General features: G+C 45.6%; 1 protein-coding gene across 1 annotated transcript; it reads left to right on the forward strand.

Annotated features, from left to right (window-relative positions):
• Positions 1 to 5,282: 5,282 nt before the first annotated feature.
• Positions 5,283 to 55,483, forward strand: fnbp4 (formin binding protein 4). The gene is made up of 17 exons (XM_068045897.1): positions 5,283 to 5,750; positions 15,025 to 15,120; positions 15,507 to 15,637; positions 18,794 to 19,016; positions 26,056 to 26,200; positions 30,394 to 30,502; positions 30,689 to 31,012; positions 31,643 to 31,877; positions 37,447 to 37,568; positions 37,762 to 37,866; positions 38,405 to 38,538; positions 39,482 to 39,660; positions 44,242 to 44,579; positions 45,414 to 45,573; positions 46,130 to 46,365; positions 48,137 to 48,297; positions 55,104 to 55,483. Exons 1-17 carry the CDS (start codon positions 5,648 to 5,650, stop codon positions 55,192 to 55,194), a joined length of 2,892 nt encoding a protein of 963 aa, XP_067901998.1. The 5' UTR covers positions 5,283 to 5,647; the 3' UTR covers positions 55,195 to 55,483.
• The last annotated feature ends 15,905 nt before the right edge of the window (positions 55,484 to 71,388 follow it).

A 71,388-nucleotide genomic window follows, 5' to 3' on the forward strand; every position in this document is an offset into this window, starting at 1 on the left:
GCTAGAGCCCCTGGTTATCTGGAAGCTTACAGGGTAAATTAAAGCAGAAAAAGAAACCTTATGATGATCACAAAAATCTTAATACTTTAGAAAGCCTAGAGGAGTATAGAAAGTGCAAGGGTGAAGTAAAAAAGGAAATTAGAAAAGCAAAGAGAGGACATGAAAAATTATTGGCAGCTAAAATCAAGGAAAACCCAGAGATGTTTTATCAGTACTTTAAGAGCAAGAGGATAACTAAGGAAAAGGCAGGGCCTATGAGAGATGTGTTTATGTTTAGAGATACAGCACTGAAACAGGCCCTTCAGCCCACCGAGTCTGTGCCGACCATTAACCACCCATTTATACTAATCCTACACTAATCCCATATTCCTACCACATCCCCACCTGTCCCTATATATCCCTACCACCTACCTATACTATAGGGGCAATTTATAATGGCCAATTTACCTACCAACCTGCAAGTCTTTTGGCTTGTGGGAGGAAACCGGAGCACCCGGAGAAAACCCACGCAGACACAGGGAGAACTTGCAAACTCCGCACAGGCAGTACCCAGAATCGAACCCGGGTCCCTGGAGCTGTGAGGCTGCGGTGCTAACCACTGCGCCACTGTGCCGCCCTCGATGTACAAGGGAACTTATGAGTGGATGCTGAATATGTGGGCAGGGTTCTTAATCAGTTTTTTGTCTCTGTCTTCACAAAACAGAGGATTGATATAGACATTGTAGTTAAAGAGGAGGAGTGTGAAATATTAGATGCGATAAACATAATGAGAGAGGAAGTACTGGAGGGTCTGACATTCTTGAAAGTGGATAAATTACCAGGGCCGGATGGATTGCATCCCAGGTTGTTAAAGGAAGCCAGAGAGGAAATAGCGGAAGTGCTGAGGATCATCTTCAAATCCTCACTAGATACAGGAGGTACCAGACGATTGGAAAACTGCGAACGTTGTACCATTGCTTAAAAGGGTGCGAGGGATAGGCCAAATAATTATAGGCCGGTCAGTCTGACTGTGGTGGTGGGCAAATTGTTAGAATCAATTCTGAGGGACAGGTTAAACTGCCACTTAGAAAGGCATGGATTAATCAGGAATAGTCAGCATGGATTTGTTAAGGGAAGGTCATGTCTTACTAACTTAGTTGAGTTTTTTGAGGAAGTAACAAGAAGGATTGATGAGGGTAGTGCAGTGGTTGTGGTTTACATGGATTTTAGTAAGGCATTTGACAAGGTCCCACATGGCAGACTGGTCGGTAAAATGAAAGCCCATGGGATACAGGGGAATGTGGCAGGTTGGATCCGGAATTGGTTCAGGGACAGGAAACAAAGGGTAGGAGTCGATGGATGTTTTTGTGAACGGAAAGCTGTTTCCAGTGGTGTTCCACAGGGTTCAGTGTTGGGTCGCTTGCTGTTTGTGGTATATATTAATGATTTGGACTTAAATGTGGGAGGCATGACTGGGAAATTTCAAATGACACAAAAATTGGCTGTGTAGTTGATAGTGAAGAGGATAGTCGTAGACTCCAGAAAGATATCGATGGTTTGGTTGAGTGGGCAGAAAAGTGGCAAATGGAATTCAATCCAGATAAGTGTGGGGTAATGCATTTAGGGAGCTGCAAATAAAATGAGGGAATACACAATGAACGGGAGGATATTGAGAGGGGTAGAAGAAGTGAGAGGCCTTGGAGTGTATGTCTACAGGTCCTTGAAGATGGCAGGACAGCTAAATAGAGTGGTGAAGAAGGTATATGGAATGCTTTCCTTTATTGGCTGAGGTATAGAATTCAAAAGCAGGGATGTAATGGTGAAACTGTATAAAACGATGGTTAGGCCACATTTGGAGAATTGTGTACAGTTCTGGTCACATTACAGGAAAGACATAGAAAGCTTGAGATGGCTTGGCCATGTGAGCCGCATGGAAGATGGCAGGATCCCCAAAGACACATTGTACAGCGAGCTCGCCACTGGTATCAGACCCACCGGCCGTCCATGTCTCCGTTATAAAGACGTCTGCAAACGCGACATGAAATCGTGTGACATTGATCACAAGTCGTGGGAGTCAGTTGCCAGCATTCGCCAGAGCTGGCGGGCAGCCATAAAGACAGGGCTAAATTGTGGCGAGTCGAAGAGACATAGTAGTTGGCAGGAAAAAAGACAGAGGCGCAAGGGGAGAGCCAACTGTGCAACAGCCCCAACAAACAAATTTCTCTGCAGCACCTGTGGAAGAGCCTGTCACTCCAGAATTGGCCTTTATAGCCACTCCAGGCGCTGCTTCACAAACCACTGACCACCTCCAGGCGCGTATCCATTGTCTCTCGAGATAAGGAGGCCCAAAGAAGAAGAGACAGGAAAGACATAATTGCTCTGGAGAGAGTACAGAGGAGATTTACAAGAATGTTGCCAGGGCTCGAAAGTTGCAGCTATGAGGAAAGATTGGATAGGCTAGGGTTGTTTTCCTTAGAACAGAAGAGGCTGAGGGGTGACTTAATTGAGATGTACAAAATTATGAGGGGCCTAGATAGAGTAGACGGATAGGACCAGTTTCCCTAGCGGAGAAGTCAGTTACCAGGGAGCACAGATTTAAGGTAATTGGTAGAAGGATTAGAGGGGACATGAGGAAAAATGTTTTCATCGAGAGGGTGGTGGGTATCTGGAATTCACTGCCAGGAACGGTGGTGGAGGCAGAAACCCTCAATTCTTTTAAAAGGACATGCACATGAAGTGCTGTAACTGGCAAGATTATGGACCATGTGCTGGCAAGGGGGATTAGATTGGGCGGCTAGTTTTTTAGGCTGGCACGGACACGATAGGCTGAATGGCCTCCTTCTGTGCCATAATTTTTCTATGGGTCTATGAATGGAGGTGTTCCACAAAGGGGTCGCCCAGTCTGCATTTTTTTCCCCAATGTAGAGCAGATCACATTGCGATTAACGAGTATAGCATACTAAATTGAGAGATGTACGCGTAAATTGCTGTTTCACTTGGAAGGAGTGTTTTGGGCCTTGGATGGTGAGATGAGGAGGTAAAAGGGCATAGACAGGCGTTGCATATTCTGCACTTGTATGGAAAGGTGCCCTGGAAAGGGGACGGCGTGTCAGGGTTACTGAAGAGTGGATCAGAGTGCTGCGGAGGAATGGTCCCTACGAATGCTGACGGGGAGGGAAGACGTGTTTGAAAGTGGCATCACGCTGGAGGTAGCGAAAATGGTGGAGGATGATTCGTTGAACGTGTTGGCTGGAGGGGTGGAAGATGAGGACCAGGGGAACCCTATTGTAATTCGGGGAGAGAGAAGTGCAGAAAATAGGTCAGATATGATCCAGGCCTTGTCAGAAGAACCTAAGGTGGGGGGAAATTCTTGGTTGAGGAAAATAGAAGACATATCAGAAGCACTGGCGTGGAAGGTTGCATCTTATTTTTAATTTGTTCCTGGGATGTGGGTGTCGCTGGCGCTGGCTAGGCCAACATTTATTGCCCATCCCTAATTGCCCTTGAGAAGGTGGTGGAGAGCTGCCTTCTTGAACCACTGCAGTCATGTGAGGTAGGTAGACCCACAGTGCTGTTAGGAAGGGAGTTCTGGGATTTTGACCCAGTGACAGTGAAGGAACGGTGATATAGTTCCAAGTCAGGATGGTGTGTGACTTGGAGAGGAACTTGCAGGTAGTGGTGTTCCCATGCATCTGCAGCTCTTGTCCTTCTAGGTGGTAGAAGTTGCAGGTTTGGAAGGTGCTGTCTAAGCAGCCTTGGCGCATTGCATCTTGTAGATGGTACACACTGCTGCCACTGTGCGTCGGTGGTGGAGGGAGTGAATGTTTGTGGATGGGGTGCCAATAAGCGGGCTGCTTTGTCATGGATGGTGTCACGCTTCTCAAATGTTATTGGAGCTGCACCCATCCAGGCAAGTGGAGAGTACTCCATCACACTCCCGACTTGTGCCTTGTAGATGGTGCATAGGCTATGGGGAGTCAAGAGGTGAGTTACTTGTCGCAAGATTCCTAGCCTCTGACCTTCTCTTGTAGCCACAGTGTTTATATGGCTACTCCAGTTCAATTTCTGGTTAATGGTAAACCCCAGGATGTTGATAATGGGGGATTCAGCAATCGTAATGCCATTGAACATCAAGGGAGATGGTTAGATTTCTCTTGTTGGAGATGGTCATTGCCTGACATTTGTGAGGCATGAATGTTACAAGCCACTTGTCAGCCCAAGCCTGGATATTGTCCACATGAACATACAAATTAAGAGCAGGAGTAGGCACTCAGGAAGGTCCTGAGTGATTATTATAAAATATAAAGTATTTATATAAAAAATATAACATGATCACTGTCAGGACTCTAGTCTACACACATACTGCTTCCTGGTCTCTGCATCTCAGCTGCTCACTGGCAGCAAGTATTTCAACCTGTAAAGCAAGAGTCTAGGTAATGTATATTGATATTTTCTGAGCCTTTGGGCAATTGCTGTGTTTATTTTAAGCAATACAGATGCTGGCACAGTGTGGCACAACCTGTCTGGCATGGGTTTCTGTTTAACTTGTGACCAAACAATCACTGACTTTGTGGTTCTAATCTTGATCTTTTTAAACAACCTTTCAAGTCCAATTACAGTTTTTGTTGCTTATCTGCACAAACTGAAAAAGTGAGAAACGGATTCGGAATCGGAAGGTAGGTAAAGTGAACATTCTGGTGGTCAGGTCGGTTCGGGTGCGGGAAAAAAATGGAAGGACTCGGGCCGGGTCAGGGTCAGGCTCAGGTCCGATGTGGTTGTCGGGTTTTTTTTCCCTGACCTGAGCAGGCCTTTAGTCTGTAGTTTCCTTCTTTCTGTCTCCCTCCCTTTTTGAATAAAGGAGTTACATTCACTATTTTCCAATCTAAAGGAACCTTCCCCGAATCTAGGGAATTTTGGAAAATTAAAACTAACACATCTTACTAGTCATTTCTTTTACTACCCATCAGGACCACAGGAACTTGTCAGCCCGCAGCTCCAACAATTTGTTCAGTCCCACTGCCCTCGTGATAGTAATTTTCTTGAATTCCTTCTTCCCTTCCATTTGCTGACTTACAGCTAATGCTGGGATGTTACTTGTATCCTCAATAGTGAAGACCAATGCAAAGTATCTGTGCAATTCATCAGCCATCTTCTTTGGCCTGGAGGAAAATGACTCACAACTGAGAATGACGGGGTTTCTCACCTTTTCTACAAGGGCTTCACGTAGGACGCACTGACGCAAGCCAGCACGCGCAGCTCGAACCGGAACGCCATGATGTCATTTCTATTTAAATCCTTTACGCACTGACGTCACGACGCAATCTGCTCCAGTTGGACTTGGTGGTAGAAACCCAGCGAGCGGGTGATGGCGGTGGCCTGGTCATAGGCGGGAGAGTCAGCGGCCTGGTCCCAGGCGGAGCCCGGAGAGCGAGGGGCGGCGTGGTCCCAGGAGGGATCCAGGAGAGCGAGCGGCGTCGGCCTGGTCCCAGGCGGGAGCCCGGAGAGCGAGCGGCGGCCTGGTCATAGGCGGGAGAGTCAGCGGCCTGGTCCCAGGCGGAACCTGGAGAACGAGCGGCGGTGGCCTGGTCCTAGACGGGAGAGCGAACGGCGGCGGCCGCCTGATCCCAGGCGGGAGAGCGAACGGCGGCCTAGCCCGGAGGCCGGTCCGATGGGGAAGAAGACGCGGATTAATTTACAACAGAGCCGGCGGCGGCCCATCCTGCAGCTGGAGCCCGGCCACAAGAAGGAGGAACGCGGCTCGGGCTCCGAGGGTGAGTTGGAGAGGCCGGGCTGGGCCAGAGAGGGAGTAGTTCGGGCATATGGGTGTTTCCCGGGAAGTCGAGGCCGGGTTGCGAGCCTCCTGGATCTGGGGTCTCTCACGGCCCTAAGGAGATTGTGAAGTACATCCAGGGGATGGAGCGGGCAGCGTCCCCGGCCAGAGCAGGAGTACCAGGTCCAGCAACGGGAAAGAGCATTTATAGGCAGAGTAACTGGAGTGAGGCAGTTCATCTCCTCCATCCTGTTTCGCCATTCAGTTAGAACATGGCTGAACTGCATCTCAACCCCGCCTTTACTCCAATATCCCTTGATGCCCATAACTGACACCATCTTATTAATCTCAATCTAAAAGCTCCCACCTGTCCTCCCCCAGGACCCCTCATTTCCCTCTTCATGGGTGGTTGCTTTAATTAGATAGCGAAGCTTCTACGCAGCATCACGGGATTGTTACAGTACAGAAGGTGGCCTTTTGGCCTGATGTGTCTTACTGGTTCTCCGAATGAGCAATTCACAAACTGCCATTCCCCCACCTTCTCCCCATAACCCTGCACATTCTTCCTTTTTAGATAACAGTCTAATTCCCTTTTCAATGCCTCGATTGAGCCGAAATCCACCACGCTCTCTGGCAGTGCATTTCAGATCCTAAACACTCACTGCATGAAAAAGTTTTTCCTCATGTCACTTTTGCTTTTGCCAATTACTTTAAATCTGTGCCCTCTCGTTCTTGATCCTTTCACGAGTGGGAACAGTCTTTCCCTATCCACTCTGTCCAGTCCTCTCATGATTTTGAATACCTTGTATCAAATCTCCTCTCGGCCTTCTCTTCAAGGAAAACAGTCCAACTTCTCCAATCTGTCTTCATAACTGAAGTTCCTTATATATGTAATCATTCTTGTGAATCTTTTCTGCACTCTCTCCAATGCCCTCACATCTTTTAGTGCGGCGCCCAGAACTGGACATAATTCTCCAGCTGAGGCTGCATTAGTGTCTTGTGTAAGTTCAACATAACCTCCTTCCACTTGTACTCTATGCCCCTATTAATACAGCCTAGGATACTGTATGATTTATTAACTGCAACCTGTCCTGCGCCTTCAATGCCTTATGCACATATACACCCAGGTCCCTCTGCTCCTGCACCTCTTTTATATTGTCTCTCCATGGTCTTCCTACCAAAATGAATCACTTCATCTTTCTCCGCATTGAACTTCATCTGCCACTTGTTTGCCAATTCCACCAACTTGTCTATGTCCTTTTGAAGTTCTACACTGTCCTCCTCAGTTCACAATTGTTCCCGTTTTTTTATCATCCACAAAGTTTGAAATTGTGTCCTCTACACCAAGATCTAAGTCATTAATATGTATCAGGAAGAGCAACGGTCCCAACATTGACACCTGGGGAACTCCATACCGAACCTTCCATTAACCACTAGTCTGTTTCGTGTCACTCAACCAATTTCGTATCCATGTTGCTACTGTCCCTTTTATTCCACGAGCTATAACTTTGCTCACAAGCCTGTTAGCTGTCACATCAAATACTCCCAGGACAGGTACAGCATGGGTTAGATCCAGGGTAAATACGGCCAAGATTAGATGCAGTACACAGCATTGAAACCGCTCTTATCAAAGTCACATAACATCTTTTGTGACACTGATCCTTCTAAGTTAGCTCTCCTTATCATTCTTGACCTGTCTGCCAACTTTGACACTGTTGACCTCCTCCTTCCATCATCCAGCTGGGTGGGACTGCACTTGTCTCGTTCCATTCTTAACTATCTATTCTTTCAGAGTGATCTGCAATAGCTTCTCTTCCCGTTCCCACGCAGTTACCTCTGGTGTCTCCAAAGATCTGTCCTTGGCCCCCTTTTGTTTCTCATCTACATGCTGACCCTTGGTGACATCATTTAAAAGAATTCAGGTTCCTTATATACGCTGATGGCACACAGTTTGTCTGGTTAGCAGGAATTTCCTCAAACTAAAGATTGGGAATACCAAAGCCATTGTCTTCACAGACTCTGTTCCCTAGCTCCTGACTCCATCCCTCTCCCTGGCAGCTATCTGAGCCTGAACCAGACCATTCATGACCTTGAAGATGTGTTTGACACTGCAGTGAGATTTCTAACTACATATCTGCTCCATCACCAATGCCACCTACCACCTCCATGATGACTATACCTATCTGTGCCCCTGCTTCAGTTCATCTGCTACAGAAAACGTCATCCATGCCTTTGTTACCTTGAGGTTTGACTATTCCAATGCACTCCTGGCCAGCCTTTCATCTTCCACTCAATGTAAACCTGAGCTCATACAAAACTCTACTGCCCAAGTCCTGTTCACCCATCACCCCTGTGCATGCTGACCTACATTGGCTCCCATTTTGCAATGTCTCAATTTTCAAATTCCCATCCTTGTTTCTAAGTTCCCCCATGACCATGTTGCTTCTTCTCTCTGTAGCCTCCTCAAGATCTCTGTGCAAGAGGCCAGAATTATAGGAGCGCATCTGCAAACTGTGTGGGCCCTAAGCTTTGGAATTCCCTCCCTGAACATCGCTACCTCTTTTCTCCTTTACGGCACTGTTTAAAAGCTATGTATTTGACCAGGAGCTGCTGCTTTAACCAAGCTTTTAGTTATCTGCTCTAATATCTCCTAATGTGGTTTGATGTCAATGGTCCTCGAAACTGTCCTATCACACATTCCTGAAACAGCCTTACCAATACCTCCAATCCCAGAAGACTTCCCCTCACTGCGTTAATGTAATCCCATTGCTGAACTGCAGCTACTTTTATGCTGTTTATTTATGTAAAATGATTGAGACTATCTATCCTCATGTTAGCGTACTGACATCCAGTCAATACAACTGTGTGAACACAACTGTGTCCAAACTCCAGTTGAGTGTTTTAAATGGCTCCTCAATCCCTGATGCCATCTATGCTCACAATTTCAGATAAATCATAGAATCTAACAGCCCAGATGATGACCATCCAGCCTGTGCTAGATCTTTGAAAGATCTAGACCCATTTTGTTCCACCCACCAGCATTTTCCCCCATAACAATGCAAATTAGTCCTCTACATGTCCATTTGTCTTCAGAAATTTCCTATGGAACGTGATTCCTCACTCGTTTCAGGTTATCCATTCCAGATTTTAACAACCCTCTGTGGAAAAAATTCTTATTTCCCCTTGGCTACTTTTGCCAATTATTTAAAGTTACTCGCTTCCTTTCCGGAGGAAACAGTTTTTCCCTACCTGTTCCATGAAGACCCCCTCAAATTTGAATACTTCTGATAGGTCTCCTATCCTTCTCTGCTGTAATTGAATAAATCTGTGTCATGGACTGCCATTTAAACCTCCTTGTAATGTACTCTCAGCTTTCAGAAAAGATGATGCATGAGCTTTGGTTTACCACTGGTGTGTGAGACTAGCAGGGAAGTTTTCAGATGATTTCTTGGGCAATGTTTGATGTTGAAGGAAAGAGCATGCAATTGTTTAGTGTCTTTCAACCCTCAGGATATCCTAACATGACGTACAGCCAGCGAAATGCTTTTGTAGCATAATCACTGTTGTAATGTAGGGACCATGACAGCTAATTTCTGCACAGCAAGGTTGCAGGGTAATATTGGCCTGAACACCAGGGAGAACTCTTCAAAGTAGTACCATGGGTCCACCTGAGAGCGCCTCAATTTGACATCTTATCCAAAAAAAAAGTACTTCTGACGAGGCAGCACTCACTCAGTATTGCAGTGAAGTGTCAGCATTGTTACTTTTATTCTATACACTTTAATAAAACTTTTCTGAAATTGTCTACAGTGAAGGAGAAAATCTCTGGCTGGGGTCTAGATTTATACTGGGTATTTATTCAAAAAGGGAGGGAGACAGAAAGCAGGAAACTACAGGCCAGTTAGCTTAACATCTGTCTTAGGGAAAATGTTAGCTGTTAAAGATATTATAGCAGGGCATTTAAAAAAATTCAAGGTAATTAGGCAGAGTCTACGTGGTTTTGTGAAAGGAAAATCATGTTTAACCAATTTATTGGAGTTCTTTGAGGGAGTTGCATGTGCTGTGGATAAAGGGGAACTGGTGGATGTATTGTACTTAGATTTCCAGAAGGCATTTGATAAGGTGCCACATCAAAGGTTATTGCAAAAAATAAAAACTCATGGTGTAGGGGGTAACATATTAGCATTGATAAAAGATTTGTAGCTAACAGAAAACATAGAGTAGCATAAATGGGTCATTTTCTGGTCGGTAAGATGTAACGAGTGGTATGCCACAGGGATCTGTGCTGCGGCCTCAACTTTTTACAATTTATATAAATGACTTGGATGAAGGGACCAAAGGTATGGTTACTAAATTTGCTGGTGACACAAAGATAGGTAGGAAAGTAACTTGTGAAGAGGACATAAGGGGGCTACAAAGGGATAGAGATAGGTTAAGAGAGTGGGCAAAGACCTGGCAAATGGAGTATAATGTGGGAAAGTGGGAAATTGTCCATTTTGGCAGAGAGAATAAAAAAGAAGCATATTATCTAAATGGTGAGAGATTGCAGAGGGATCTGGGTGTCCTAGTGCATGAATCACAAAAGGTTAGTATTCAGGTACAGCATGTAATTAGGAAAGCTACTAGAATGTTATCGTTTATCGCGAGGGGAATTGAATACAAAAGTAGGGAGGTTATGTTTCAGCTATACAGGGCAGTGGATTAAGGAAAATCCCAAGGCTTTTTATACATATATAAAGAGCAAGAGGGTAACTAGGGAAAGGGTTGGTCCACTCAAGGACAGAGATGGGAATCTATGCGTGAAGCCTGAGGAAATGGGTGAGGTGCTAAATGAGTACTTTGCATCAGTATTCACCAAAGAGAAGGACTTGGTGGATGATGAGCCTAGGGAAGGGAGTGTAGATAGTCTCAGTCATCTCATTATCAAAAAGGAGGAGGTGTTGGGTGTCTTGCAAAGCATTAAGGTAGATAAGTCCCCAGGGCCTGATGGGATCTACCCTAGAATACTGAGGGAGGCAAGGGAAGAAATTGCTGGGGCCTTGACAGAAATCTTTGCATCCTCATTGGCTACAGGTGAGGTCCCAGAGGACTGGGGAATAGCCAATGTTGTTCCTTTGTTTAAGAAGGGTGATAAGAATAATCCAGGAAATTATAGGCCGGTGAGCCTTACGTCAGTGGTAGGGAAACTATTAGAGAGGATTCTTCAGGACAGGATTTACTCCCATTTGGAAACAAACAAACTTATTAGCGAGGGACAGCATGGTTTTGTGAAGGGGAGGTCGTGTCTTACTAATTTGATTGAGTTTTTTGAGGAAGTGACGAAGATGATTGATGAGGGAAGGGCGGTGGATGTTGTCGATATGGACTTTAGTAAAGCCTTTGACAAGGTCCAGCATGGCAGACTGGTGCAAAAGGTGAAGTCACACAGGATCAGAGGTGAGCTGGCAAGATGGATACAGAACTGGCTCAGTCACAGAAGACACAGGGTAACAGTGGATAGGTGTTTTTCTGAATGGAGGGATGCGACTAGTGGTGTTCCGCAGGGATCAGTGCTGGGACCTTTGCTGTTTGTAGTATATATAAATGATTTGGAGGAAAATGTAGCTGGTCTGATTAGTAAGTTTGCGGGCGACACAAAGGTTGGTGGAGTTGCGGATAATGATGAGGATTGTCAGTGGATACAGCAGGATATAGATCGGTTGGAGACTTGGGCGGAGAAATGGCAGATGGAGTTTAATCAGACAAATATGAGGTAATGCATTTTGGAAGGTCTAATGCAGGTGGGAGGTATACAGTAAATGGCAGAACCCTTAGGAGTATTGACAGGCAGAGAGATCTGGGCGTACAGGTCCACAGGTCACTGAAAGTGGCAACGCAGGTGGATAAGGTAGTCAAGAAGGCATACGGCATGCTTGCCTTCATCGGTCGGGGCATAGAGTATAAAAATTGGCAAGTCATGTTGCAGCTGTACAGAACCTTAGTTAGGCCACACTTAGAATATTGCGTGCAATTCTGGTCGCCACACTACCAGAAGGACGTGGAGGCTTTGGAGAGGGTACAGAGGAGGTTTACCAGGATGTTGCCTGGTCTGGAGGGCATTAGCTATGAGGAGAGGTTGGAAAAACTAGGATTGTTTTCACTGGAACGACGGAGGTGGAGGGGCAACATGATAGAGGTTTACAAAGTTATGAGCGGCATGGACAGAGTGGATAGTCAGAAGCTTTTTCCCAGGGTGGAAGAGTCAGTTACTAGGGGACGTAGGTTTGAGGTGCGAGGGGCAAAGTTTAGAGGGGATGTGCGAGGCAAGTTTTTTTACACAGAGGGTGGTGAGTGCCTGGAACTTGCTGCCAGGGGAGGTGGTGGAAGCAGATACGATAGTGACGTTTAAGAGACATCTTGACAAATATATGAATAGGAAGGGAATAGAGGGATCTAGGCCCCGGAAGTGCAGAAGGTGTTAGTTTCGGCAAGCATCAAGATCGGTGAAGGCTTGGAGGGCTGAATGGCCTGTTCCTGTGCTGTACTGTTCTTTGCACTTTTGGTGTGACCACATCTGTACAGTACTGGTCTCCTTATTTAAGGAAGGATGTAAATGCATTGGAGGCAGTACAGAGAAGGTTTACTAGACTAATACCTGGAATGGACGGGCTGTCTTACGAGGAAAGATTGGACAGGCTAGGCTTGTATCCGTTGGAATTTAGAAGAGTAAGAGGTGACTTGATTGAAACATATAAGATCCTGAGGGGTCTTGACAGGATGGATGTGGAAAGAATGTTTCCCCTTATGGGAGAATCCAGAACTAGGGGTCACTGTTTAAAAATAAAGGGTCACCCATTTAAGACACAGGCGAGAAAATTTTTGTCTGAAGGTCGTGAGTCATTGGAGCTCTCTTCCTCAAAAGACAGTGGGAGCAGAGTCTTTGAATATTTTTAAGGCAAAGGTAGATAAATTCTTGATCAGCAAGAGGGTGGAAGGTTATCGGGCGTAGGTGGAAATGTGGAGTAATCAGTTCAGCCATGAGCTTATTGAACAGTGGAGCAGGCTCAAAGGGCCGAGTGGCCTACTCCTCCTAATTTGTATGTTCGTACCAGAAGGAATCAGTGTGATCCTTCCAGCGGAAAACATCAAGACATTGTTCAGTAGTATCACAGTGATGCGTGAGCAGTGCGCTACTCATATGTTGTGCAGGGACTGGTTTCCTGGTAAACGATGGAGACTTTCAACCAGTAGTGATGGTATCCAAGTCTAGTCCTTCAATGTGGATGTATTGCTTACTGACGCAGGGCACCCTTGCTATTTATGCAATGAGCGTTACTGAAATTGGCAGGTTAATGAGCTGTTCCGTTGTATATTCTGAATTGTTTTAAGGTTTTGATTTGTGACTGACCATGGTACATTATCCCACTGTCTGCTCCTACAACTTTCCATCAACCAACTCCAGTAACGATCATTGCATAAATCAGTGAGGGTGCCTTGCGTTCTGATGAAGGGTCACTGACCTGAAACGTTAACTCTGCTTCTCTCCACAGATGCTGCCAGACCTACTGAGTATTTCCAGCATTTCTTGTTTTTATTCCATTTGATTTTCTAAGTGTTCTCCTAGCCATACAGGTCCAAACACGGCCAATGAATTTCCACCAGCAGCTGTTGCTTCTGTCCTCACATCTTTGCCCCTGGATTCTGTCCTCAACCACTTCCTCTATGTACATGCTGCACCTTGGTGATGTCATTTTTCAGGCATAGAGGTTAGATGATACCAAGCGCACATAAGTGCGCTTGCATTGTCTTATCGCGCTCGCTCTCCCTCCACCCCACCAGTTTTCTCAACTGCCTCTTTGCTATCAGACTGCCCATCCACTATCAGTTCCTGGCTGAGTTAAAGCTTCCAGCTGTTCACTGGAAAGCCCAAAGCCACTCCCTTGTCCCATTCCATCACCAGACTCTTGGCCTGAACCAGGCCATTCATGCCTTTGGTGCCACATTTAACCCCCAGCTAACTTCAGCCTCACAGCCTATCCACCGTGAGCTAACTTCAACCCCACAGTCTATCCACAGCAAATTTATTTGTGCAGCCATGCACACATGGTGAGTGGCCTGCACAGTACCTCCTTGATTGCGCAGCCGTGCAGCTTAGAGGGAGCATTGCTGGTCCCAAGTATGATCTAAATGTACACCACCCGAAACCCTTGATTAGTTTCAAGCCTGTAACACACTCCTTTGTACCCATTCCTCAATGTAAAATGCATGTATATGGTGAGTTTTCACTGGTTTAATACCACCCTGTATTAGTCAGATCCCATAGTGTGTGTTCTGGTGCTTCCTGTTGTAAATTGATTTTTAATTTGTGCTCCCAGCTTTGTTCTCCTGCAGAAGTGGATGATGGTTGTGTTTGTTGAAACAGCCTTCTGTTCCTGCACAGCCATGTACTGATGGTGCAGGGGGAAGTGTTCTTGCAGTGTTATTTGATTGATGGATTCCCCACCATTCGCTCAAGGGTGCTGGACTGCTGACAGCTGAGAAACCCAAACCTGGTCTTTGTATTCAGGAGAGCTTTGTGGGTTACTCTTTCCCTTTGATTCCTGAGCTGTGTAACTCTCAAGCCATTCCTGTCTATTTGACAGCTCTCGTGGACCTAGCTGAGACTGAACCCTGGTGGGATTGGTAGTTGCAATCACTTATTGCTGACAGTTTTTGTTTCTATTGTATTTTCTTTACGTACAGTTGCTCTCTGCCCCGTGTTTGAGTGCTTGTGCTAATATTCAATATTTTAGCTGCAGTGTGAGCAAGTCTGAAATGGTTTCTGCGACATGATCAAAATAAATAGACATGGTCTATCTGCATCTTGGGCAAATAATCCGAGTTTCAGAGGAAGGCTCTGGGTGCAGCTTTTGGTTTGCCAATGAACCTACCTGCCATTTCCGCCCCCCCCCCCCATAGCTAATTCTCTCCTTGCTGACCCAATCTCTGACCCCATGGTTTACCATTCTTTGCCTGCCTTAAGTGTTTGTGAAAAGCTGCTCTATCTCCAGTCTCTGTCCTTTTGATTGTGGTTGACTGATTGTCTGATTCTCCCCCACTTCACGCAAGCGTCTGGACACTGAGCTCCATGTGGGGATTCTGGGTCATAACAGTTGGGAGCGATAAGCAGACAGATTTACTTATCATGTATTCTATGGATATTTTATTTCTCAATTATGGTGCTATGACTCCCCTGTAGCTATTTATAATACAGACTACCACCTCATTCAGATTGTAATGCCCTCCCTTCTTTGCAGATGAGCAAGAGGATGCATCCGATCAATTATTAGTTAATACGAATTCGAACAGTACAAACAATGGGACAGCAAAGGAATCTGCAGTCCGGACCACAGGTAACTACTTCCTGGTTTCACTCCTGAACTGCAGAGCTCTAATTTTAAGATTGTACCCCATTTTTCTGGATTCCTCTGCCAGAGGAAATTGTTTCTCTATACCCTATAAATAATTTTAAGCACTCACCATTTAGAAAATACCCCGTCTTTCTTGTCCAGAGTGACCTCACACGACCACTTTATGCAGTTCTGACCGCTCACTCAATTTGTCAATGTCCGTTTGCAACTTTCTATTCCCATCTACACAACTTGTATCCCTTCTAACTGAGGTGAGCTGTTGACAGGGTGTTGTTGCTAAGTAAAGTGATGGTGGTTTCATGCTGTGGCTTGTGACAGGAGGAGGAGCAGGATGACAGCTGTTTTAATGTGTAATTGTGACTTTGCAGGTGGGCTGGGTTTACTCGGAGCTTACACAGACAGTGAGGACGATGACGGTCCTGACGCTGAGCCGCAAGAGGCAGAGCCACGCCCCGGCAAGTCTGCAGATATCGACAGCACGTTGGCAAACTTCATGGCGGTGAGGGTTAGATTGACCTTATCTCCCCCCAAGCACAGCACAGGTCTTCCTCTTCCTCTCTTTGTTCCCCCCCCCAACTCCAGCTCTACCCATGTCTCCCCTTCCTTTCTTCGTTTTCCCCCCCCAACCCCAAGCACAGCATGCGTCCCCCGTTCTTCTGCCCATTACCACCACCCACCCCAAGTGCTGCCACGTCTCCCCTTTCTCCCTTCATTCACCCCTTCCCCGAGCACAGCCTACATTTCACCCATCTTCCCTTTCTGGTTCCCATGTTAGCTAATATTAATGGTTCTCTCGCCTCTGATACTATCCCCCTATCCTCCAATTCTGCGGACATCGCCCCTCTCCTCAAAAAAAACTAACTGAGACTCTGCCACGCTCCATTCCCTAGCTATCAACTCCCTCCCTCTTCCTGGCAACTATCAGCTTGAACCAGATGTTCACAACCGTGGTGTCGTATTTGATCCCAAGATGAGCTTCCAACCACACATCTGCTTATTTCCATATCTACCTTGGGAAGTTCTATTGCATTAAAGGCACTATATAAATACAAGTTATTGTTTCCCATTCCTCTCTCCATTTCACTCTTTTTTTCCCCCCGCCACCACCACCCCAAGCAATGCTCATGTCTTCCTCTTTGATTACCACCCCAACCTCTGTATACGTCTCCCCTTTCTTCACCCCCACCCCGAACGCTGCCTGCATCTCCCCTCCTCTCTTATTCCCACCCTCACTGCAAGTGCTGCCTGCTTCCCTATTGTCTCCATTCCCTCCCACCTTCACCCCAAGTACTCTCCACATCTCCCCTACCAGTTCAACCCACAGCTGCCCTTCTCCTTTACTCAGTACCTCCTTCCTGCTATGCAGCCTCCCCTACTTGCAGCCCATCCTTTTCATGGCTCCTCTCTCCACAACTCTGGAGAATGTCTCTGATTTAGGTAGATTTTATGTCCTGTATAGTAAGTGACTGTTGGACTGGGTAATGAGCCACTGTTGGTTGTAACCCCTTGACCATGTCTGTGTGCACACCCTACTGTCTGATTCTTCAGTTACTTTTGTACTCAAACAGTACAGGAATCTGGTCATTGTCTTGTAACAGTTGAACCTGGAACAAAGCTGCATCTGTGCTAAACCACTGGCTGGTTTATATTTGTGCCAGAGTTTTGCGGCTGGATGTGAAAGAAGTGTCTATCATGGTTTTTCTGAAAGTTTGTGCACATTAAGGTAAGGAATACTGCTGTGGGCAGGTAGGGGAGACAGTTTGCATTTCCTTGGAGTCCTCAATCAGTCACCCATTTCTCCCCACACCAGGTTGGAATATAGTGTTCTTTCAATGTTCCAGTGTTTCCTGTTACTTCAGATTCCCATTCATCACTTTCCTTTTGATCTGGTAAATTTGTGCTTTCTGGTTGCCTGGCACATCGCCAGAGCAGTTTCAGTAAATCTGCACATTGAACTAGGTCCATCTGTTGTGGTCTTTAGGGTACATGAAATAGCCGAAGTTCTCCGCTGAGTAATTCACCTGACCGCCCAAAGCCTGTCCACCATCTGCAAGGCACAAGTCAGGAGTGTGATGGAATACTCTCCACTTGCCTGGATGGGTACAGCTCCAACAACACTCAAGAAGCTCAACACCATCCAGGACAAAGCAGCCCGCTTGATGGGCACACCATTCACAAACATTCATTCCCTCCACAACCGATGAACGGTGGCAGCAGTGTGTACCATCTACAAGATGCACTGCAGCATTTCACCAAGGCTCCTTCGACAGCACCTTCCAAACCCGTGATCTCTACCACTCGAAGGACAAGGACAGCAGATGCCTGGGAACAACATCACCTGCAAGTTCCCCTCCAAGTCACACACCATCCTGACTTGGAACGATATCGCCGTTCCTTCCCTGTCGCTGGGTTAAAATCCCGGAACTCCCTTCCTAACAGCACTGTGGGTGTACCTACACCACGTGGACTGCAGCAGTTCAACAAGGCAGCTCACCACCACCTTCTCGAGGGCAATTGGGAATGGGCAATAAATGCTGGCCTAGTCAGCGATGCCCACACCCCATGACGGCATGAAAAAGAAAAGCAGCTCCTCTGCTTAGCACAGCAAATATCTCTTGAATGTGCAGTTTGGGGCTATTAGACTTGGCTTCCGTCAGTTCCGAAGAAGGGTCACTGACCCGAAACGTTAACTCTGCTTCTCTTTCCACAGATGCTGCCAGACCTGCTGAGTGAATCCAGCATTTCTTGTTTTTGTTATAGACTTGGCTTCTAGGTTGGCCGTTGGGCACTCTTTCATGATACAGTGTGATTTGAGAACTGGCTGTTAACTCTCATTCATAAAATGTGTTTGGGAGCCACAAGCATGGCCTGCAGATAAATGCATAGGAAGGGAATGGTTAAAAGAAGTGATTACTGCAGATTGCATTTTTTTCTTATTTGTAGGCCATATTTCCCCCTTGCCAGTGAAAGGAAAAATTATCCAGGTTCCCACTCAGTTGCTAGCTAGTGACTCCCTTACATAGCATTGAACTTCTCACTTTGTTCTTGTGACCCTTTAACCTGTGATTTGTCTTTCTTTCATGCCTCAGCAGTCCTGTGGAGTTGGAATACTATGCAAAATTGTTTTTGAATTTACATGATGCCTTATCGCATCTCCCAAACATCTTGCTGCGCTTCATATCCTGTGAATTACTTCGAAGCGCAGAAGCTGGCGTGTAGGTGAAAGTGGCTGTCACCTTCCACTGTCCCACAGACAGCGAGGAGATGGGTAACCAGTTAACTTTTGCTTTTTTTTTGTTGTGTGGGTGGATTGTTGTCCAACCTACTCTGCGAATATTGTAGTTCTTTCAGTACTTGAGAAACGTCAGCTTCAACTGTGGAACTCAAACCCTCAGCCTTCGAGCCCAGAACTGCACATGGACTAAGCCAAGCTGCATTTCCCATGCATAAACCAATCATCTCAATGTGTATGCTTACTCTTGCCGGATTATGCTGCAGATCCCAGGCCAGGACACCAGGATTCTCTGTACAGGCGTGTGTACCCTGGTTGTTGGGTGCAGATTTGTGAGATTGAGTCTGAAAGGCAGCGCTGGGTTATGTATGGGCTCAATCTATGCTCAGTCCAAGTGTCATGTTTGTGTTTCTTTAAATGCAGGAGATTGATGCAATTACAGCACCCTTGCCTGTTTCTGATACAATGGCTGCTTCCACTGAGTCACCAGTGCCAACACCTACACCGCCGCGACCAGAACCCAAACCGGAGCCAAATACTCAGAAACCTGCAAACAACCACAGCAACAGTGAGGTGAATGCCACGGTGGAAGGTAGTAACATGGCAACTGATTGGCACTACGATACACAGTATTCACTGGCTGGAGGTATGTGATAGTTTGGTACTATATACAGTACTCATTGGAGCTATGTGATTGGTATTATATACTGTACACATTGGAGGCATGGGATTGGTGCTGTATACTGTGAGCATTGGAGCCACGGGATTGGTGCTGTACACTGTGAGCATTGGAGCCATGGGATTGGTGCTGTATACTGTGAGCATTGGAGCCATGGGATTGGTGCTGTATACTGTGAGCATTGGAGCCACGGGATTGGTGCTGTACACTGTGAGCATTGGAGCCATGGGATTGGTGCTGTATACTGTGAGCATTGGAGCCACGGGATTGGTGCTGTATACTGTGAGCATTGGAGCCACGGGATTGGTGCTGTATACTGTGAGCATTGGAGCCACGGGATTGGTGCTGTATACTGTGAGCATTGGAGCCATGGGATTGGTGCTGTTTACTGTGAGCATTGGAGCCATGGGATTGGTGCTGTTTACTGTGAGCATTGGAGCCATGGGATTGGTGCTGTTTACTGTGAGCATTGGAGCCATGGGATTGGTGCTGTATACTGTGAGCATTGGAGCCATGGGGTTGGTGCTGTGTACAGTACATATTGGAGCTATGGGGTTGGTGCTGTTTACTGTGAGCATTGGAGCCATGGGATTGGTGCTGTTTACTGTGAGCATTGGAGCCATGGGATTGGTGCTGTTTACTGTGAGCATTGGAGCCATGGGATTGGTACTGTATACTGTGAGCGTTGGTGCTGTATACTGTGAGCATTGGAGCCATGGGGTTGGTGCTGTGTACAGTACATATTGGAGCTATGGGGTTAGTGCTGTTTACTGTGAGCATTGGAGCCATGGGATTGGTGCTGTATATAGTACACATTGGAGCCATGGGGTTGGTGCTGTATACTGTGAGCATTGGAGCCATGGGGTTGGTGCTGTATATAGTACACATTGGAGCCATGGGGTTGGTGCTGTGTACAGTATGCATTGGAGCCATGGGGTTGGTGCTGTATACAGTATGCATTGGAGCCATGGGGTTGGTGCTGTGTACAGTATGCATTGGAGCCATGGGGTTGGTGCTGTATACTGAGAGCATTGGAGCCATGGGATTGGTGCTGTTTACTGTGAGCATTGGAGCCATGGGATTGGTGCTGTTTACTGTGAGCATTGGAGCCATGGGATTGGTGCTGTTTACTGTGAGCATTGGAGCCATGGGATTGGTGCTGTTTACTGTGAGCATTGGAGCCATGAGATTGGTACTGTATACTGTGAGCGTTGGTGCTGTATACTGTGAGCATTGGAGCCATGGGGTTGGTGCTGTGTACAGTACATATTGGAGCTATGGGGTTAGTGCTGTATACTGTGAGCATTGGAGCCATGGGGTTGGTGCTGTGTACAGTATGCATTGGAGCCATGGGTTTGGTGCTGTATACTGTGAGCATTGGAGCCATGGGGTTGGTGCTGTATACTGTGAGCATTGGAGCCATGGGGTTGGTGCTGTATATAGTACACATTGGAGCCATGGGGTTGGTGCTGTATACTGTACGCATTGGAGCCATCTAATACTGTATACTGTACTCATCGGCTGTAACTGTGTTCATCATAGAATCGTCCAGCCAATCTGCCTGACGTGCCTATGCAATTTCATTCCTCCCCACCAGCTTTCCCCCATAACCCTGCAAATTAGTCCTCTTCAAGTACATGTCCAATTGTGGACAGAGAAGCAGAGTTAACGTTTCATCTCTGACCTTTCGTCAGAACTGGCAAAGGTTAGAAATGTAATAGGTTTTAAGCAAGTGAAGGGAGATGGTGGGGAAGAGAACCAAAGGGAAGGTGTGTGATGGGGCAGAGGGCCGGAGAGATTAAATGACAAGTATATCATGTATTCTCTCTATACCTCCATCGCCCACCAGGACGGCCTGAGGACTCTCCGCTTCTTCCTTGAACAGAGGCCTAACCAGTCCCCATCTACCACCACCTTCCTCTGCCTGACTGAACTTGTTATCACATTGAACAGCTTCTCCTCCACTTCCTTCAAATAAAAGGTGTTGCTATGGGTACCCGCATGCTCCTAGTTATGCCTGTCTTTTTGTGAGATTTATCGAACATTCCTTGTTCCAGTCCTACTCAGGCCCCCTCCCCTGACTATTTTTTCAGGACATTGATGACTGTATCAGTGCTGCTTCCTGCTCTCGCCCCGAACTGGCAAACTTCTTCAACTTTGCCTCCAATTTCCACCTTTCACCTTTACATGGTCTATCTCCGACACTTCCCTTCGCTTCCTCGACTTCTCTGTCTCCATCTCTGGGGATAGGCTGTCCACTAATATTCATTATAAGATGGCTGACTCCCATGGCTTCCTTGACTACACTTCCTCACACCCTGTTATCTGTAAGGGCGCCATCCCATTCTCCCAGTTTCTCTGTCTCTGACACATCTGTTCCTATGATGCAACCTTCCAAAACAATGCTTCTGGTAGGTTTTCCTTTTGCCTTAACTGAGGATCTCTCCCATCACCCACCCAAACTGTGGTTGACTGGGCCCTCAACGGTGTCTGACCTATTTCCCGCGCTTCTGCCCTCACCCCTCCCTCCAACCCGTCCCTACCCTCAATTCCCAGAATCGCAACAGGGTTCCCCTTGTCCACACTTTTCCACCTCACCAGCCTCCACGTCCAAAGGATCATCCTCTGCCATTTCCACCACCTCCAGCGTGATGCCGCCATCAAACACATCGTCCTCTCCCTTCCCTTGTCAGCATTCCAAAGGGATCATTCTCTCTAAGACACCTTGGTTCACTCCTCCATTATCCCCAACACCTTGTCCCCTTCCCACAGCACCTTCCCATGCAATCACAGGAGGTGTAACACCTGCCCTTTTACCTCCTCTCTCCTCACCATCCAAGGCCCCAAACACTCCTCCCAGGTGAAGCAGCAATTTACTTGTACCTCCTTCAATTTAGTATACTGTATTCACTGCTCACGATGCAGTCGCCTCTACATTGGGATGATCGCTTTGCGGAACACCTCCACTCAGTCTGAAAGCATGACCCCAAGCTTCTGGTTGCTTGCCATTTCAACACACCACCCTGCTCTCATGCCCACATTTGTCCTTGACCTGCTGCAGTGTTCCAGTGAACATCAACGAAAGCTCGAGGAATAGCACATCATCTTTCGATTAGGCACTCTACGGCCTTCAGGACTCGACATTGAGTTCAAAAATTTCGAAGCCTGGCTGGCCTTTTTTATTTTTATTTATTTTTGACTGTGTCTCTGCCTTAAACTTGGTTTTTCATGTACTTTTGGACAGAGCTGCTCATTATTCTGCCATTAATACTCTCTCTGGACTAATGCTTTGTCTTTCACCACAGCCGTTAACACTCCCTTTGCCTTTGTCCCGTGATATAGTTGTTTAATCTCTTCTGCCCTCTGCCCTATCACATATCTTCCCTTTTGTTCTCTTCCCCACCCCGCCTCCCTTCACGTACTTCAAACCTATTACATTTCTAACCTTTGCCAGTTCTGATGAAAGGTCACAGAGCTGAAACATTAACTCTGCTTCTCTTTCCATAGATACTGCCTGACCTGAGTATTTCCAACACTTTGTCTTTATTTCAGATTTCCAACATCTGCAGTATTTTGCTTTTATTTACATGTCCATTTGCCTTGTGAAAGTTCCTATGGAATCTGATTCTGCCATTTCAGGCAATGCATTATGATCTGAACAACCAGGTGGGAACATTTCCTCCTCCATTTCCCCTCCAGTTCTTTTGCTAATTATTTTAAATCTATGACCTCGGTGACAACCCACTTGCCAGAGGAAGCAGTTTCTCCCTACTTGCCCTGTCAAAACCTCTCCTACTTTTGAATACCTCTATTTTAACCTTCTGTTTTAAGGAGAACAATCCCAGCTTCACCGATCTGTACACTTAATTGAAGTCCCTAATGAGGCCTAACCAATATTTGTAAAGGTTTAACATGACTGCCTTGCTTTTGTATTCAATGTCCCTAGTATCCCATACGCTTTCTTAACCAGCTTATCAACTTGCCCTGTCACCTTCAAGGATTTGTAAATTTGCACTCCCTGCCCCAGAATAGTATTTAGATTATACTGCCTTGCTATGATCTACCTCCCAAAGTCCATCACTTCTCACTTATCTATATTAAATGTTTTCACCAATCTGTGTCCTCCTGAAGTCTGTTTCTATCCTCACGATTTACGAAGGTGCTAAGTTTTGTATCATCTGCAAACTTCACAATTGTACCCTCTTTACCCATTTGCGTATAACAAGAAAATCAATAGTCTGAATACTAACCTCTGTGGGGACCTTCTGCGTGCTTCTATCCGGTTAGAGAAACATCTGTTCATTGCTATTCTCTGCTTCCTATCCTTTGGCCAATTACATACCAAAGTTTCCACTGTCCCTTTAATCCCACATGCTTCATATCTTCCAAATAAGTCTGCTATGCATGAGATACCTTTCAGATGCCTCCCACCACCACCACCAGCCCCACCAAGTCTATATTAGGGGACTTCACTTCCCAGATCATTACAGCTCTATTATTTTCACACTTCTCTAAAATTTGCGTACAGATTTGCTCCTGTGTCATCTCACTATTTGAGGATCTGTAGTAAACACCTGACAATGTAACACTCCCTTTTCTGATAATTCATGCTCACACTAGATTCAGTCTTTGAACCCTCTAATATCTCATCCCTCTCTAGAACAATCTTATTGCTATTATCTTCAATCAATACTGCCATCCTCCCCCTTTTTTCCTTCCCTATCCCTGCTGAATACATTGTAGCCAGGAATGTTTAGTCCTCATTCTTGCTCATGCTGATCGGCGTTCTAGCCAATATCAAAACCCCATGTGGCTACTTGCACCTGTAGCTAGTCAACTTTATTAACACTTTATTTATCAACTGTGGCTCAGTTGGTCACACTCTGGCCTCTGAGTCAGAAGGTTCTGGGTTCGAGTCCAACTGCAGGACTTGAGCAGAAAATTAAGGCTGGCACTGCAGTGGAGTGCTGAAGTGTTGGAGGTGCTGTCTTTCAGATGTTAAACCAAGACCCTGTCCGCCCCCTCAGGTGGCCATAAAAGATCCCATGGTACTGTTTCGAAGAAGAGTAGGGGTTTATCCCTGGCCAATATTTATCCGTCAATCAACATCGCAAAAACAGATTATCCAGTCATTGATGTTTGTGGGAGCTTGCTGTGCACAAATTGACTGCTACTTTTCCTACATTACAACAGTGACTACACTTCGAAAGTATATCGTTGGATGTAAAGCCCTCCCCCACAGCACTAGTTAGCCTCCCCTCAAGGGCTACCAAAAATGACACAAGGGATGATGGTATATGGCAAAGGGAGATAGTAATAGCACAAGTCAAGAAACAAAAGCTGGATCTAGAGGAGGTATAAATGCAAATAGCAGAATTATCACCAACATCTGCCTTTCAAAACAAAAAAGCTGAAGTCATGACAAATTGTTGAACTTGATTTTGAATTCGGAAGGCTGTAAAGTGTCTAATCAAAAAAATGAGATGCTGTTCCTCAAGCTTATGTTGAGCTTTATTAGGATAGCGTAGGAGGCTGAGGTTAGAGTGGGATGGAGAACTAAAATGATACGCAACCAGAAGCTCAGGCAGGGTCTTTCTTATGGACTGAGTGAAGATGTTCCACAAAACAATTGCTCAATCTGTGTTTAGTCTCCCCAGTGAAGAGGAGACCACCTTGTGATCAGCGAATACAGTATATTAAATTGAAAAGTACGAGTAAATCACTGTTTCATCTCTGGAAGGTGTATTTGGGGCGCTGGATGGTGGGAAGGGAGGAGGTAAAATGGCAGGTGTTATATCTTCTGTGTTTACATGGAATGTACTGTGGGAAGGAAAACAGGGTCTTGGGTAACTGAGGAGTGGACCAGGGTGTTGTAGAAGGAACAGTCCTTTCAGAACGTTGAAAGGTGAGGGGTAGATGTGGTTGTCATCACGCTGGAGGTGACAGAAATGGCAAAGGATGATCATTGAATATGGAGACTGCTGGCATGGAAAGTGAGGACAACGGGTACCTAATAGTTCTGAGAGAGAGGGGAATGGATTAGAGCAGAAGTGTGGAAAATGGAATGTGCGCATTCAAGGGTCCTGTCAACCACTGGCGGCGGGGAGGGGTGGTGAGGGAGGAGGTCCTTAGCCTTGCACCATCATCCTTTTTGTCACTTAATCTCTCCTGTGTATCATAGAACTTCCCTTTTGTTCTTCCCTATCCACCTATATTCTTGTTTAAAACCTGTTCTAACTTTTCCCAGTTCTGATGAAAGGTTATCAACCTGAAACGTTAACTCTGTTGTTTCACAGGTGTTGCCTGGCCTGAGTATTTCCAGCATTTTTTCTTCGTCTGTCTGTCTTTCTCTGATTTCTAGCATATAAGGTATTTTGGTTTTGGCACTAACCTTTTTCTTGCCCATTGTCTCAAATCTGACAGAATATAAGTAAACAGTATTTGACTATTTGGCCAACATTCCAGGAGCCTTGTATGTTCATTTTTGTATTTGTCCCCTAGTTTTCAATTATTACTGTACTTGGATCTCTAAACCTGTCTGCTCCATAGTTCTCCCCATTTAGAAAATAGTCTGATGTATCATTCTTGGGTTCAAAGTGGATGTCTTCACACTTGCCCACACTAAACTCCATCTGCCAGTTTTGCCCACTCACAATATGTCAATGAACTTTTGTAACTTGCTGCTCCTATCTACACTACTGTACCACCTAACTTGGTATCGTCAGCAAATGTGGACAAGCAGTTCTGTATTCCTTCATCTAAGTCACTAATAAATATAGTGAAAAGCTGAGACCCCAATACAGATCCCTGGGGACACCGCTAGTCATAGACTGCCAGTTGGAGTACATATCCATTTTCCCTAGGTCTCCTACCTCCTAACTAATTCCTTACCCATGGGTCAGACCATCTTACGTTCCCCACTGAAGGGCTGCGTGTGCCTGGATGTGGATGTTTCTTGTGCTTGACTTGTATGAATAATGAATACAGTTCTTGTCTCACTGTACAGTTAACGTGGACATGGGCGACTGGCAGGAGGTGTGGGATGAGAACACTGGCTGCTATTATTATTGGAACGTTCAAACCAATGAAGTGACATGGGAGCTGCCCCTCTACCTGGCTGCTCAGCTCCAAGGGCTGCAGTACCAAAACAGGTAGGTGCTAAACCACAGTGGGTCTACTCATACATTCACCCAGCACACCATTTAATAAGCATTCCAGTGCTGTGTTCTGTGCAGTCGACATAAAGCAGATTATTTTTAATTGTTGATTGGTTTGCGTTATATAAAATTGCATTCATATGCTTTTGTAAATAAAAGACAGGTTTGCAAATTGGCACTTGCTGTAAATTTAGTTTCCTCGGCCCTGAATGCACCCACGCCGGTGAGATTGACCAAGGGAGACAGAGCCTTGTTGTACACCAGATTATTTAGGATGATTTTAGACATCTCTATGGTACTGGCATGTCTCTGTGGGCTTGGGCAAACAGCAGAAATTGTTAGTCAACTCAAAGCTTGAAGAGCATTCCTTACCCCTACCCCACCCAAACCCTGTAATTCTGTGATGTTTGAACCCAGGTAGTAATTGGACACGCTTTGATTTTAATGCGTTTTCTAGTTGTGTGGAATGGATGGAAATGCACGTTTGACAGTTGTTTACATCCGTTTGTATCTTTCCATGAAAGAAAGTTAAAACCATATTAATGGAGAAGACCCAGCAGTAGCAAAACACATGGCCCAAGTTGAGGGCATTGAAACTAAAAGACAGAGACAAGCATGTGAGTACGTACAAGAGGAGTGAGGGATTGGAGCTGGGCAGGTGCCACATCTCCTAGGCTCAGCTGTTGGTGCCTGGGGTCTCTGAAATATAGTGCTGCTTTTACACAGTGATTCTAACCAAACAAACCATCTGCGATGTCTCCGCTCCTAGCAAAGTGTGAAATGTGAAGGGCTGTCGCCAGGGGGTCCAACATCTGGATTTACACAAGAGTAGGGGGTGAAACGACCAGTGACTCGTCGCTATGTAGTGCAAGTGGTGATCTTGCATTTACCTGTGTCTGTTCCTGTACCCGTTTACTGTTGAGACCATACAAAAGGTAACGGATTAGCGTTGACGTGCTACACAAAGGTTTTAGGTGAAGTATTACAACACAATGTAAGTTTTGGGCAATTAATTTTGTTACACTGCCAGAGTCACCAAGCCTAGGGGTTGGATTGATTTCATTTAACATGAAGTGGGTCATTCCATCCCCCCTCTCCCCCCCAACTCCAGTGTCAATTTGGGAGGAGGTGGATGAATCAATGGCAGTAGTGAGGTAGAAAATGGGGGAAAAGGGGTGTTGAGGCTGGTTGACTTGGGGGTGAGAGGAGCTTGTGAGATTGGAGTACCACTGCTCAATACAGGCCCATTACATTTGGCACTGGTGTGAACAAGTCCAGGATCTCCTCCATGGAGCAGATCACTATGTAAGTGTTGGTGTGATGGGGAGCAATATCAAGATTAGCATGTTAATAAAGGCATTCAAAATACTGGAACTAAGACATTACAGGACAAATCTTCCACTTGGTACATCACAGTTGAGCTTTGTAACCCTGGTATTCAAGTGACATTGGTTTATATTTCCTATATAATTTATCATATTTTCTACTTCCATTTTTTAAAAAAAAGCCACTTACTAATGTTTTGATTTTCCTATTTTCTTTTAAACACTGATCCTGATGTCCTGTTTCTCCCAAAGGAGAATGTGTGGCAAAGTTATGATGTCCAATTTTATACGGTAATCCAAGATTATCCATTCTGTGTATCCACCGTACAAGTGTAGTGGATGGAGAGGGGTCTCAAGACAATGACGCAAGGAGGGGCTCACATTTGAACCTGCTATGTAAAATACTCCTAGTAAATCACGTCATCTATCATGAGATAACAAAGAGAAGGCTAAGAGGATGACCTGATAAAGTCTTTAAACTTATGAAATGTTTCTGCTTGGAGGGGGAGACCAACACTAGAGACACAAATATGTTTGTTGATATAAAGCTAGGTGGGAAATGAAAACTGAGGAGGACATGGAGGTTGCAGAGGACTAGTTAAGTGGTTGGACAAGAAGGTGGCAGATGCAATATAATGTGAGGAAGTATGAAATTATCGACTTTGGAAGAAAAACCACAGTAATTTTTAATAGGTGAGAGCATAGTAAATGTTGCTATTCAGAGGGATTTGGGGGTCCTTGTACACAAATCACAGTTAACATGCAGGTACAGTAAACAATTAGGCAAATTGAATGTAAATGTATTGTCTTTATTGGAAGGGGATTGGAGTGGAAATGTAAGGTAGTCTTGCTGCAGTTTTTTTTTAGGGCTTTGGTGAGACCACACCTGGAGTGCTGTAAGGAAGAATATACTTGACTTAGAGGGGGTGAAACAAAGGTTCATTGGATGTGGAAAGATTGAGCAGACGGGCCTATGTTCTTTGGAGAGGGTCAGCTATTTAGGGCAGATACATTTCTTTACTCAAAATTGTGAATCTTTGGAATTCTGTATCCCAGAGGGCGGTGGATGCTCAGTTAATGGGCAAATTCAAGACTTGAGATGGATTTTGGGCACTGAGGGGATCAAGGGCTATGGGGATAGGGCAGGAAAGTGGAGTTGATTTAGAAGCTCAGTCATGATCTTATTGAATAGCAGAACAAGCTTAAAGGGTTGTATGGCCTGCACCTATTTATGCTCTTGAAGGGTTAGGTGAAGTAGAGTGGAAGGAGGCTCCTGTGGAGGATAAATAGTTGGGCTGAATGGTCACTTTCTCTGCTGTAAATTCTATGTAGCACATAGGAGCAGAGGGAGATTCTGGGTATAATCCCAGTTCACGCTGCAGTAGTCCACGGTGTCCTTCAAGTGACAGTGCTGCAAGATATTGAATTTGATGGAAGTAGAGAGGCAACACACTGTTATGCAGAGATTTCTGATAATGTGACATGAAGGCAAGGCATTATCTCGTCATCTGTGCAGGTTGGGAGTCTTTGCCTGAGGGCTGATGTAGGTAACTGCTTGTGATGTCTTCATCTATGGGTATTTTCTTTGTATGCAGTGTGGGTCAACTGTGCATTTGTAAAGGCCACCTGCTGATATGTTATGCTCACTGCCATTAACACTATGGGTTAATTTTAATAGATGACTTAGGAAATCACAGTATACCTCTACATCAAGATATTGCAGGGAAAGAGAAATGTGAATTTGGGATGAGTACAATTGTACTTCAAATAAAATTGAAGTAGGGGGCATAAATCCAAAAAGCAAAGAATGAGGTTAAACAAAATCTTAGGCATCCTGTTTGAAACGACAGTCAGATGATGAGGTTTAAAGTGTGATTTAACTTGCCCTATAGTCAGCTTATAACTCCAGTGAAAGTCCAGCAACCCAGTGCCTTGTTTGCTGGAGCAGTGTGTCCGCCAGGTGCATGGTAGGATTTATTTATAGGGAGGACCTTGTATAAAGTTGGAATTCTCCTGTGGGGCTCCCTGGATTGAGTGGTGTCATGGGATCTTTGACAGTTTCCACACATGAGAACATAACAGGAGTAAGCTATCAGCCCCTCGTGCCTGCTCTACTGTGGCTGATCTATATCTTAACCCCATCTACCTGCCTTTGCTCCATTTCCTTAATCGCCTCACTTAGCTTTTTAAATTTTCAATTGACTCCCAGCTTTAACTGCTTTTGTGAGGGACGGGGGGTTGCTTTGGGGAAAAGAGTTCCAGATTTCTACTGCCCTGTGTGAAGTGCTTTCTGACATTACTCCTGAGCTCTAATTTGAAAGTGTGCACCCTTGTTCTGGCCTTACAGAATAGAGGAAATAATTTCTCTCTCTCTCTGCACCCAGTCAACTCCTTTGATTTTTTTTTTTAAGACCTCAATTAGATCACCCCTTAAACCTGTACATTCAAAGGAATGCCAGCCTAGTCTCTGCAACCTGCCTACATAATTAGATCCTTTTAACCCCGGTGTCATTCTGGTGACTTTGTCCTGCACCTCTCCCAAGGCTAGTACATCCTTCTTGAGGTGCAGTACTCCAGATTGGTTCTAACCAGAGTTTTTAATAACTAACAGAACTTCCACACTTGAAACCAGGCAAATGAGCTGTGTGCATGTTTACCTATACCATGTATAGGGAACAATCAGTCTCTTCAACTGTCATGTAACAACGCATAGTGGTGGGAGCGGAGGGGGGGGGGTGAGGGGTGGTGGGAGCAACAGCTTTTAAAGGGGTTAGCAAGGCCATTCTGTTTTGGGAATATGTTGCCACAGTACCTTTGAGCAGTGCAGTAAGGAAACGCGTGTTACCGTGTGTTGTCTTTCAGCTCCGTGACCCTGTCCGCTGGCGAGGTGGAGAGTAGTTATCAGCACACAGGCATCTATCACCATGACCAAACAGTGGCAAAGCCAGATGGCAGAAACTTGAAGAAGAAGGTAGGGGTGAAATAAGGTGATATCTGTTGCTTTTTTGCAGGGCAAAGGGGCAACAAAAATAAAAATCTTGTGCAGAAGCCTGCATTTATTTCAGCGGGGCCACTGATGTACAGGTAACTTTGAATCGCGGCCGTGCTGGTTCCTTTGGGTGTCGCATCTCTAATCCGCTCCTTTCTGCTTCTGAAGGAAGTTAACGAGAGTGTGTTTGCGCTGGCTGGCGAGAAGGAGGAATGTTCAGGCGTTGCCGCGTCTCTGCTAGCCCCGCTCATCCCTGAAGAGGTGAAGAAAGCCGAGGAAAAGTGGCGGAAGAAATTGATTTGCCAGGAAGAGGAGGTGGTTGAGGAGGACAATGGCAAGAACAACAGCAGCAGCATGCACGTGGAGGAAGCACCACAAGAGGATCATCAGAGCATGAACCTTTCCCAAGAGAGTGCAGAGGAAGAGGAGGGGGTGGAGAAAGAGGAGGAGGAGTCTACGCGGGAACTGGAGTTGGTGTTGGAGAGAAAGAAGGTGAGATTATATTGCGTTTCATAGATGCAAAACTATCAGTAGTAAGAGAGACTGGATGCTTGTGATCAGCAACACAACTTGCATTTCTGATCTGCCCATTTCCTTCATCAATTACATAATATGAAGCTTTGCTTACTAAACAACAAATTATCATGTGAAGTTACAGCCATGTGCATCATGGCACAACATTCCTATCCTTGGTGGAAGAAGTGTCACCCTGGTTACAATAAGCCATGCCATCAAGGATCTACTAGTGTTTACAATATTTTTTAATCTGATGTGGAGCAGAACGATTTGAGCAACACAATGTACACAATAATCTGGTCGCTAGGACCAACAGTAATGAACAGCTGAGAAAGACCAAATGTGCAGTTGAGCAGTGTTGATGTTTCTTCTTTGTATTGAAAACCCACACACCATAGGCAAAATCACACTTACCCCAATTTGGCCAGCCCCAGCACAAAGCTGCTCTGAACTGGCACTTACATCAAGACCCAGAAATGACGCTGAAAATCTTTCACTTTGGCACCTGCAAAAGAAAACAGCAACAAAAAAGGCTGCCTCACTCTTGTATAGCTTTGTTTTATTTGCTGTTTATCAATGGAGCTGACTCAGTCTGTGTGTCCACAGGCAGAGCTGCGTGCGCTGGAGGAAGGCGATGCTAGCTTGGCTGGGTCCAGTCCACGCTCTGATTGCAGCCAGACTTTGGTGCAGGAGGGGCAGGTATCTGAGAGCAGTAAGCACGTCCATAGGAAAGGGAAGTGGCAGGCACTGGTTCGCACCTTCAGTCCCGAGTCTACTGGCCGTGCTTCGGATAACCTGGAACGTGATACGGCCCCGGAGGGAACGCACTGTGCTGAAACTGGTAAGTGATTGGAGTAACTGCACCTTAAAGATCTTGTCTTCGTCCAGGCAACCAATCTTTGTTTTTTGCTTTCGGGATGTGGACACTGCTGGCAAGGCCACCTTCAGATCCCCTCTCTTGCCCTGGGAATATGGTGGGCCTTCATTTGTTTCTACTTTTGCATGCCTTTTCAGTCCTCTCCAATTAAGACTGGTTCGGCTAGATTTGGCAAGTACAAACGTCGGTAAACCAGCTCAGATTTATAGTCTGGCAGATTTTATGGTCTACTTCACAGCTAATGACCCTGGGATTGCAAGTTCTATACCAGAGCCACTATGCTATCATATCCATAATGTGCAAGCTTAACGTATTCAACATGGCTCCGTATAGTGAAAGAATCACGTTATTCACATTGTGTGAAGCTCCCTCTGCACTGTCTCAGCAAAAACTCCCAGGGCAGGAACAAGCACAGATTAAGTGGGTCAGAATCCTGGAATTCCCTCCCTAACAGCACTGTGGGTTTACCTACACCACATGGACTGCAGCAGTTCAAGAAGGCAGCTCACCACCACCTTCTCGAGGGCAATTAGGGATGGACAATAAATATTGACCTTGCCAGCAACATCCACAACCCGTGAATGAATAAATCAAAGTACAGAGTGAAGATGTGTATGTCTAGAGTCATAATCATTTACAGCGCAGAAGGAGGCTATTTGGCCCTTTGAATCCATCCCAGATCTCCGCAGGGCAGTCCAGTCAGTCCGACTCCCCACCGCTCGATCCTTGTAGTTCCAAGTTTAGTTCTCTCAAGTGCCCATCCAATTTCCTCTTGAAGTCATTGTCTCCACTTTCACCACCCTTGTGGGCAGTGGGTTCTAGGTCATTACCACCCGCTGACTAGAAAAAGCTCTTTCTCACATTCCCTATGCATCTCTTCACAAAACCCTTCAATCTGTGTCCCCTAGTGCTTGCACCATTAGTTAATGGAAACAGTTTTTTCCTTGTGTTAGGACTGAGGTGGGAGGAGTGCACTGTTTATTCTAGTCCCACTTCTCCACACAGGTCACAACATATATTTACATTTCCCACTACCGATAGTCAATCACGTACTCTATTTTTTTCCCAGAATAAACACACCAACCAGGTTTCTTTAATCAACAAAATTATCCATTTATTATAAACCAATAATAAAGTAAAACATACACACCAATTGCAATATTAAAGCCCCTTATTTATCCTAGCCCTCACACACACACACACACACACACACACACACACATATATATATACCCACCATTTAACTGGGAAATAATAAAAGGGATTTTTGTTTACAGCTGTTAAGAAGAACAAAGTGAATCCTGACAACGCAGCCTAGCACAGGCGTCATCAGAGCGCTCCCAGCTTAGCACATGTGCAGAACGGACTCTTGCTGTCAGTGTGGTGCTGCGCATGCGCAGCCTTTGTCAGCACCCGGCTTGCCAAGACTAATTTGCGCGTGTGCGCGAAATATAATCGTGTACTGCAATGTCTGCACCTCGCCACTTCTCTCGCCCCCTCGCTTCTCCCCCCTCAGCTACCTGGTCTCCGCTTCAACCCACCCCCACTACCTGTCAGCCACTCGCTCAAGGTCTCGCCGTTTCTTCCCCTTTGTTCTGCCTCTGTTCCCTGCTCCTACGATCGCTGCCTCTCTTTCCCACATCGGGGAAGCGGCAGAGAGAGAGTGACAAAATAGGCAGGGGAGGGGAGGGAGACTGCGAGCAGGAGAGAGCAGGGAGCAAAGAGAGAGGCAGCGCGGAACAGAGGTAGAGGGGAGGAAGCAGTGAGTGGCCGACGGGTGGGGGTGGTGGGGCCTGTTGAAAGCGGGGAGCAAGCGGCCGAGGTGAGAAGTGGCATGGCGGGGAGAGAGCGGTGGGCAGCGGGGCGCGGGAGGCAGCGGCAAAGGGAAGAACGATGGCAGGAGGGAGCAGACTGTTGGGGGTGGGATGGAGGTGGCGATCGCAGTCACTGGGGACTTGGGTTTGATTTGTTTTTGTGATAAATTGAACGGCGCCATCTTTACTACTGGCAGCTGCCAAAAACGTAGCAGACAGTGATGTTTCAGTGCATAAGGCTGTGTTTGTGCATGTGCAAGTACTGCGCCACCTAGTGGTTGCATTGTCCGCAAACACAGGCTACAAAGAAATAGAAGGACTAAAAAAAAAACTCTTAGGCTGAACAGAAGGTATGGAAAGATGTCCTTTGTTTTGGTTCGGCGACACAAATGCATATAGGTGGCCGTCACTAGGACCTTCCGAGGACAGTTCTTTCCAGGTGATGTTGATCAGTTTGGGTAGGCTTTCCATGCGATGCAGCTACTACAGCTCCACATAGGTCTTAAAGCAGGAGTGCAGCAATAAGGTTCAGTTTCACACATTTGACATTCAAAGCCTTCTGCATTCATGGAGTATTTCTTCAAATACAGGAGGTAATAGGAATCCAAAACACTGGAGAGATGAGCAGGGTCATTTCCTGTTTCAGGCCAAACACCAACTGTGTTGTAATAGTTCAAAATGGAACCAAAACTTTCCAGAAGTCCCAGTCTCCTGACATCTATAAATCTTGGCTTGTCACTTCTTTGTAAACATCTGTCCAAATCAAAGCAACCCCTCCCTGCTGGGTTTTTATTGAAAACAGGCGCCTTCCAGTAATTGTTTACAGTTCAAACTTCCTTTTTTAAAAAACACGCAAAGTTCCATCATCTATGGAATCCCTTTATAGTTTTAAAATATAAATTCTCAAATTCTAACAAAAAAATGGAAACACTCATAACACTTGTCTGATTTATCTGCGCTACTCATGATTTTTTATTTCTTTTAAATCTCCCCTTCATCTCCTTTGCTGTAAGGAAAACAATACCAGTTTCTCCAACCTAGCCGTGGAACTAAAATCCTCCATCGTAGAACCAGTCTGGTAAATCTCCTGTGCACCCTCTCAAGACCCTCACATCCTTCCTAAAGTGTGACCAGAACTGGACACAATACTCCAGTTGATTTCTAACCAGAGCTTTATGCAGGTTCAGCATAACTTACCTGCTTCTGTACTCTACCTCTTTTTATGAAGCCCAAGTCTAGTGCCAGATGTGCACTTTTCACACCAGCTTTCATAGAAATAGAAAATAGGAGCAGGAGTAGGCCATTTGGCCCTTCGAGCCTGCACTGCCATACAATACGGTCATGGCTGATCATCCAAACTCAGTACCCTGTTCCCAGTTCTCCCATATCCCTTGATCCGTTTAGCCTTAAGAACTAAGGCACAGTGGCGCAGTGGTTAGCACCGCAGCCTCACAGCTCCAGCGACCCGGGTTCAATTCTGGGTACTGCCTGTGTGGAGTTTGCAAGTTCTCCCTGTGTCTGCGTGGGTTTCCTCCGGGTGTTCCGGTTTCTTCCCACAAGCCAAAGACTTGCTGGTTGATAGGTAAATTGGCCATTATAAAAATTGCCCCTAGTATAGGTAGGTGGTAGGGAAATATAGGGACAGGTGGGGATGTGGTAGGCATATGGAATTAGTGTAGGATTAGTATCAATGGGTGGTTGATGGTCGGCACAGACTCGGTGGGCCGAAGGGCCTGTTTCAGTGCTGTATCTCTAACTATATCTAACTCTTGAATATATTTAATGATCTGGCCTCAACTACTTTTATGTGGTAGAGAATTCCACAGGTCCACCACTCTCTGAGTGAAGAAATCCCTCCTCATCTCAGTCCTAAATGGCTTACCCCTTATCTTTAAACTGTGACCCCTGGTCCTGGACTCCCCCGCCATCGGGAACATCCTTCCTGCATCTAGTCTGTCCAGTCCTGTTAGGAATTTTGTAGGTTTCTATGAGATCCCCTCTCATTCTTCTAAACTCTAGTGAATACAAGCCTAATCGACCCAATCTCTCTTCATATGTCAGTCCTGCTATCCCAGAAATCAGTCTGGTGAACCTTCGCTGCACTCCCTCCATAGCAAGAACATCCTTCCTCAGATAAGGAGACCAGAACTGCACACAATACTCCAGATGTGGTCTCACCAAGGCCTTGTATAATTGCAGCAAGAAATCCTTGCTCCTTTCTGTACTCAAATCCTCTCGCTATGAAGGCCAACCTACCATTTGCTGCCTTAACTGCCTGCTGCACCTGCATGCTTACTTTCAGCAACTGGTGCACAAGGATCCCCAGGTTTCACTGCACCTCCCCCTTTCCCAATCTATAGCCGTTCAGAATATCTGCCTTTCTGTTTTTGCCACCAAAGTGGATAAGCTCACCTTTATCCACATTATACTGCATCTGCCATATATTTGCCCACTCAACCTTTCCAAATCACACTGCAGCTTCTCTGAATCCTCCTCAGCTCACACTCCCACCCAGCTTTGTGTTGTCTGCAAACTATATTGTGAATAGCTGGAGTCCTAGCACTGATCCCTGCGGTACCCCACTAGTCACTGCCTGCCACTTGGGGGGGAAAAAGGCCTGTTTATTTCTACTCTTTGTTTCCCGTCTGCCAGCCAATTCTCTATCCATGTCAGTACCTTACCCCCAATCCCATGTGCTTTACTTTGCTCGCTAATCTCTTATGTGGTACCTTATCGAAAGCCTTCTGAAAGTCCAAATACACCACATTCACTGGTTCTCCCTTATCTATTCTACTAGTTACATCCTCAAAAAATTCCAGTAGATTTGTTGAGCATGATTTCCCTTTTGTAAATCCATGTTGACTTTGTCCGATCCAGTTATTGTTTTCCAAGTGCTCTGCTATTACATCTTTTATAATTGACTCTTGCATTTTCCCCACTACTGATGTCCGGCTAACCAGTCTATAATTCCCTGTTTTCCCTCTACCTCCTTTTTTAAATAGTGGGGTTACATTAGCTACCCTCCAATCTGTTGGAACTGTTCCAGAGTCTATAGGAATTTTGAAAAATGACCACCAATGCATCTATTATTTCTAGGGCCACTTCCTTAAGTACTTTGGGATGCAGATTATCAGGCCTGGGGGATTTATCAGCCTTCTATCCCATTAATTTCCCTAAAACCATTTCCCTACTAATACTGATTTCATACAGTTCCTCGTCGCTAGACCCTATGTTCCCCAACATTTCTGGGAGGTAATTTGTGTCCTCCTAATTGGAGACAGAACCAATTGGTATTTAATTGGTCTGCCATTTCTTTGTTCCCCATTATAAATTCCCCCATTTCTGACTAAGGGACCCACATTTGTCATGACTGTAATGTGAGAGACTGATGGTTTGTACCAAGTAAAAGCCATTTCCACTCTTCCCATTAAAAGTAGGCTGCAAGACTCAACGTTATTTCATTCAGCTCCTGCAACCAGCAAGGAATTGCTCAAGAACTGCAATGTAATAAATTATTTTGGCAATTACAGTTTAAATATCGAGGGGAATCATTACAGGTTTGGGCCAGGATGGCTTGGGATTGAAAGTAAATGGATGAGTGTTGTGCATAGGCGAGTGCTGAATGATTTCAGTAACCATCTATTTTCCTGTTCCACACCTCTACCCCACTCCCACCAATAAGAAAGAGTAAATGCATTGTAAATGACTTTTCTCTGCAGCTCCTGAAAAGCCAAGCATTGATTCTGAGGAAAATGACATGGATCTTGAAGGGTCTGCGGAAAAGCAAACAGCTGCGCCAAAACTTCCTCCAGAAGAAAAGGATGACCGGGGTGAACTGAAGGTGAGAAGGTCATAGCTCAGGCTATTCTGGCATTTCTATATTTAACAATCTTGAGCGTTTTCTGGGAATAGCGTGGCTCAGTATACTGAGACATTTTCGGGGACTACTGTGGGCCGAGGAGATGGTCGTGGGGTGGGGAGGGCTAATCTTACTGGTGCAAACATGAACATTGATGCTGACTCCATTTTCTCAGTTTCAGATTGCTGAGTTGGCGAACACTCTCTCCAGTAAACTGGAATTCCTGGGAATTAGCAGACAGTCTATCTCCAACTTCCACTTCCTGCTGCTCCAGATCGAGGTTTGAGACTGACTCAGTTCATTCCACACTAATTGAAGTGGTGTTTAAGGAGTGGGGTGTGTTCAGAGGGAGGGCTTTGTTTAATTTTAAGGCACAATGCTATGACATTGAACAGATTTAGTTTGTAATGAACTGTTCCCTGTCCATGTTACTGTCTGCGCTGTTGTCATCTACTGCTGTCTCTTCATCCTTATTGCTATGTGTACCAGCAGGGCTAACTGTGCCCCTGCTGCTGGCATATGGGCCTACTGTGCATCTGCTACCCCAATGTTGGGCTATGAATCGACCTTCATGCCTGCCTGCCCCTCCCCTCTTTATCTGATGTTTTCAGTGGACCCACCTAGCTCCCTGTGCCTGGCACTCCATTGCCTCAGAGCAAAGTGCACATTGAGTCAGTGGTGCCCCTCAGGACTGATAAGTATCTCGACTTGAATGGTGAGATTTACCAAAAGGTTGGTAATCTTTTTCCTTTCCTAAATGTGTAGTGATGTTCTGTTCTATTCAGCTGATGGCCTTTACCATCTCTCTTGTGTCTCAGACTCGAATATCAGACTGGCGAGAAGGAGCACTGAATGGCCAATACCTGAAACGCAAACTGCAGGAAGCTGATTTACAGATTAAACACTATGAATCTAATGCATCCCCAAAAGGCTGGTCCTGCCATTGGGACAGGTACGCACTCTTCTACTTTATCACCTTTCACCTTTGACACGTGACAACCGAACTGTGACCCCCCCCCATCTCCACATGACGACGTGGCAACAGTAGTTGCAGACTGCCAGCTCACTAAACTGCTAATTTGGTAACACTCCCGCATGTATGCAAATTCCAAAAGCAAAATAAAAATCATTGGACCAGCCTAAAATGTAACCCTCAAAATTTGGCAATTTCTCATGCTGAGGTTTGAGTGTTGGAATTGAACAGATAGACTACTCATATAATTATGTTGAGTAAGGGAGTAACGATAAAGGGGAAAGGGGCGGGAAAGAGAGAGTGCGCATGCAAGAAATGTCTGCGCTTTGCTGGAAATTTCTGGGATGGAATTCCTGAGACGACTACACGAGAGAAAGAGGGAAGGTGCCTCCTGCAGCAGCTACGAGAGAAGACGAAGATTATTGCCAGAAGCACAGGTCAGAATTATTTTCTTTTCTCTTACTACAGTTTGCTGTATCTGTAAAATACGTAAATGTGTTTTTTTTTATATATATATATAATATAAAAAATTACTGTTTTATTTTTCAGCTTGAAGAATATTTTTGCACTAATTCCTTCCTTGTTTGCTTCTAGATTAAAAGGGATGTCTGAGTTACCCGTCAGATACCCTGCTCAGTGCCACCGCTATCAGACAGCCGTTTTCTCCCACCGAAAACGACGATAATTGGGCCGAAATTTGTAACTTTTCAAAAAGGCACAATATATTTTTAAAAAAAACAAAAATCCAAACCAAAATTGAATTGAGGTTTTCTGTTCAACCTCTGCTTTCCTAGAGTCCTAGGAGCAGGAGGTGCCAAACCTCCTGTTGGCAAAAAAAAAATCATACCTTTTTTTTCGCCTCTGGCAGGGTCCACCTGCTGCTGCCCCCCAAACTAAGTGTGTCCTTTCTGTCACGCCGTAGGGAGCACCGGCGCTATTTCTATCTCAATGAGCAGACGGGCCAGTCGCAGTGGGAATTTCCAGACGTAGATGAGGATGAGGAAGCAGCTGAGTACACCTCAAGGCTGAATGTTGGTAAGAGCGTGTTCTCCATCGGCACTCCAGTGAAAGAAACGGTGGGCCCACCAAGTGATCCGCCAGGTGAGGGGTTTTGCTGCTCGCTCTGTATCTGTGGTTGGTGGTGGGTGATGAATAATAATCTATGTTCCTTTCAAACTTCCTGGCCTTAGTCACCTGTTGGTTCCCACTCCTGCAGAGTTGACAGTAAATCGTTCCAAGTCAGGTTGGGAAGGGAATTTACAGATGGTGGTGTTCCCATGCATCTGCCGCCCTTGTACTTCTAGGTGTAGAGGTCGTGGGTTTGAAAGGTGCTGTCAAAGGAGGCTTGGCGAGTTGCTGCAGTGCATCTTGGAAGTGGTACACACTGCTGTCACTGTATGCCCATGATGAAGGGAGTGAATGTTTAACATAGTGGGTGGGGTGCAGATCAAGCGGTCTGCTTTGTCCTGGATGGTGTCGAGCTTCTTGTCGGTTGTTGGAGTTGCACTCATCCAGGCTAGTGGAGAGTATTCCATCACACTCCTGACTTGTGCCTTATAGATTGGGTTAGTGGAATTTGACGATAGAGTTTCAGCAAGAATAATGCCGTTGAATGTCTTGTTGGAGATGGTCATTGCCCAGCTGTTCTGTGGCATGAATGTTACTTTCCATTTATCAGCCCAAGCCCGAATGTTCATACCTTGCTACATGTGGGCGTGGACTGTTTCATTATCTGAGTTGTGAATGGAATCATCATCAAATATTCCCACTTCAGACCTTATGATGGAAGGAAGGTCATTGATGAAGCAGCTGAGGGTGATTGGGCCTCGGACACTACCCTCAGGAACTCCTGCAGTGATTTCCTGGAGCTGAAATGATTGAGCCAATAACAACAACCATCTTCCTTTGTACTACATATAACTCCAGATGTTAGAGTTTCCCCAAGATTTCTATTCACTTCAGTTTTACTAGAACTCCTTGATGACACAGGGTCAAATGCCTTGTATTGCACCTTTAATGCAGTAAAACGTCCTAAGATGCTTTCACAGGAGTGTAATCAGATAAAAGCTGACACTAAGCCAAAGGGGACATTAGGAAAGGTGGCCAGAGGTAGGTTTAAAGCAGAATCTTAAAGGAGGTACATGAATTTCCTTAGTTCTCCCAGAGGCCCTCCTTGCCCAAACATCCTGCACCCATATGGCACTCACCCAAGAAACTAAACCTGTCCTTTAATCAATTGATGCATCCGTGCTCCTCCATATTTAACACCGCTTTGGAGAAGCAAGGGCACAACATGTAATCTGGGTGGTGGACCTCAATGCCCACCACCAAGAGTGGCTCGGTAGCATCACTACTGACGGAGCTGATCAAACCCTCAACGACTTATCTGTCAGACTGAGCCTGCGACAAGTGGTGAGAGAACTAATGAGGGGAAAAACTACGAGACCTCATCCTCACAAATCTACCTGTCATAGATGCATCTGTCCATGATGCTATTGGAAAGAATAACCACCACACAGTCGTGGAGACGAAGTCCCATCTTCACATGGTATTGTGTGGCACTATCACTGTGCTAAATGAGATTAATTCAGAACAGATCTAGCTCCTCAAAACTGGACATGCATGAGGTGCTTTGGTCCATCAGCCGCAGAATTGCATTTAACCACAATCTGTAACCTCATGGTCTGGCATATGCCATTTACCATTAAGTCAGGGGAGCTTCAATGAAGAGTGTAGGAGAACATGCCAAGAGCAGCACCAGGTATGTTTAAAAATGAGGTGCCAATCTGATGAAGCTACAACACTGGACCACACGCATGCTAAACAGCGGAAGCCGCGTGCTATAGACCGAGCTAAGCGATCCCACAACTAACCGATCAGATCAAAGTCCTGCCGCATCCAGTCGTGCGTGGTAGTGAACAATTAAACAGTTAACTGGAGGAGGAGTATTCGCAGCCATCTTCAGCCAGAAGTGCCAAGTGGATGATCCATCTTGGCTTCTTCCTGAGGTCTCCTCCATCACTTCACGTGATATCAAGAAATGGCTGAAGACACTGGATGCAGCAAAGGCTTTGGGCCATGACTTCCATGATAACAGCATGGAATTTAGTACAGACAAGTGTGAAATGATGCATTTTGGCAGAAGGTATAGGATGAGGCATTACAGACTTAATGACACAGTTCTGCAGCATGTGCTGGAATAAAGGAATCTGAGGGTGCATGTGCATCGATCTTTGAAGGTGGTAGGACATATTGAGGGAGTGGTTAGCAAAGCATATGGGATCTTGAGCTTCCTAAATAGAGGTGTAGAGTAAAAAAACAGGAAAGTTATGCTGGATCTTTTAGGCCACAACTCGAGTATTGCATCCAGTACTGGTCACCACACTTCAGGAAGGATGTGAGGATGCTTGAGAGGGCACAGAAGAGATTTACCAGAATGGTTCCAGGGATGGGGGATTCTAGTTACAAGATTAGGTTGGAGAAGCTAGAATAAAAACAGAGTGCAGGAAATACTCGGGTCTGGCAGCATCTGTGGAGCGAGAAGCAGAGTTAACGTTTCGGGTCTGTGATCATTCATCAGAACTGGCAAAAGCTGGAAATGTAATAGGCCTTGAGCAAGTGAAAAGGGGGGAGGGTAAAAAGAACAAAAGGGAAGTTGTGTGATGGGGACAAATGGAAATGCCTTTGGAGAGAGGGGCAGAACTTGAAGGTAGGCATTCCTATCACAAACCTTCCCTTTTGTTCTTCCAGCCGCCCCACCCCACTCACTCCCGCACTTTAATTTGATCAAAACCTATTACATTTCTAACTTTTGCCAGTTTTGATGAAAAGTCACAGACCTGAAACATGGACTTTACCTCTCTCTCCACAGATGCTGCCTGACCTGAGTATTTCTAGCACTTTGTTTTATTTCAGATTTCCAGTATCCGCAGTATTTTGCTTTTATTTTGGAAAGGCTGGGGTTGTTCTCCATGGAGCAAAGGAGGTTGAGGGGAAATTTGATAGAGGTGTACAAGATTATGACAGGCTTAGGTAAGTTAGACAAGGAAAAACTGTCCCATTAACTGATGGTATTAGGGCGAGGGGGCACCGATTGAAGGTTTTGGGCAAGAGATGCAGGGCGAAGTGCAGCGAGTGGTAATGGCCTGCAACTCACTGCCCATGGGGGTTTTTGAAGTGGAGACAATCAATGATTTCAAAAGGAAATTGGATTGGCAGTTGAAGGAAATAAACGTGCAGGGCTGTGTGGATCGAGCAGTAGAGTGGGACTGGCTGGATTGCTTTGCAGAGAGCCGACATCAACTCGATGGGCCGAATTGCCCCCATCTATGCTATAAATGACTCCATGACTTTCTGACAGCATCCTGGCTGTAATGAAGATTTGTGCTCCAGAGTTAGCCATGCCCCGAGCCAAACTGTTGCATCGAAGCTGCAACACTGGCATTACCCAAGAATATAAACCAGTGTATACCATCTACATGATGCAGTGCAGCAACTCACCAATCCTCCTTCAATAATATCCTGCAAATCCACAACCCCTACCCCCTAGAAGGACATGGGCAGCAAGCAAATGGAACCCTCCAGGTCTTGGAAATAAATTGCCAGTCCTTCACTGTTAATGGGTCAAAATCCTGGAATTTTCCAAACAGCACTGTGGGAGTACTGTCACTAACACACTGTAGCAGTTTAAGGAAGCAGCTCACCACCACCTTGGACAATAAAGGTGGGTCTTTTCAGCAATGCCCACGTCCTGTGAATAAATGAATTTTAAAAATTGCTAGTTGTTGAACAAATTAATGAGTTGCATGGATCTCTTGTTTAAAAACTGGTATAAAACTCCCCTAGTTACCCTTCGGATGGCAAGTGTCAAGTCCCAGAAGGCGACGGTAGCAAAAGTCCTTCGCCTCAGCCGTCTTGAGTTTTTTTGTCCCTGTTGGATCTCTGCATTTATTCTGCCCTTTATTGTGCCTCTCAAAACATCCAAAATCTCTTCCTTGGTAATGCATTACACTCCAGTCCAAGGACTGTTACACAGCCAAATGCAAGAGCTATTTTTCCATCAGGTCTGTTTCAGTGGCCTTGTAGGTATTAGGTAGCAATAAAGCACTCCCTAAGTGGTCCAATCTATTGTGCAGTGCTTTGCACAAGGCTCTGACAGCACAGCGTGGGGTCCACAAGATGGGAGCTGGAGCTCAGTGTGAATTTTAACCATTTACATTTTAAATGAGACAATGCTGTCTCTCCCACTGCCTCCCTGAGTGAAGTCAAGTCGCTCATGCAGTGCCTAGATGTGAACACCAGAATCTTTCTGAATTGGAGACATGTCGCTGCCGGGAGCAATGATGTTTCAAAGCGATTACAGAAAGCTGCTGAATGCAGTATGCAGGGGCATGCAATGTTCAGGCAGGGTAGAAAAATCTGGAGAGGATGAGGAAATTAAGTTATGCAGACTTATTGCCAACAGAATAGTACCTCCGTTGCTGCCAAGGGCTCCTGAAAAGTTTGTATGTGAATGCTTTTTAAACAAAGAATTGGGCTTTGGTGTCAGTCAGCTGTTGCCATTCAGACCCAGTTAGGTTGCTAGTTTTAAAGGGTGGCAGTAAATCGCATTGTATACAGTAACTGCGCTCTCGTTTTAGTTTATCCTTTGTAATGTTCTCTGCCTATTCTGCTTACATTCAGGTCCCTTGCATACAGAAGTCTGTGCCAGCCAGGTTTCTGTTTGTCAGCCAATCAGCACTGCTTCTGGAGGAAATAATGCCCAACCTCCCCTCCCCCCTCTTCCTCCTCAACCCCCCCTCCCACTAGACCTTCCACCCCCACCACCACCCCCACCCTCCTCCCCTCCCCCACTGCCCCCACCACCACCGCCTCCAAGTGATGACGGAGAAATACAGGAAGTGGAGATGGAAGTGGAGAGTAAGGAGCCACCAGCGCCAGGAACTGAAGAGGATTGTTTGGAAAGAGCCCTTCTTCCTATTATCCCAGTTACAACAGTTCAGCCTCCAACAGTAAAGAAGGTGAGATTGTATGTTTTTTTTTTAAAAACAAAACATATCCCTCCCTATCAAGGGTACTGGCAGTGAGTAGCTGAAACTGATAGACCAAGATAGACGTCTGATCTGTTCTGTTGTGAATTAGCCAATCTCAGTTGGCTTGTATAATTGGATAGGTGCAGTATAGGGTGGTGCAGCACACCACAGATAGTTATCTTGTATATAATCTATTACAGGTTGAGGATGTAGTTTGGACCATGCACTGTCCTATACATAACCTATTACAAGGCAAGGACCTCAGCACAGCCTGTGTGCTATCCTGTACCTATTGCTGGCAAGAAATGCAGTATGGGCCGTGCACTGTCCTGTACATATCCTTATCTGGCTAAAGGATTTGTGATATGCACAGTAATGCCTGGCTACCCAACCAAACCCGACTACATGAGTCAGGGCCGGGTCTATATTCTGCGTCCAGCATTCGGGCTCGGGTTGGGTCGGGTTCAGGTTGGCTGTGGTCGGGTTTTGTTTAGTATTTTCTTTTTAATTTGCGTTTGACGTGATTTTTTTTCTGTACTAATATCATGTTTGATATTTTCGGGGCGGGTCAGGCATGAAAAAAAAATGAAGGACTCGGACCCTGGTCGGGTTTAATTTTATACCCGAGCCAGGCTTTAATGCACAGGATGTAAAGGTGAGACATATGCTGTACTCCTGAGTTCTGTTACTTTCCTATGCATCTTGAGTACCATTTGTGTGAATGGACTCCATAGAGCAACTGTCGCCTAGTAATATTGTCCGTAAATTGGATAGTCAAGGGGTCTCTGGAATTCCGATAACATAGAATTGGTTATCTTTCAGAGTAATCCTGCTTCAAATGCATCTCTGAACCCACCAGCTGCAGGTCAGACTGCCAAAACTAGCAAGAGGAAGGCCGCAGTGCTGACTTCTGCACCGATGCCACGCGCCATCACCATTGGGAGCAGTCCTGTCCTCTACACTCAATCAGCCATGATCGCAGGTAAAGGGGGTGCATGGTGGCATTTGATGTTTTAGGGTAATGGCACATTGCATAGTGGTGACGAGTGGGTGGGGTGCTCAGGGTAGTAGTGTTGAGCACTGGGTGGGACACTATGGCATCTCTGACTCTACTCACCTGCCATGGGCTCCTTGTCTGTCTTTCTGTACCTCCTTCCCTTTTGTGCCCCCTCGATAGCATTGCAGCGTTTGCATAGGGTTCTCCAAGGGCCCTGGGGCTATCTGGTAGATAATGGGAGGGATGTTTCATGTGATCTGAACTTTGTGAATTGCTACCATTCTTGCTTGTCCATCTGTTTAGCTGTGGCGTATACTGTGACGATGAGAACTGCTCAAACAAGAATCTGTCATGTGTGCATGTTTTGTTTCACCCATATAGGAGATATTGCTTTGCATGATGCGTGCCCCATTTCTAAGGATGGCGCTATAATTTAATCCCACTTTAATCCCTCTTGGGGTTGGGGTGACCTTTTGAACCTAGAATATTGTAGTGTTATTAACCAAGCTGACTGCTGCTTTCCCTTTCTGTTGAGCTGCAGGTCCCCAGATGCTGGCCACGATGGTACCCATTCCTCACATGCACCAGACCGTACCTGCACCGACACCCCCTCTGCTGCCCATGCTGACCAATGCAGTGCAGGCACCACATGCTGTCCCACAACACCAAGTACCGGTTGTCCAAGCAAACCCACCGCCCCCTAACATACCAGAGATGCCGCCAACTAGCACGGTGGCCCAAGCAACGGAGAAGAGCAGGAAAGTAAAGAAAGACAAGGTAGAGTGCGGCTCGCTGTCTGCGTGTGTCTCTGGATGCAATGCCCGGTGAAGGGGAGCAGCAGGGAATTAGTAGAGAGCTGATTGATTGACTTCATCAACACCAGGGTTTGTTTTCATTGAACCCCTCTCTGGCCCTGCCCCTCCTCCACCCATTAGAGGATTTGAAAGGACTTGTCGTTGCTGCTGCGATATCTAAACTCTCATTGGTTACCACTGAACAGCGTTGCTTCTCTCTGCTGCATAAAAAAATTCACCTCCCCTTTAAGCTACTGCTGCAGGCCCTTCAAATGCAGCCGTACTACCCACCTTCCTGCATCCAAATAAGCAGGCTGCCCCACGAAAGCAGATTTTATTTTGACAGCTCAACAAAGTCTCAGATTGGCAGATTTTAATTGTTTCCTAAGTTCCTCAAGTAAATTGGACTGGTTTCCCTTCTCTCCCCCCACCCCCCACCAAAAAAAAATCCCCCATGGCTTCCTGTTTTATTGCTCAGGCACCAACCCACCCCTGTGGTGTGACACATGGCACAATGTTCCATAGCCAATGGTTCCGAACTATTGCATTGGAGTCTGGAATGTCTCAACTGTAGAAAATCTTGGCCCTGGCATAGGAATAGAAACTGTTATTTAACTGAAGTTAAAATATCTAATGGTAAAAGTATTCTGAAATAAAAACAAAGTTCTAATGAAAGGTCACAGACCTGAAATGTTAACTCTTTCTCCACAGATGCTGCCAGACCTGCGGAGCATTTCCCGCACTTTGTTTTTATTTCAGATTTCCAGCATCCGCAGTATTTTGCTTTTATTTTAGTGGTATTGTCATTCCCCGATGCCTGTCTGCTTATCCACTGAGTAACCAGACCACGATGGCCCCAGGCTCTGTACCTTTTTGAACTGGGCAGCAGTAGGTGATACAATTGGCCTCTGCATCAGTTAGAGGGAATAAATCAGTCTGATCCTTACCCACAGTTCTCCCCACCTGGAGGTATAGTACAGTTTAATGCCAATCCTTACTTATGTGTTTTTTTTTTAGAGATACAGCACTGAAACAGGCCCTTCGGCCCACCGAGTCTGTGCCGACCAACAATCACCCATTTATACTAACCCTACAATAATCCCATATTCCCTACCACCTACCTACACTAGGGGCAATTTACAATGGCCAATTTACCTATCACCTGCAAGTCTTTGGCTGTGGGAGGAAACCGGAGCACCCGGAGAAAACCCACGCGGTCACAGGGAGAACTTGCAAACTCCGCACAGGCAGTACCCAGAATCGAACCCGGGTCCCTGGAGTTGTGATGCTGCGGTGCTAACCACTGTGCAGCAGGTTCTTCCTGCCTAGCAACATAAGTGTTTGAGGGTTTCCTGGTGGGGAGACAGGGTGTAGGTATGGCACTGATTGTCTACCTGTGCCAGAAGTCCTATGTTAGTCATTTTTCAAGTAATTAGAGTGTGGTTCTGTGAGCTAGATAATGTATTTCCCTTTTCACCCCTCCAAACATCTCTCATTTTCTAGAGCAAACTCATTCACATTTTGACTTGTACTGTTTATCCCTATTATATTATTTAATTGAAGTGACACAGTCATGGTAATGGTTGTCATTTTCCGTGAATGACCTTGTAGCACCGGGTGCTGATGTTGAGAAACTGTGATGCACAATCTGACACTCGGCACTGGGATCAGGGGTAGCTCCATCACATGGATGTGTTCGGGGATGGAGTCTGTGTTCAGGGTTCCTTATCTCCTAAACACTCCTGCACTTTCAGAATAAGAAGAGTAAAATGAAGATGCCATCACTGGTGAAGAAGTGGCAGAGCATTCAGCGAGAGTTGGATGAGGATGAACACTCCAGCTCCAGTGAAGATGAGCAGAGAGTGATTCTGGCACAAAAACGGATTGAGGAGTGGAAGCAGCAACAGCTGATCAGGTGAGTACACTGCTCTTGAGGCACTGGAACCCACATCTAGTTACAAAGACTTAGTGCACTAAGATGTTAAGCAGTCATGGAAACAGGAATTGCTGGACAAATAAAATCAAAGCACTTCTAGTTTCTCCTATACTATCCTGCTAGTCGCATCTTTCAACACTAATGGAGTTGTTCGCTAATCACACCACTCCATCTCTATCAGTTAGTCCAAAACAGACCCAGGGGTGACGTGATGAAAGACGTAATTTTTTTTAATTCATTGTTGGGATGCAGGCTTCATTGGCAAGGCCAGCATTTATTGCCCATCCTTAATTGCCCTTGAGAAAGTGGTGAGCTGCCTCCTTGAACTGCTGCAGCGATTTCCTGGGGTTTAGATGATTGGCCTTCAACAACCACAACCATCTTTGTTTTGTTCTAGCTCTGACTCCAACCAGTGGGGAGTATTCCCTTTGGTTCCCATTGACTTCAATTTTTCGAGGGTTTCTTGATGTCATACTTGGTCAAATGCTGCCTTGATGTCAAGGGCAGTCACTCTCACCTCCATAATTCAGCTATTTTGTCCATGTTTCGGCTATGGCTGTAATGAGATCTGGAGCTGAGTGGCCCTGGCGAAACCCAAACTGAGCATTGGTGAGCAGGTTGTTGCTGAGTAAGTGCTGCTTGATAATCCACAGTAAACTGATGGGGTGGTAATTGTCCGGATTGGATTTGTCCTGCTTTTTATGGACAGGACGGCACAGTGGCGCAGTGGTTAGCACCGCAGCCTCACAGCTCCAGCGACCCAGGTTCAATTCTGGCTACTGCCTGTGTGGAGTTTGCAAGTTCTCCCTGTGTCAGCGTGGGTTTTCTCCGGGTGCTCCGGTTTCCTCCCACATGCCAAAAGACTTGCAGGTTGGTAGGTAAATTGGCCATTATAAATTGCCCCTAGTATAGGTAGGTGGTAGGGAAATATAGGGACAGGTGGGGATGTGGTAGGAATATGGGATTAGTGTAGGATTAGTATAAATGGGTGGTTGATGGTCGGCACAGACTCGGTGGGCCGAAGGGCCTGTTTCAGTGCTGTATCTCTAACTAACTAACTAGGACATACCTGGGCAATTTTCCACGTTGTCGGGTAGCTGTTAGTCTTCTTGCTGTACTGGAACAGCTTGGCACAGATCTTCAGCGCTACAGCTGGGATGCTGTCATAGCCTTTGCTGTATCCAGTGCCTTCAGCCGATTCTTGATATCACATGGAGTGAACTAAACTGTCTGACGACTGGCATCTATGAAGGTGGGGACCTCTGGAGGAGGCCGAGATAGATTATCCACTTGGGACTTTGACTAAAGATGATTGTAAATGCTTCCGCCTTTTTTTTGCATTCACGTGCTGAGCTCTGTATCGTTGAGGGTAGGGATGTTTTTGGACCCTCTTCATCTGGTTAGTTGTTTAATTGTCCACCATTCATGGCTGGATGTGGCAGGACTGCGGAGCTTTGATCTGATCCATTGGTTGTGGGATCGCTTAGCTCTGTCTATAGCACGCTGCTTCCGCTGTTTAGCATGCGTGTCCTGTGTTGTAGCTTCACTGGGTTGGCACCTCATTTTTGGTATGCTTGGCGTAGCTCCTGGTATGCTCGCCTCCATTCCCCTGGCTCGATGGTCATGGTGGAGTGAGGGAAATCATAGAATGGTTATAGCACAGAAGGAGGCCATTTGGCACATCATGTCTATGCTGGCTGTCCGCAAGAGCAACTCATAGTCCCACTCCCCTGCCTTTTCCCTGTAGCCCTGCAAAATTTTTCTCCAGATAATTATCCAGTTCTCTTTTGAAGGCCTCGATTGAATCTCCCACTACCACACTCCCAGGCAGTGCATTCCAGATCCTAGCCCCTCATGAGTAGAAAAAAAAGGTTTTTCCTCATGTCGTCGTTGCTTCTTTTACCAATCACCTTAAATCGTGTCCTCTGGTTCTGGATCCTTCACCCAGTGGGAACAGTTTCTCCCTGTCTACTCTGACCAGACCCCTTATGATTTATGCACACCTTTATCAAATACCTTAATCTTTCCTCCAAGGAGAACAGACCCAGCTTCTCCAGCCTCTGCATGTAACTGAAGTTCCTCATCCCTGGAACAATTTTCGTGAATCTTTTCTGCACCCTCTCTAATGCCTTAACATCCTTCTGAAAGTGTGGTGCCCGGAAGTGGATACAATACTTCAGTTGAGGCGAAACCAGTGTTTTATACAAGTTTATCATAACTTCCTGCAAAATTGTCATAACTTCCTGTAAAGTTTTCTATAGGTATGTAAAAAGGAAAAGATTAGCAAAAATAAATGTGGGTCCAATACAAGTGGAGTCAGGAGAATTTATAGTGTGAAATAAGGGAATGGCAGAGAAACTGAACCAATACTTCGTCTTGTCTTCACGGGGGAAAATACTAAAAATCTTCCAGAAATAATGGAGAATCAACGGATTAGTGTAAACGAGGAACTGTAGTATATTAATAGTTTTTAAAAAGTACTAGAGAAATTAATGGGGCTTAAAGTAGATAAATCCCCTGGCCCTGATAATTTTCATCCCAGTGTGTTGAAAGAGGTGGCTGTAGAGATATTGGTGGTCATCTTTCAAAATTCTATAGTCTCTGGCACGGTTCCTGCAGATTGAAAGGTGGCATTTGGAACCCCACTATTTAAGAAAGGAGGGAGAGAAAACAGGGAACTACAGACCTGTTTACCTAACATCAGTCGTAGGGAAAATGCTATATTTTTTTAAAAAAAGGATGTGATAACAGGACACTTAAAAAATAATGGTAGGATTGGGCAGAGTCAGCATGGATTTATGAAAGGAAAATCATGTTTAACAAACCTGTTGGAGTTTTTGAGGATGTAACTAGCAGAATAGATAAGGGGAAACTGATAGATGTGGTATATTTAGATTTATAGAAAGCTTTTGATATGGTCCCACACAAGAGGTTAGTGGACAAAATTAGAGCAGATGGGTTTGGGGGGAATATACTGGCCTGGGTTGAGAACTGATTAACAGACAGAAAACAGAGTAGGAATAAATGGGTCATTTTCAGGTTGGCAGACTGACTATTGAGGTACCGCAAGGATCAGTGCTTGGGCTCCAGCTATTCACAATTTATATCAATGATTTGGATGCAAGGATTAAATGTAATATTTCCAAGTTTACAGATGACACAAAACTAGATGGAAGTGCGAGTTATGAGGAGGATGCAAAGATGCTTCAAGGGGACTTGGCGAGGCTCAGCAAGTAGGCAAAAATTTGGCAGATGGAATACAATGTGGAGAAATGTGAGGTTATCCACTTTGGTAGGAAAAACAGAAATAGAGTATTTCTTAAATGGTGAGAGGCTGGGAAGTGTTGAATTTCAAAGGAGCTTGTTCTTGTTCATGAGTCACTGAAAGCTAGGATGCAGGTACAGCAAGCAATTAAGGCAAATAGTATGTTGGCCTTTTTACAAGGAAATTTGAGTATAGGAGTAAAGGTGTCTTACAGCAATTATATAGAGCCTTGGTGAGACCGCACCTGGCGTATTGTGTGCAGTTTTGGTGTCCTTACCTAAGGAAAGATATACTTGCCATACAAAGAGTGCAACGAAGGTTCACCAGACTCCCCCTGGGATGGAGGGATTGTCCTATGAGGAAAGATTAAATAGACTGGGCCTTTATTTTCTGGTGTTTAGAAGAATGAGAGATGATCTCATTCAAACATCCAAAATTCTTACAGGGCTCGACAGGGTAGATGGAGGAAGGATGTTGCCCCGGTTGGTAAGTTTAGAACGAGGGGACAGAATCTCAATAAGGGGCAGGCCATTTAGGACTGAGATGAGGAATTTCTTCACTCAGAGGGTGGTGAATCTTTGGAATTCTGTATGCCAGAGGGCTGTGGAGGCTCAGTATATTCAAGACAGAGATCATAGATTTCTACATATTAAAAACATCAAAGGATACGGGGATAGTGCAGGAAAATGGTGTTGAAGTAGAAGATCAGCCTTGATCTCATTGCATGGCAGCGCAGGCTCAAAGGGCTGAATGGCTTACTGCTGCTGCTATTTCTTATGGTCTTGTATCCCCGGGTTACAGATTGTGGTTAAATACAATTCTGCCACTGACAGTCCACAGCGCCTTATGGATGCGCAGTTCTGAGCTGCTAGATCTGTTCTGAGTCTATCTCATTTACCATGGTGCTAGTGCCACACAACATGATAGAGGGTGTCCTTGGTGTGAAGACGGAACTTTGTCTCCACAAGGACTGTGCAGTGATCACTCCTACCAATACTGTCATGGTCAGATGCATCTGTGACAAGTAGATTTGTAAAGGCGGGGTCAAGTACCGTTTTTCCCTCTTTGTTCTTGATATATGCCTCAGGCCCAGTCTGGCTGATATATCCTTCAGGGCTCGGTCTGCTCAGTCAGTAATGGTGCTACTGAGCCACTGTTAGTGATGGGCAGTGAAGTCCCTACCCAAAGTACATTCTGCCCTTGCTACCCTCAGTGCTTCTTCCAAGTGGTGTTCAGCATGGAAGAGTACTGATTCATCAGCTGAGGGAGAGTGGTTGGTCATCAGAAGGAGGTTTTCTTGCTCATTTTTGACCTGATGCCATAGGACTTCTTGCGGTCTGGAGTTAACGTTGAGGACTCCCAAGGGCCACCTCTCCCAACTGTATACCACTGCTGCTACCTCTGGTGGGTCAGTCCTGCTGTTGGGACTGGACATATCAGGGATGGTGATGGGAGGAGTCTTGGCTATTGGCTTTAAGGTATGATTCAGTGAGTATGACTGCATCAGGCTGTTTGACTGGTCTGTGGGACAGCTCTCCCAATTTTGGCACAAGCCCCCAGATGTTAGTGAGGAGGACTTTGTAGGGTCGCCAGGTCAGGGTGTGCCTTGGTCGGCGGAGAGCTTTTGGAACCATATCTTTATCAACCACACCATTCATCCAATTTGCACAAAATTTTGTTGAAAGAGGGTTTGCGTACAAGTGTAAAGAAGTCTTGCGGCAATTGTATAGCGCCTTGGTCAGACCGCACCTGGAGTATTGTGTGCAGTTTTGGTCTCCTTACCAAAGGAAGGATATACGTGCCATAGAGAGGGAGTACAATGAAGGTTCACCAAACTAATTCCTGGATGGCTGGATTGTCCTATAAGGGGAGATTGAGGAGACTGTGTTTATATTCTCTAGAGTTTCAAAGTGTTGCAACCAGTTGAGAAAGGGATCTAGGGGTTCCCTTTCAGCCTTTTCCTGGTTTGACCTTTAATTTTTTAAACACCATGTTTTTAGCTTCCCTTCAGTTCACTGCTCTCCAATTGTAAGGGCAAAGAAATCAACCAGACAGATTTTCTTAGATTTAAACAAGAAAGGTGTAAGTTTATTGACCTTAAAACTCTAGTTCGGTTAAAACTACTAAAAATTCGTGGCATGACCACGCTAGCATGCGTACACTATGAACACACATGCAGATAGAGACAGAAAAGGAGAAAGAATCAAGGGGAGAAGTTTGAAGCAATAGCTGGAGTTCATTTACTGTCTTTTAAGTTCTGTCCATTAGCGCCCTCCCTGTATTAACGCTTTGTCTTTCAACACATTATTAACATACTGTTTGCCTTTGCTCCATGACCTTCTGGTCAGTTATTCTCTGTGACCTTGTCCTAGCAGCATCTCTTTTGTTATCTCTTGCCCCACCCCCGCTTTACTTAAAACCTTTTACATTTCTAATATTTCTCAGTTCTGATGAAAGGTCACTGACCTGAAACTTTGCTTCTCTGTCTACAGATGCTGCCAGACCTGCTGAGTATTTCCGGCATTTTTTTGTTTTTATTTCGGTACTTGGGCAGTGTTTGGCAGGAGCAGAGATTGCCCAACTAGAGAGTACAAAATAACACAGGAGAATTTAAAAGGACAGTGTCTGAGCTGAGTGGTATGAAAAGGGGAGCACCATAATTAGAGCCTTGGAAAAGGGAGAAAGAGTCAAATGTTACCAAGAAGAGTGGGTGAGAAAGAAGAATGAAATAATTTTGTCACTATGTGAGCGGTTAATAGAGCACACAGTTCAGCAAAACTGAGTGGTGAAAGGTTGTTTCCACTGGTGAATTGGTAACAAGGGGGCATTAACTCAGGATTTTCACTAGAAGAATGGAGAGGATATTAAAATAGCTTACCACAAAGCACTATTGAGGCAGAGATAGGAACATAATCTAAATACAAATAATAAATGCTCATAAAGGAAGAATATAAAAGGACTTTGGGAAAGGGCAGGGAAATGGGATTAGATGGAGACAGATTATCTCTGCCCAGTGTATACATTTCAGACTTGATCCATAATATTGTCCTCTGTCTGTTCATTAATCCTGAACCACTCTGTTGCTCAGTAACCCAGTCCTGTGTCTGTTCATTAATCCTGAACCACTCTGTTGCTCAGTAACCCAGTCCTGTGTCTGTTCATTAATCCTGGACCACTCTGTTGCTCAGTAACCCAGTCCTGTGTCTGTTCATTAATCCTGGACCACTCTGTTGCTCAGTAACCCAGTCCTGTGTCTGTTCATTAATCCTGAACCACTCTGTTGCTCAGTAACCCAGTCTTCTGACTGTTCATTAATCCTGGACCACTCTGTTGCTCAGTAACCCAGTCCTGTGTCTGTTCATTAATCCTGAACCACTCTGTTGCTCAGTAACCCAGTCTTCTGACTGTTCATTAATCCTGGACCACTCTGTTGCTCAGTAACCCAGTCCTGTGTCTGTTCATTAATCCTGAACCACTCTGTTGCTCAGTAACCCAGTCCTGTGTCTGTTCACTCCTACAGTGGCCAGGCTGAGAAGAATGCCAATTTTGAAGCACTGCCCGAAGACTGGCGAGAGAGACTGAAGAGGAGAAAAATGACTTCAAACTCTTAATATTTTGAGTTTTATATTGTTTGTGTAAACTATTTTTCTACATTTCTATACAGAACTGTTTATTTGTGTAAATCACTGTGACTGAGTTAGGTAGTGGGTCTGTGAGCAGCTTGGTGCATGAGCAGTAGATTTAGTGGACTGTATCCTGCTTGCATTTTAAAAAATATTTGAGCTCTAAAAAATCCATGTGATAAAATGACGTGCATCCGGGCTGTGAACTAATACCCATTTGCAGGTTCATATCTGTTGTACATTTGTATATAACATCAATAAAATCTCTTTTTTACAATGGTGTCTCCTTTGTCCAAACACATGGTGCATTTTGTTTACCTGTCACTTGCTCCTGTTAAACCGCATACCTGTTCCAACAGGACTGGCAGACAGCTAGTAATGTTCCTACAGTTAGAGGGGTAGGAAATGTCCAGAGAACCACTTAGCTTTATGTTGATGGTAAGAAAGATAATGGAATCTTTACCCAAAGATGTAATAGATAAACTAAAAATGTAAGAGTCGACAGCATGGATTTCAAAAGGGAGGGTCATGCCTTTGACCAGCTTTATTGAATTCTTTGGAGAAGTAACAGTAACTGAGAGTAATGCAGAGGGTTGTTTTTATATTTGGCCATCTGAAAAGAGCAAGGTTTAGGATTAATTGGATAGATTTTTGAAAGCAGGCACAATGGGCTGAATGCCCGCTTGTGCTATTTCTGTGTAATATTTTCAAAAGTGTCTTTGACTAGGGTCAGACATGTGGAGTCAGGGGGCACATAGCAGAATGGATAGCAAGCTGGCGACAAAACAGAACAAAGCTCAAGTAGCTACTCAGACTAGCAAAAGGTGGGAAGGTGCACCACAGAGATGAGTATTGGGAGCACTGTTTGTCTACCTAAACTATTTGGAATCTAATACAATTTCAAAAGTTGCAGACAACAAATTGAAAGGTGTAGTTAATGCAAAGAACGACTGACCAAGGCACTGTACAATTGCAGCAAGACTTCTTTACACCTGTACTGACAAAATTCAGGAACATGTTGAACAGAATTGCTGTGTAATTTGCAAATGAATTTCAATTCAGATAACTGAGAGTAGTTATATTTTTGTAGGAAGAATGAGGAGGCCAGATACTGCTTGGATGAGAATCTGACTGGGTAGAGGAGGATAGGGTCTTTTTTTAACTGGTTAATTTCTAGACTGATAGAATGTTAAACTTGTATCGATCCTTGGTTAGACTACAGTTGAAGTACTGTGCACAGTTTTGGCCTCCATTTTATAAAAAGGATACAGAGGCACGATAAGATGTAAAAATGATTCACAAGGGTGATGCCAGAACTGAGGATATACTTACCAGGAAAGGCTGAACCGGTTAGGGCTCTTTCCTCTGCAAAACAGATGGCTGAGGGAGTATGGTGGGGTTTGATAGGATAGGCATTGAGATGTTTCCTCATATCGAAACTAGGAGCCATAAATGTGTGGTGTTCATTAATAATCCATTAGGGAATTCAGGTGATACGATACCCAAAGAGTGATTAGGATGTGGGACTTTATACCTCAAGGGGTAGTTATAGTCGTACAGCATAGAAACATCCCCTTCGGCCCACCACGTCCACGCCGACCATAATGCCTAACTGTACTAATCCCACCTGCCTGCATTAATTCCATATCCCTCTATGCCTTGCTCCTTCAAGTACCTGTCCAGATGCCTCTTAAATGTTGCTACTGTTTGTGCCTCCACCACCTCCTCAGGCAGCTCATTCCAGATACTATTCTTTGTGTGAAAAATATACCCCTTTGATCCCCTTTAAACCTTCTCCCTCTCACCTTAAATCTACACCCTCTAGTTTTAGTCACTCCTACCATGGGAAACAGGCTCTGGCTGTCTACCCTATCTATGCCTCTCATAATTTTATATGCCTCTATCATGTCACCTCTCAGCCTCCGTCGCTCCAGGGAAAACAGACCCAGCCTATCCAATCTCTCTTTATAACTCAAGCCCTCCAAACCAGGCAACATCCTTGTGAATCTTTTCTGCACCCTCTCTAGCTTAATCACATCTTTCCTGTAGTGCAGCGACCAGAACTGCACACACTACTCCAAATGTGGCCTAACCAACAACTGTAACATGATGTCCCAACTCTTATACTCAATGCCTCTGCCGATGAAGGCAAGCATGCCATATGCCTTCACCACCCTGTCCACCTGTGTTGCTACTTTCAGATAACTGTGTGTTTAGTTTAGAGATACAGCACTGAAACAGGCCCTTCGGCCCACCGAGTCTGTGCCAACCATCTATACTAAACCATTTATACTAATCCTACACTAATTCCATATTCCTACCACATCGCCACCTGTCCCTATATTTCCCTACCACCTACCTATACTAGGGGCAATTTATAATGGCCAATTAACCTATCAACCTGCAAGTCTTTGGCATATGGGAGGAAACCCACGCAGACACAGGGAGAACTTGCAAACTCCACACAGGCAGTACCCAGAATTGAACCCTGGTCGCTGGAGCTGAGGCTGCGGTGCTAACCACTGCGCCACTGTGCTTGCACCCCAAGGTGTCTCTGCTCAACAACACTCTCCAGGGCCCTGCCATTCACTGTATATGTCCTGCCCTGGTTTAACTTCCCAAAATGCATCATTTTGCACTTGTCTGCGTTAAATTCCATTTGCCACTCCCTTGCCCACTTTCCCAGTTGATCTATGTCCTGTTGCAACCTTAGACAACCTTCTTCACTGTCCACTATACCACCAATTTTGGGGTCATCTGCAAACTTACTAATCATGCCCCCTACATTCACATCCAAGTCATTAATATATAGGACAAAGGAGGGCCCAGCACCGATCCCTGCGGCACGCCACTGGTCACCGGCCTCCAATCTGAAAAACAACCTTCCACTACCACTTTCTGCCTCCTATCACCAAGCAAATTTTGTATCCAATTTACTAGCTCACCCTGGATCCCATGTGTTCGAACCTTCTGGACCAGTCTATCATGCGGGAACATGTCAAAGGCCTTGAAAGTCCATGTAGACAACGTCCACCGCCCTGCCTTCGTCAATCCTCTTGGTCACCACCTCGAAAAACTCAAATCAAATTCATGAGACATGATTTCCCACGCACAAAGCCATGCTGACTATCCCTAATCAGACCTTGCCTTTCCAGATGCATATAAATCCTGACTCTCAGAATCCCTTCCAATAACTTTCCCACCACTGATGTAAGGCTCACCGGCCTGTAGTTCCCTGGCTTATCCCTGCTGCCCTTCTTAAATAAAGGCACAACATTAGCTGTCTTCTGGTACCTCACCCGTGGCTAGCGATGATACAAAAATCTCTGCCAGGGTCCCAGCAATCTCCTCCCTTGCTTCCCATAGCATCCTAGGATACACCTGGTCAGGCCCTGGGGATTTATCCACCTTAATGCACTTCAAAACCTCCAATACCACCCCCTTTGTAATGTTGATATGCTCCAGGATATCGCTGTTCCCTCCCTTGAACTCACTAGCTTCCATGAACACCTTCACGGTAAATACAGACGAGAAATATTCATTTTAAGACCTCGCCCATTTCCTGTGGCTCCACACATCGATTACCACACTGATCCTTTACGGGGACCTACTCTCTCCCTAGCTACCCTTTTACTCTTAATATACTTATAGAATCTTTTAGGATTCTCCTTTACCTTATCTGCCAGGGAAATCTCATGGCCCCTTTTCGCCCTCCTAATTTCCTTAAGTGTAGTCCTACATCCCCTATACTCCTTGAGGGACTAGCTCGATCCCAGCTGCCTATACCTGACATATGCCTCCTTCTTTGTCCTGACCAGACCCTCAATATCACTCGTCAACCAAGGTTCCCTAAACTTGCGAGCCTTGCCCTTCCATCTAACAGGAACATGCTGGCCCTGAACTCTTCCTATCTCACTTTTAAAAGCCTCCCACCTGCCAGATGTCCCTTTACCTGTGAACAGCCTCTCCCAATCAACTTTTGAGAGTTCCTGTCTGATGCCATCGAAATTAGCCTTCCCCCAATTTAGGACTTCAACCTGAGGACCAGTCCTATCCTTTTCCAAAACTATCTTGAAGCTAATAGAGTTATGGTCACTGGTCCCAAAGTGCTCCCCCACTGACACATCAACCACCTGCCCATCCTCATTTTCTAAGAGGAGGTCGAGTGTAGCCCCTTCTCTAGTAGGGCCATCCACATACTGCTTCAGAAAACTATCCTGGACACACTTAACAAATTCTTCCCCATCTGTTTCCTTCGCACTAAGGCAGTCCCAGTCAATATTAGGGAAGTTACAATTACCCACTATTACAACCCTATAATTCCTACACCTGTCTGTGATTTTCCCTACATATATGCTCCTCCAATTCCCTCTGATTATTGGAGGGCCTATAGTATAATCCCATCAGAGTGATCACCCCTTTCTTATTTCTAAGTTCTACCCCCGGGATATCCTCTCAAAGTACTGCCGTGATGTCCTCCCTAATCAATAGTGCAACTCCCCCTCCTCTCTTACCTCCACCTCTCACGCCAGAAGCTTCAGTACCCCGGAACATTGAGTTGCCAGTCCTACCCACCTCTCTACCAGGTTTCCATAATAGCTATAATATCACAATCCCATGTACCGATCCATGCTCTGAGTTCATCTGCCTTTCCTGTAAGGCTTCTTGCATTAAAGTAAATGCAGTTGAGCCTACCAGACCTTCCACGCTCCCTGTCCTGCCCCTGCCGACTGGACTTGCTTGCTTTAGCCTCTACGTTTGCCTCAACTATCTCATTGGAGAGACTACTACTTTGGGTCCCACCCCCCTGCCAGACTAGTTTAAACCCTCCCGAGTAGTACTCGCGAACCTCCCCGCAAGGATATTGGTCCCCCTCCAGTTTAGATGCAACCTTTCCCTCTTGTACAGGTCACCTCTGCACCAGAAGAGATCTCAATGATCCAAGTAGCTGAAGCCCTCCTGCCTACACCAGCTCTTCAGCCATGCATGCATTTGCCTTATCCTCCTATTCCTACCCTCACTAGCACGTGGAGTAATCCTGAGATCACAATCCTAGAGGTCCTGCTTTTTAACCTTCTGCCTAACTCCCTGTATTCACTTTGCAGGACCTCATCTCTCTTCCTGCCTATGTCGTTAGTACCAATATGGACCACGACCTCCGGCTGCTCACCCTCCCCTTTCAGAATGTCCTGCAGCCACTCGGAGACATCCTTGACCCTAGCACCAGGGAGGCAACATACCATCCTGGAGTCTCATTTGCGGTCACTGAAACACCTATCTGCACCCCTTACGATAGAATCCCCTATCACTAAAGCTCTTTCAACTCTTTTCCTCACCTGCTGTGCAGCAGAGCCCTCCGTGGTGCCATGAACTTGGCTGTTGCTGCTTTCCCTTGGGAGGTCATCCCCCCCAACAGTATCCAAAGCAGTATATCTGTTTGAGAGGGGGATGGCCACAGGGGACTCCTGCACTACCTGCCTGCGCCTACTACTCCGTCTGGTGGTCACCCATCCCTTTTCTGCCTGTGTAGCCATTACCTGCGGTGTGACCACCTCACTAAACATGCTATCCACGACGTCCTCAGCATCGTGGATGTTCCACAGTGAATCCACCCGCAGTTCCAGCTCCATAATGCGGGTAGCCAGTAGCTGCAGCTGGATACACTTCCTGCACACATACTCATCAGGGACACTGGAAGGGTCCCTGATTTCCCACATAGCGCAGGAGGAGCATATCACGGGGCTGAGCTCTCCTGCCATGACTTACCCTTAGATTAATTAGTTACTCCCTTAATTAAAAAATACTAATTACACTAGGGGCCTTGTTCTACCCATTTCAATCTAAAGTCCTTAATAGGCTACACTGAATTTAAAAAAAAACACTTTAATAGTACTCACCTTATCATCAGAGGTTTTTTATTCAGCAAAAAAAAACTTTCCCCTTTTTTTAAGATATTTAAATGCACTAACAGCAGTGACTCACCCAACAAATCACCTTGCAGCTCTCTGACGTCACTGTTGGCTTTTTTTTTCAAAACTCCGGCACGCTGGAAGAGCTCCGCTCCGCTCCCGGAAGGTAAGAGACAGGCCTCAATCCTCGGGCTCGATTTATAGGCTCTGCTCTCGGCGTTCTCCCCACAGGTCCGCTCCGCTCCCGGAATGTAAGAGACTGGGCCTTAATCCTCAGGCTCGATTTATAGGCTCCACTCTCGGTGTTCTCCCCACAGGTCCGCTCCGCTCCCGGAATGTAAGAGACTGGGCCTTGATCCTCAGGTTCGATTTATAGGCTCCGCTCTCAGCGTTCTCCCCACTTGTTTGATTGAGTTTTTTGAGGAAGTGACGAAGATGATTGATGAGGGAAGGGCGGTGGATGTTGTCTATATGGACTTTAGTAAAGCCTTTGACAAGGTCCCGCATGGCAGACTGGTGCAAAAGGTGAAGTCACACAGGATCAGAGGTGAGCTGGCAAGATGGATACAGAACTGGCTCAGTCACAGAAGACAGAGGGTAACAGTGGATGGGTGTTTTTCTGAATGGAGGGATGTGACTAGTGGTGTTCCGCAGGGATCAGTGCTGGAACCTTTCCTGTTTGTAGTATATATAAATGACTTGGAGGAAAATGTAGCTGGTCTGATTAGTAAGTTTGCGGACGACACAAAGGTTGGTGGAGTTGCGGATAATGATGAAGATTGTCAAAGGATACAGCAGGATATAGATCGGTTGGAGACTTGGGTGGAGAAATGGCAGATGGAGTTTAATCCGGATAAATGTGAGGTAATGCATTTTGGAAGGTCTAATGCAGGTGGGAGGTATACAGTAAATGGCAGAACCCTTAGGAGTATTGACAGGCAGAGAGATCTGGGCGTACAGGTTCACAGGTCACTGAAAGTGGCAACGCAGGTGGATAAGGTAGTCAAGAAGGCATACGGCAAGCTTGCCTTCATCGGTCGGGGCACAGAGTATAAAAATTGGCAAGTCATGTTGCAGCTGTACAGAACCTTAGTTAGGCCACACTTAGAATATTGCGTGCAATTCTGGTCGCCACACTACCAGAAGGACGTGGAGGCTTTGGAGAGGGTACAGAGGAGGTTTACCAGGATGTTGCCTGGTCTGGAGGGCAACTACCTCATCGGAGAGACTACTACTTTGGGTCCCACCCCCCTGCCAGACTAGTTTAAATCCACCTGATTAGTACGAGCAAACCTCCCCACAAGGATACTGGTCTCCCTCCAGTTTAGATGCAACCCGTCCTTCTTGTACAGGTCACCTATGCACCAGAAGAGATCCCAATGATCCAAGTAGCTGAAGCCCTCCCGCCTACACCAGCTCTTGAGCCAGGCATTCATTTGCCTGATCCTCCTATTCCTACCCTCACCAGCATGTGGCACAGGGAGTAATCCTGAGATTACAACCCTAGAGGTCCTGCTTTTTAACCTTCTGCCTAACTCCCTGTATTCACTTTGCATCTCTCTTCCTGCCTATGTTGTTAGTACCAATATGGACCACGACCTCTGGCTGCTCACCCTCTCCTTTCAGAATCCACCCGCAGCTCCAGCTCCATAATGCGGGTAGCCAGTAGCTGCAGCTGGATACACTTCCTGCACACATGGTCACCAGGGACACTGGAAGCGTCCCTGATTTCCCACATACCGCAGGAGGAGCATATCACGGGGCTGAGCTCTCCTGCCATGACTTACCCTTAGGTTAATTAGTTACTCCCTTAATTAAAAAATACTAATTACACTAGGGGCCTTGTTCTACCCATTTCAATCTAAAGTCCTTAAAAAAAAAACAGTTTAGTAGTACTCACCTTTTCTGTCTCTGTCTGCGTGTATGTTTATCGTGTATGTTTATCGTGTCTGTTTATCGTGTATGTTTATCGTGTATGTTTATCGTGTATGTTTATCGTGTCTGTTTATCGTGTCTGTTTATCGTGTATGTTTATCGTGTATGTTTATCGTGTCTGTTTATCGTGTATGTTTATCGTGTCTGTTTATCGTGTATGTTTATCGTGTCTGTTTATCATGTATGTTTATCATGTATGCATGCGAGCTTGGTTAGGTCGCACATTCGTAGTTGGTAACTGGATTAAAGTTTAAGATTAATAAACTTCTTCCTTTCTTGTTTAAAATCTAAGAAAGCCTGTCTGAATTGATTTCTTTGCCTTACAATTGGAAAGCGATGATTAAGGATTCACTAAGGGGGAGCTAAAACACAGTGTTTTTCTAAAAATTAAACCCTGCTATGGTTAAACCAGGCAAAGGCTGAGGGAACCCCCAGACCCCTTCTCACCTGGTCGTAACAGAAATCTGGGTGTTACCGTCCTGGATTTGACCTACAGACAAACTAGAAATTGGAAGTGGGAAACCAAATTGTTCCCAATCAACAAAGAGAAAAGATTTCAATTCAGGTTTTCTTGTGGTTGTGTGTGATTGAATATTAACAGGTCTGAAGCTAGTAGCTTCCCAAGCCAGGGTGAAGTAACTTGGGATAAGTTAAAAGCACTGACTATGGAGGAGTTGAGGAAAATGGCTGAGCAGTGTGGGATCACTGTATGTGGCAAGTCTAGGAAGTCTGAACTCCTAAGGCTAGTGGCCAACCATTTTTCCCTTGAATCTGACAAAGCAGAAGCAGCATTAGAAGTAGACCCTGACCGGGTACTGCTAGCAAAGATACAATTGGAACAAAGGAAACATGAATTAGAAGACAGGGAAAGAGAAAGGGGGAGACAGGAGAAAGAAAGAAAGCCTTCCAGAAGGAACGTGAAGAGAGAGAAAGCAAGAGAGGAGAAAGAAAGAGGAAGAACCTTCCAGAAAGAATGCCGAGAGAGAGCTGAAGCGGCTTGAGTTAACCAGGGGGTGACAGAGTAGCCCCAGTGAAAGCATGGCCAATATGGAGGAGCACAATTCAGGGCTGGGTACAGGATTATTAAAACTAGCTCAACTAATCCCAAAATTCAATGAGGAAGATGTGGAAGTGTTTTTTATGTCTTTTGCAAAACTGGCAAGGCAGTTAAAGTGGCCAGCTGAGGCTTGGACTCTGCTGTTACAGAGTAAATTAGTAGGAAAAGCCCATGAGGTTTATTCCCTGTTGCCAGATGAGAGTTCATCAAATCATGAACGGACAAAAATGCTATCCTCGGGGCATATGAATTAGTACCTGAAGCCTATCACCAAAGGTTTAGAACCCTCAAGAAGCAAGCTAATCAAACATATCTGGAGTTTGAGAGAAATAAGCAGCTGGCTTTTGACCAATGGCTGAGGGCTCTTAAAATACACCTCAGTTATGAAAATCTCAGAGATGTAATTTTGTAGAGGAATTTAAAAACTCTCCTGCTCTCCATACAGACACATGTGGAGGAACAAAAGGCTCATAAAGCCCGGCAGGCTGCAGTGCTGGTCGACGGGTTTGCTCTCATTTATAAGTCGGGTTCCCAAGGGAAAATCTTTCCTAGTCACCCCCACTAATCCAAAAAGGACAAAGGGTGGGAAGGTGATAGAAACCCAAGCAGTCCTGGGAGAGAGAGAAAAGCAGGAGACACGGGGCCCTCCTCCAACCAAAAAGGAAGGTACTGTGAATAGGAGTGAGGCCCGGAAACCTGTGTACTCCATTGTAATGAAGCAGGTCATTTAAGAGCTGACTGCTGGAAACTAACGGGAAAGCCGGTAGAGTTAATCAGGGCACAACCACTCAGTGAAGAAACGACCCTGATGGAAAGCACAGCAGAGCAAGCTGTGGCTTTAACTGCAGTAAGAGTGAAACCTTGGAAGTCTACTGCTGCAAGTGCAGGAACATTTACTAGGATTCCTCAAGGCTATCAGGGTTTTGTGTTTGAAGGGAAAATAACCCAATACCCCTCGAGTGGGTCCAGCAAGCCCACAGTAATTCTCAGGGACACAGGGATCACTAGATCCCTTTTACTGGGAAAAGGCCTGACCTTTCCCCCAAAGAGTGCAGTGAACACCAGAATGGTGGTGAATGGTACTGGAGGGCAGTGTGTGCCTGCAGCTGTACACCAGGTGCCCTTGGACTGCGACCTAGTTTTGGGACCGGTGACCGTTGGGATTGTGCCTAGTTTTCCTGTGGATGGGATTGACCTGCTCCTAGGTAATGATCTGGCAGGAATGAAGGTGATAGCTTCCCCAGTAGAGACTGCAGGAGGTCAAAGAGATGGTTCCCTGCAGAGTCCTTGAATGTGTAATGAGTGAGGTCATGACCAAACCAGCTCCCCCAGAGGAGACAGAATTGGCACTGCAGGCAGATGACCATGAGGTCTGTCTTTCTGAGACTTTCTTTGGAAAGTTAGAGGACACAGAGAATAAGTTAAATGGATTTTCCCTAGCTGAGGCTCATCGAGCTAACCTAGTATTGCAAGAGTTAGCACAGGCTGCCCAGTCTGAAATTGAAGTAGAAGGAGTCCCTGCTTGCAACTATTTAAAGAATGAGCTACTGATGAGGAAATGGAGTTTTCCTCACAGACCTGAAAGCAAGGAGTGGACAGAAGTTCACCAATTAGTGGTGGCGCAGAGGTACCGGAGAGAAATATTAAGAATGGCCCATGAGACTACAGTGGCTGTACATGTTGGTATACAGAAAACCAAAGCCCGCATAAGACAGCAGTTTGATTGGCCGAAACTCCACAAAGATGTGATGGAGTACTTCAGAAGTTGCCACATGTGCCAGGTTGAGGGGAAACACCAACCTACAGTGAAACCTGCACCCCTAAGTCCTGTATCAGTGTTTGGAGGACCCTCCAGCAGAGGGCTGGTGAACTGTAAGGGACCCCTGCTGAGAACAAAAGGGGACAGGCAGGCACAAAGCTGGCAAAAGGTTAGAAAGAGAAGAGGAAAAAGTGACAAAAGGGCAGGTTAAAGGAAGTCCGGGAGGAATCCCAGATGAAAACCCCTACTGTCCGGTCAGCCAACCCTGAAATGTTTGAAAAATTACACCCCACATCCTTCTATGCAAATGCAGACACTAGAAGCACCCCACCAGAGTTGCTAACAGCATTTACAGGCACCTGCAGAGACAAAGAAAGTCCTCAAGTGGGCAGGAAAAACCATGAAGGTAATGCCTCACTTAGTCAAAGTGCCACAGGGGAGTGCAGTAGAATCTGGACAAATACCTGCAAGCAGGAGTGTCCCAGAGGACAAAGGGAAAATTAGCAAAGAATCCACCCCCACAGTCAGGAAAAAAGGGAACCAGCCATCCGCTGAGGTGAAAGGCCTTGCATGACTCATCAAAGCTCTGAAAGAGAGTTCAGAGTGGAACCACCCACTGCCGCCGCCCCTGAGCAGAACTCCAATCTGGGGCTAATTAAACCTACCCCCCTTCCTGCAGACCCCAACAAGAACAAAGACCTTAGACAGTCATGGAAAGGTGCAAAAAATAAACTTCCCCAAAAACCACATGTTTATTGGCTTGCCAGAAAGGACCATTTAAAGCAGCACTGCTACCAGGAAATGACAGGCTGCAACAACCGTTAGGATTTCTGAATGAATTAGAGAGATGCATGTGTGTTTTCCTGTCCTTATCTTCTCTCTCGTCCGTTTTAATGAAATGCTCTTTTTAAAAAATCGCATTTCATTCCGCTGGGTGTGGAGGTGTCATGCAGATCCCCACCTGCCTAGAATGTAGCATATTAATTTTGTCATATGAACATTGATTTTAAACTGTTGCTGGAGTGAAGAAAGAACTTGTTAGGAAAAAATCACCAGACACTTGGCTGGAAAAATATTTGCATACTAACAGTCAGTGCTTGGAGAGACAAAGGACTATTCCCTGGTCCACTTAACCAAAAATGGGCTGTGATTACCAGACATTGAAGGTGAGGATGCTGACATTCCAGGATGACTAAAAGATGGCAGAATCCACCAACTGAAGTGGTTAAACCAGCTAGTCACATGACTAACCTGCTGGGCAGCCTCGGGGTTTTTGAATTTTGCCACAGAGAAAGGCAGAAGGCAGTTTGAAACTGAAGCTGGAGCAAGGAAGCCTCTCTCTCTCTCCGTCTCTCTCTCACTTTCTCCCAAGCCACCGGACCCACAGAAGACACGTAAACCTCAAGAGAGAAAAGACTCCGACCTTGAAACAAGTTGAAGCGTGCACTGGGCCCCAACGAATTGCAAGTCTGGCTGGCAACCAGAGACTTCACAGCAAACTCAAAGGACAGTAAAATAGAAACCCAGCTATTGCCTCAAACTTTTCCCCTTTATTCTTTTCTACTTTTCTGTCTCTATCTGCATGTGTGTTATCCCATATGCATGCCAGCATGGTCGCGTCAAACATTTGTAGTCAGTAACTGGATTAGAGTTTAAGATTAATAAACTTCTACCTTTCTTGTTTAAAGTCTAAGAAAACCTGTCTGAATTGATTTCTTTGACTTACAATTGGGAGACAGTGAATAAGGACTCACCAAGGGAGAGCTAAAACATGGTGTTTTAAAAAAAAATTAAACTCTATTACAGTTGAACCAGGCAAAGGCTGAGAGGGACCCCCTAGACCCCTCTCACCTGGTTGTAACACATTTCTAGTAGTGACTTGTGTATCTGTACCCCCAGATCCGTTTACTCCATAGACTCCTTAGCTTCCCTACCCCATTCAAACTTCATATCCAAGAATATGTGGCCTCATTATTTGTCCTACCAAAATGTGCCACCTTGCATTCAGATATATTAAAACTCATTTTCCAATTACATGCCAATTTTGTAAGTTTATTATCTTCCTGTATTTTGTCATGTTGTTCCTTTGTATTAACTATATTGGTGGTGTCCCAACTTTTGAAATTGGGGGTCTTCCGATTCCCAAGCCCAAATCATTCATGTAAATTGTGAATACCACTTCTCACCTTTTGCCAATCTGAGAAGCTGCCCTTAACCCCCTCCTCTCTGTTTGGTAGCCAGCTTGTTATACATTCTGCTACCTGTCCCTTGACTCCACATGTTCTGACTTCAATCACTACTTTCTTCTTCTTTCTTTCTTTTGGGCCTCATTGTGGTACCTTATTGACAGCTTTGTGAAAATCCACATGCATATCATCTGTGTTACCCTTGTCCAGCCTTTCCGTTTCTTCTTCAAAGAACACACTAAGCTTGGTCTCTTGAAATCTGTCCTATTCATATTTTGTTTCTAAATGTTTTTCTATTGCATCTTAGAGTAAAATGCCATTATTCTTTCTACCATCTACAGCTCCCTGGACTTGCTCTATCTTCTTTTCTACATATAGGAACAACAGTAGATGTTCACCAGTCCTCTGGCACTATTCCCTTTTCTAATACATTTTTAACAGTTCCTTTGCGATCTCTTCCTTAACGTATTTAATATGTGTGGATGCAATACATTGGGACCAGGGTTTTTTTTTATAGCTTTGATTATTTTATCAGTCATCTCCCCCTTTCTATCTTCAATGTTTTCATATCTGTTTTGATCTTTTCTTCTAATGTCAGTTTCCCTGGTAAGTACTGAGGCAAAGTATTCAATATTTCTGCTATTTTAATCCCTGAGGGTTATTTTTTTAACTTATTCATTCACAGGGCATGGGCATCTCTGGCATGTCCTGCAGTTATTGCCCTTGAGAAGGTGGTGGTGAGCCACCCACTCGAACTGCTTCATTATTTGCAGATTTGCAAATGGTACTGAATACTATCCCCACTTCTGACCTTATGACGGACGGAAGGTCATTGATGAAGCAGCTGAAGGTGGTTGGGCCACGAACACTATCCTGAAGAACTCCTGCAGTAATGTATTGGCCTCCAAAAACCACAGCTATCTTCCTTTGTGCTAGGGATGATCCCAACCACTGGAGAGTTTTCTCCCGATTTCATTTTTGCTAGGGCTCCTTGATGTCAAGGGCAGTCACTCACCTGATCTCTGGAATTCAGCTGTTTTGTCCATGTTTGGAACAAGTCTGAAATGAGGTCTGGAACCGAGTGGCCCTGACAGAACCCAGACTGAGCATCGGTGAGCTGGTTATTGCTGGGTAACAGGCTTTTGATAGCACTGTCGATGACAACTTCCATTAATTTGCTGATGATTGAGAACAGGCAGATCGGGTGATAAATTGGCCAGGATGGATTTCTCCTTTTTGTGGACAAAACATACCTGGGCAATTTTCCACTTTGATAAGTAGATGTCAGTATACAGGGATCTTGCCCCTCTGTTCACTGTGTAATATTCCACCACAAGTAACAAACAGATGTTGCAGGACAGCAGAGCTTTGATCTCTAATGCGGGTTCTAGTTCAACTAAATATGTCCCTACCACTGACCTGCAAACACACTCCATATCACTGGCCCTGCTGTGGGTGCAGTTTATATCTCACTGTCCCTGCTCTGGGTGTGAATTATATATCACTGTCCCTGCTCTGGGTGTGAATTATATCTCACTGTCCCTGCTCTGGGTGTGAATTATATATCACTGTCCCTGCTCTGGGTGTGAATTATATCTCACTGTCCCTGCTCTGGGTGTGAATTATATCTCACTGTCCCTGCTCTGGGTGTGGATTATATATCACTGTCCCTGCTCTGGGTGTGGCTTGTATCTCACTGTCCCTGCTCTGGGTGTGAATTATATCTCACTGTCCCTGCTCTGGGTGTGGATTATATCTCACTGTCCCTGCTCTGGGTGTGGCTTATATCTCACTGTCCCTGCTCTGGGTGTGAATTATATCTCACTGTCCCTGCTCTGGGTGTGAATTATATCTCACTGTCCCTGCTCTGGGTGTGGATTATATCTCACTGTCCCTGCTCTGGGTGCGGATTATATCTCACTGTCCCTGCTCTGGGTGCGGATTATATCTCACTGTCCCTGCTCAGGGTGCGGATTATATCTCACTGTCCCTGCTCTGGGTGCGGATTATATCTCACTGTCCCTGCTGTGGGTGCGAATTATATCTCACTGTCTCTGCTCTGGGTGCGGATTATATCTCACTGTCCCTGCTCTGGGTGCGGATTATATCTCACTGTCCCTGCTCTGGGTGCGGATTATATCTCACTGTCCCTGCTCTGGGTGCGCATTATATCTCACTGTCTCTGCTCTGGGTGCGGATTATATCTCACTGTCCCTGCTCTGGGTGCGGATTATATCTCACTGTCCCTGCTCTGGGTGCGGATTATATCTCACTGTCCCTGCTCTGGGTGCGGATTATATCTCACTGTCCCTGCTCTGGGTGCGGATTATATCTCACTGTCCCTGCTCTGGGTGCGGATTATATCTCACTGTGCCTGCTCTGGGTGCGGATTATATCTCACTGTCCCTGCTCTGGGTGCGGATTATATCTCACTATCCCTGCTCTGTGTGCGGATTATATCTCACTGTCCCTGCTCTGGGTGCGGATTATATCTCACTGTCTCTGCTCTGGGTGTGGATTATATCTCACTGTCCCTGCTCTGGGTGCGGATTATATCTCACTGTCCCACTCTGGGTGTGGATTATATCTCACTGTCCCTGCTCTGGGTGCGGATTATATCTCACTGTCCCACTCTGGGTGTGGATTATATCTCACTGTCCCTGCTCTGGGTGTGAATTATATATCACTGTCCCTGCTCTGGGTGTGAATTATACCTCACTGTCTCTGCTCTGGGTGCGGATTATATCTCACTGTCCCACTCTGGGTGTGGATTATATCTCACTGTCCCTGCTCTGGGTGTGATTATATATCACTGTCCCTGCTCTGGGTGTGAATTATACCTCACTGTCTCTGCTCTGGGTTCCGGATTATATATCATTGTCCCACTCTGGGTGTGAATTATATATCACTGTCCCTGCTCTGGGTGTGGATTATATCTCACTGTCCCTGCTCTGGGTGTGGATTATATCTCACTGTCCCTGCTCTGGGTGTGAATTATATATCACTGTCCCTGCTCTGGGTGTGAATTATACCTCACTGTCTCTGCTCTGGGTGCGGATTATATCTCACTGTCCCACTCTGGGTGTGGATTATATCTCACTGTCCCTGCTCTGGGTGTGAATTATATATCACTGTCCCTGCTCTGGGTGTGAATTATACCTCACTGTCTCTGCTCTGGGTGCGGATTATATATCATTGTCCCACTCTGGGTGTGAATTATATATCACTGTCCCTGCTCTGGGTGTGGATTATATCTCACTGTCTCTGCTCTGGGTGCGGATTATATCTCACTGTCCCTGCTCTGGGTGTGGATTATATCTCACTGTCCCACTCTGG

Source organism: Heterodontus francisci, chromosome 14, assembly GCF_036365525.1.
Source record: "Heterodontus francisci isolate sHetFra1 chromosome 14, sHetFra1.hap1, whole genome shotgun sequence".
NCBI classification, from domain to species: domain Eukaryota; kingdom Metazoa; phylum Chordata; class Chondrichthyes; order Heterodontiformes; family Heterodontidae; genus Heterodontus; species Heterodontus francisci.

Bases quoted from the DNA above. Each gene is read 5' to 3' on its own strand.
- fnbp4 (XM_068045897.1), top strand. From the start codon at position 5,648: ATGGGGAAGAAGACGCGGATTAATTTACAACAGAGCCGGCGGCGGCCC. The intron at 30,503-30,688 runs GTAGGGGTGAAA...CTGCTTCTGAAG, and splicing joins GCAGAAACTTGAAGAAGAAG to GAAGTTAACGAGAGTGTGTT. The intron at 45,574-46,129 runs GTAAAGGGGGTG...GTTGAGCTGCAG, and splicing joins TCAATCAGCCATGATCGCAG to GTCCCCAGATGCTGGCCACG.